The 72,089-nt window shown below is 40.8% G+C and overlaps 2 protein-coding genes across 4 annotated transcripts; both read left to right on the forward strand.

Moving 5' to 3' along the window:
- The first annotated feature begins 6,868 nt into the window (after positions 1 to 6,868).
- On the forward strand, positions 6,869 to 51,441 carry ATOSA (atos homolog A). 3 transcript variants are annotated; one of them, XM_088656784.1, is made up of 13 exons: positions 6,894 to 8,411; positions 29,164 to 29,238; positions 34,993 to 35,177; positions 35,999 to 36,201; positions 36,802 to 36,927; positions 37,165 to 38,992; positions 40,070 to 40,180; positions 42,048 to 42,127; positions 43,371 to 43,479; positions 45,503 to 45,661; positions 48,470 to 48,538; positions 48,909 to 49,108; positions 50,437 to 51,441. In XM_088656784.1, exons 4-13 carry the CDS (start codon positions 36,062 to 36,064, stop codon positions 50,588 to 50,590), a joined length of 2,976 nt encoding a protein of 991 aa, XP_088512910.1. In that variant the 5' UTR covers positions 6,894 to 8,411; positions 29,164 to 29,238; positions 34,993 to 35,177; positions 35,999 to 36,061; the 3' UTR covers positions 50,591 to 51,441. The 3 variants fall into 3 exon arrangements, with proteins under 3 accessions (XP_034986631.2, XP_088512910.1, XP_088512909.1); XM_035130740.3 differs by lacking the exon at positions 29,164 to 29,238 and having other exon boundaries at positions 6,869 to 8,411; XM_088656783.1 differs by lacking the exons at positions 6,894 to 8,411; positions 29,164 to 29,238 and adding an exon at positions 16,679 to 16,873.
- A 3,353-nt stretch (positions 51,442 to 54,794) lies between these two features.
- Positions 54,795 to 69,818, forward strand: ARPP19 (cAMP regulated phosphoprotein 19). The gene is made up of 3 exons (XM_060282554.2): positions 54,795 to 54,960; positions 61,353 to 61,475; positions 66,636 to 69,818. The coding sequence occupies exons 1-3, from the start codon at positions 54,916 to 54,918 to the stop codon at positions 66,804 to 66,806; spliced, it is 339 nt and encodes a 112-aa protein (XP_060138537.1). The 5' UTR covers positions 54,795 to 54,915; the 3' UTR covers positions 66,807 to 69,818.
- Positions 69,819 to 72,089: the final 2,271 nt, after the last annotated feature.

The following is a 72,089-nucleotide window of genomic DNA, read 5'->3' on the forward strand; positions in this document are numbered from 1 at the left end:
GAGGTTTTTAACTAATAATTTTGTCTTGTTATAATTTATTTTTAAGCCGGCCAATTCCCCATATTCTTCTATTGTCTGGATGGCACTGGGAATACTTATAATTGGGTCCTCTGAGGTTATTATGATATCGTCAGCAAAGGCCTTTACTTTATGTCTTTTATTACCGACCACGATCCCTTTGATTTCCTCCTTTTTCCTTATTGTGTTTAATAATATCTCAAGTGTAATAATAAAAAGAATGGGGGACAAGGGGCATCCTTGTCTTGTTCCCCTCAAAATGTTAATTTTGTTGGTAAATCTTCCGTTTATGATTAGTCTAGCGTTCTGTGATTTATAGATGGCCTTTATTGCTTTTTCTAATCTTTTCCCCAAATTCAAATCTTCTAACAGTTTTAACATGAAGTCCCAGGCCACCCTATCAAAGGCCTTTTCCGCATCCACAGATAAGATAGCAGCTTGTTTATCTCTTCTATTCTCTAAATATTCAATAATATTAATAACATTTCTTATGTTATCTTTTGCAAATCTACCTTTCACAAAACCGACTTGATCTTTCTGTATTATGTCTTCAAGTATAGTGGACAACCTGTTCGCTAGTAATTTTGCAAATATTTTGTAATCACTATTTAGAAGTGAAATTGGTCTAAAGTCATTTGGTGTTACCACTTCTGCTTTCGATTTTGGAATTAATATGATTTGTGCCTCTTCCCAGGATTGCGGAGTAGTACCTTTTTCTAGTATTGTATTGAATAGATCCTTCAGGGGGACCAACATTATCTCTTCTAGTGTTTTGTAGAGTTCAATTGGTAGACCATCAGTACCAGGGGCTTTCCCGTTTTTCATCGTTTTCAGGGTTTCCTTTATTTCCTCTACTGATATTTCTTTGTTTAATGCTTTTATTTTGTCTGGCGGTATAGGTGGCAATTTATGTTTTTTAATATAATCTTCTATTCTCTGCATGTTCGTGCCTTCTTTCTGGTACACTAATTCATAATGTTTTTGGAATGCTTTTAAGATCTCTTTTGGCTTTTCGAGGGATCTATCTTCGAATACAATCTTATTAATAATTTTCTCTTTTTGTCTTTTCTTTAGCTGCCATGTTAATAATTTGCTTGGCTTATTTGCCCATTTAAAATTTTTGTATTTCCAAAATTGCAAGTTTTGTTCCAATTCGTAATCAATTAATTTCTCATATTCCGATTTTAGAACTTTTAACTCATATTTTATGGATTCGTTTCCCTTTAAAATTAATTTTTTCTCCTTCTTTCTAATTTCTTGTAACAAATTACTCTTCCTTTCCTCTCTAATTCTCCTCAACTTTAGGTTTTGTTGGATAAAGAACCCTCGCATCACCGCTTTCCCTGCGTCCCAGACTATAGTGGGATCCACCTCTCCCCCATTATTTGTATCCAGGTAATCTTTAAATTGTTTTAAGGCCCCTTGTATTACTTTTGGATTTTTTAACAAGAAAACATTTAACCTCCATCTTTTATCCTTTATCTCTGGAGCCAACGTTATCATTACCGGATTGTGGTCCGATAGCGTTTGTGGGCCTATATCTGCTTTTGTCAACCTCAAAGTAAACTCCCTGGGAATCCAAATAGCGTCTATCCTGGAGGCTACTTGGTGCCTGTGTGAGAAATAGGTAAAGCCTTTCTGAAATGGATGTTTATGCCTCCAGGCATCTACCAAACTTAAATTTTCCGTCATTTCGTCAAAAATTTTTGGAAATTTGTTTTGTTTTTTCTTCTGAGAAGGGCCTGATTTATCTAAGGTCGGATTGTTGATGCCATTCAGATCTCCTAAAAGTATAATTTTGTCACCATGATAATTCATCAGTTGGTCCTCCAATTCTTTAAAAAAGGTTACTTTACTGCCATTCGGGGCGTAAACCCCGGCCCAGATCCAGTTTTCTCCCTCGATCTGGGTTTTTACTATTACTATCCTACCTTTTTTGTCTATCCATAATAATTCTGGATTCCATTTGCTTTTTATATAGATAACTACTCCTCTTTTCTTTTTCATATCAGAAGTTACAAATTCTAATCCCAATTTCTCATTTTTTAGCACCCTTTCATGTTTTTTGTTTACATGAGTCTCCTGGAGACATATCACATCCCAGTTTCCTTTTTTCAAGATATGGCTTGTCCTATTCCTCTTCTTTTTATTATTTAATCCATTAATATTCCAAGAAATTACCTTAAGACTCATGTTTATTCAATACAATAGGTTAGGCTTTGATGGAAGAAGTAAAGAAAAGAAAAAGAAAGGAAAAAAAATGGAAAGAAAAAGAAAAAATGTTTATAACCTGTAAAAGTGTCCATTCTAAAAAGAATAAGTCAGCCGAGGAAAGGTTTGTCAGAGGTATTCAATTCCCAGTCGCTCCCTCTTCATCAACGTCGTCCAGGTCACTTGTCTCTGCTTCCCCCTCTTCACCTTCCAGTTCAACGTCTGTTTCTTCCTCTCTTGGTTCTTGTCTTTCTTTAGTCTCTCTATTCCTTTCTCCCCCTAGTTGCTGCAAGTAAGTCCTGTAAAATCTGTCAGCAGTGTCTGGCGTCTCGAACTTTCTCCATCTTCCCTTGTAGGAGAGTGAAAGACCCTCTGGGTATTCCCATTTAAAGAAGATCTTTTTTGCTTGCAAGTGCTTCGTCAAAAATTGATATTTTTTCCTTTTTTGTAGCAGATGTGGTGGAATCTCCTTCATAACCACTATCTCAGCGCCATCCATCATTAATTTCCTTTTCCCTTTAGTCCGTAAGATTTTATTTCTGAGCCATAGCGTTGTGAACGACACTAAACAGTCCCCTGGCCAATTGTTCATTCTTGCTTCTCTAGAGTTAATCCTGAAGGCCTCTTCAATTTTTGATTCTATCTCGGGTTCTTCTATTTGTAGCCAATTAGCCAGGGCTGTAATCACTCTCTGTTCTATGTTCTCATGTGGTAGCACTGGTATGTTCCGAAATCTCAGAGTTTTCTCTCTTAATTTCATTTGCATGAGGGCAAGGGCATCTTGTTGGGCTTCAAATGCCGCCTTTTGATTGTCGACATCTTTCCTTAAATTTTCCATTTCCTTCTTGCCACCTCTTTTTTCCTTGGTAATTTTTTCTAGCGCGTTCTCTCTATGGTTTGGTTTTTAGATTGGAGTTCTTGAATAATTTCTGTCGACTTGTTTGTGGTCTCCTCTAATTTTTCCAGGTGGTTTTTGGTTTCCTGGGTGTCCTTTGCAATGATTTCATATTTCTCTTCAACCTTTTCCACCTTATCCTCCAGGGTTTTCACTCTTTCACTCATCTCAGTCTTAATTTCTGCCAGGTCATGTTTTATTTCGCTTATGTCACTCTTTAGACTCAGAATCAGTTCTTTGAGTTCCATTTCTTGGTCTGAAAAAGATATCCTTCTTTGTGTTGCACCATCAGCATTTAATTTCTTCACTTTCTCCAATTTTTTATTTTCCTGTGGCATGGCTTTGTTTCACCACACGGTGTCGTTCTTGCTTATTGGTGGAGAGAGGTCGCTAGATCTAGTGGATATAATGGAGCCTGCTGGCTGTCGCTTTGTTGCCTTTCTTTACTAGTGTTGCGTCTCTTTAACTGAGGGACAGCATCTGAGGGGCAACGTCTCTTTAACTATCAAGCGTTCGTAGTGGCAAGCACAAACGTCACTTCCCCGATCTCTGACGCTTTGTCTGCTTAGTCATACTTTTTGTAACTCTGTCGCCATTTTCATGCCTTGAATGTATCCCCTCCTCCCTTTTCGCCACTTTGTTTCGTGACTCTAGACTTGTGTGTGTGCGTTTCAGTCAGTTCAAAGTCCAGCAGGTTCCTATATTTTAGTCCATATGCAATCCCCCATAAATAAAACACTGATTTATCCCCCGGTAACGTCACGTAATCAAAAGACTTCAGTTCGTTCTTTCCCTTCTCCCCCGCTACGTTTTTAAAGTTTTTTTTCCAATGTCTCTGACCGCGCGGGGTGGGACGCTCTCGGCGTTTTTATGTCCCTTCTCTCCACAGTCAACTTACGCCCGGGGTGTTCACTGGGGTTAAAATAAAAGGAATTTTACCGGCGTAATCGTTCGGGTGCGTTTTGGCTTCTTTGCTGGCCGCGATGTTCTTACTGCGTCGCAGTGCCCTGGTCTCCTCTTCTCCTCTGCCGTACGCGCGGGATAGCAAGAGAACGCACAGGCACGACCGACCGTTCGGTCGGGGATCGCCTCCCCGACCTTTCCTGGGGTCCGCTAGCCACGCGGAACCCCCCTTTCGCCAGCAAAAGTTAGGGGAGTTACGGAACTCCTCTTTCCTGCCCGTGAAACGATCCGCGGCAAAACCGGAAGTCGGTACAATGTACCGGTACGGTACATTGTTGATCACACTTGAAGAAAGGTCCCAAAGGAGATGAAGCCCAACCCTTCTCCTTATCTCCCTTTGAAATACCATTGTTTCCAAGTGTACAACTGCAGCTCCTACACTCCAAGTATGTTTCATCCCGCCCAACCACCTCCACAAAAAATACATGTGATGCCTAATATCCTAATTTGGATTTTGGAATCAGATATTTATCAGGGCAATCCTAACAATGTCTACTCATAAGTAGGCCTATTGGGGGGGGAAAAGAGTCTTACTCCCAGGTAACTTTGGTTAGGATTGCAGTCTATGTATATATTATTTACATTTCATTTAGTTAATAGTGCTACACGTCTGGAACTATAGGCACAGAAGATTTTTAAATTTTTGCTGTGTGATGTTGAGCAGTCCTGTTGACTTGATAGCATCAATGGGAAAATCATGTTGCCATGTAGATCCTATGTAGAGTTGGGTGAACTTGAATTAATTTATTTCAATAGGTTTATGTGTGCTATATGCAGCATAAGATTGAATTGTCAGTGAGACTTACCTCTGCGTAAACATGCATAGAATCATATCATATATATATATATATATAATGTCCAGTAGCACCTTAGAGACCAACTAAGTTTGTTCTTGGTATGAGCTTTCCTGTGCATGCACTTCTTCATATACCTTCTTCAGATGCATAGAATCAGGCTGTCTATGCCATTTCATTTTTCTCTGTAAAGTGTTCCAGAGCTACCAAACATAAAACTATTATTCAGAGGATCTCAAATGCAATTAACCCTAACCTACCCTACAATGGACTGCAAGAAGATCAAACCTATCCATTCTTAAGGAAATCAGCCCTGAGTGCTCACTGGAAGGACAGATCCTGAAGCTGAGGCTCCAATACTTTGGCCACCTCATGAGAAGAGAAGACTCTCTGGAAAAGACCCTGATGTTGGGAAAGATTGAGGGCACTAGGAGAAGGGGACGACAGAGGACGAGATGGTTGGACAGTGTTCTCGAAGCTACGAACATGAGTTTGACCAAACTGCAGGAGGCAGTGCAAGACAGGAGTGCCTGGCGTGCTCTGGTCCATGGGGTCACGACTAAACAACACCCTACAAAACCTTATTTTAAAAATTGAGACATTTTTCTACTTCAAGTTAAATTCCAGTGCATCTTGGAGATGTAAAATGTCCCAAAGCAGAAAGGCAAATCAGATTGCTATCAGTTTTTGTTTGAAAAATATCACAGGAGATTTAAAAAACCCCAAGATGTTAATACTAACTGGTGGGAAAATCACCAGAGTGACAATGATTTCTTTGGGTGTTTTTTTTTGGCCCAGGCCCTTCTTCGCTTTTCAAAAAAGAAAACTGTCTGATCACCTACATTTGCATCAGTTTTTGTTATTTTCGGGCTGGAACTCAATGACACCTCTATGGAAAACAATCAATGGACTTTCTGGCTTTTATTTGCTCCATGCCTTTCCGGTACCCTTTTTAAAAACAGAAAGAAAACTGAATGCTAAGCAGCTGAAATTAGAGGACATTGTTCACTATTATGTAAGTGACAATGTTCTAGAATTTGCACAGTAGGTTTACTTCTGTATAAGCAGTACAGTACAGCAAAAGAGTACAATTGCACCCCCAGGGTTTGGGTTTTAGAACCAGAATGGGAAGAGATGATTGCATGTAAAATGAGGACTTTATTTCACGTCAAGATTTCCCAATGAAGCCTGACACTGAAGAGGGCATGGGAAGTCTGGATGATTTTTGCACGTAGGAGTAAGGAAGTTAAAGAACAATGACTTCTGTCCCAAGTAAGAGCTCAGACTGAGGAACTTTGTACCGGCAAACACTGTTTGCACTAGAACTTTCCCAACTTCTGTTCAGCTTCACACGAAAACCCTCAAAAGTAGGAAAAGATCGGGATTTGGTTTTTCCTCCTATGATCCTGTGAAAACGGCCGTACGTGCGTGCGTTTGTATAAATAAGAGAACCATACCGGGCCTGTTTTGGTCTCGCACTACTCAACAGGCCCAACTTTTACTTGGACTTCGGTTGCCATAACAACACAGTTCCTCGCCAGGCTTAGAAACAAGTGGAAGGCAAGAGCAGCTTGCAAATGGATTGGCCACGGGCAGGGCACGTGACGTCGGCCGTGTTTCTTCTTTCTTTCTTTTTTTTGACAAGGCAAAATAAACCAGATAGCGACGGCGAGGAAGGAGGGGAGCGGACGGAGGGATGCACGCCTGGGAAGGCGAGGAGAGGGGCGGCTAAGGCAGGCTTCCAGGAGGGTCCCAGAGCTGCGCGGGGCATGGGAGGCGGGGCAGAGACCCTCGCGACTCTCCCCGCACCCCGCTTTTTCCTCGCGCGTTAAGGTTCCCCGCGAGCGGGTTTGTCTGCCCAACTCTATATCTCCCTTGCCCGCTTCGCACGACGCCACAGAACCCCTTGACTGGGGAGCGTGTGGCGGCGTCCCGCTTGGCTTGGAAGCAGAGAAGTGTCAGGAGGAGGAGGAGGAGGAGGAGGAGAGTTAGTCAGCGGAGGAGGGCACGGCGGAGTCATGGAAAACACTCGGCAGCCGCCGCAAGAACAACAACATATCGGCTGGCGGGGAGGGAGAGCCTGCGCGTCGAGACTGGACTGAGGCGGGCAGGAGGTCCGGGTGGCGTCGCCGCCGCCGCGTTGTTTGCGTGAGGGGTTGAGGAGGCCGAGGAGCAGCCGCAGTAGCCGCGGCGGCGGGTGTTCGCTCGCCTCCCTCTCCGGAGTCGCCGCGGCTTTCGGAGACGCGGGTTGTGGGGAGGAGAGAGAGCGGGAGCGATGCGGCTGCTGCTGCGACAGCCTGCCTTGTCTTAGACCCGGTAGGGAGGGAGCAGCCGCTGAGGTGTACGCGAGAGCGGGACTGCGAGCCAGGCTCATGCGGGGCAGGTGAGGGGCCGAGTGGGAGGAGGAGGAGTAGGACGGCAGCAGCCGGGAGCCTTTTATTGGCCGCCGCGCGCGTCAGGCACATTCGGGCGCCTCGGGATCTCCGGCTCCGCGGGTGTTCGCGCCGCGAGAAGCGGGTGCCTAGGAGGGCCCGGAGCGCCGAAAGGGGCTGGCGGTTGCCGTTGACACGGGACTTAAGCGATGGGACGGTGAAGAAGTCGCTTTCCATCCCTCCTCTTCTCTCCCCCTCCCTCTCTATTCCCCTCTCGGCCGGGTTGTGTAAGGTGAGGGTCGAGCCGAGGCAGGTGGTGGTTGTTTTTTCCTTGCGCGGAGCTCAAATCAGGTGCTGTTTTATTTACCACGAACAGTGCGAGGCTTTTGTTGTTGCGCGTTTCAGAGGACTTAAGGAACAAAGTGGACCATTGCGCTGCGCGGCTTCCCCGTCTCCTCCTCCTCCCCCTCCTCTTTTTTTTAAAGCCCTCCCTCCTTTTATGACAATGAGCGTCGGCGGCTGTTGTCAGACTGTTTTTATTTAGTCTCGGCGCGCGAGCAGGGAATTTGGGGGAAGGAGGTCGGGAGCTCTGCCCTCTCTCCCTCTCCCTCCTCCTCCTTCCTGCCTGGCTCCGTAGAACAGGTAAAACGCCATGGACTCCAGCCTAGGTTGACCCTGCCCTGGGGCTCTGTGATTCAGAGCCTTTTGATTCGGGCCAGTGTGTGCATACGCGTCGGGGGAAGTTTTAACTTTTTGTTGTCTGAGCTTTGGCCCAGGCAGGTTATAAATAGACCTGTTCAGACGCTGTGTTAAAGGACACACTGGCAAGATCCAGAGAGAGAGGAGGAGGGAGGGAAGAAGGCAGGCATTGGCCGGGTCTAGCTTCCCCCCCTCCCAGCAGACTTCTGCTGCCACCACAATAATTGCCAGGAGGAGGCCTAGCTGCTACAGATTTTGGTGAGCTGTTAAGGATAAGGGGGGATTTTTATTGTATTATTCCTGTAACAATAGCAAAGAGAGAGAGAGAAATTAGCTGCACACAGCATTAGTGAGACTACAAAGAAGAGGGAGAGAAAATAGCCTGGATAAGCCCTTCCACCCCCCTTTTCCTTGAAGAAGAAGAAGAAAGATTTGGACTGAAAATGAAGCCTGACCGAGGTAAATTATTCAATAAAAAATTATATGCTTAACATTTTTATCCTGGATAAATAGTTTTTTTAACGGGTGGTGATAATATTGTGATGAGGTGGGTACTGGGTCCATTGCAGGGTGGGGAGAAGAGTGAGGGTTTTGGAAGGATTAACGCCTGAAATTGATAATTATTGTTAGTGTCTGTAGTGTTATTTTCTTAAGGAGGTTGTGAAAATATATTGGATTTACTTTGTCAATAAAGAGCTGGGTTTACTTCATCCATCAATCAAGAACTGGAAGACAGAAACTCATTGTGAAAAATACCCTTTGCCCTGGGAGGATCATTTTAAATGTCAGAACAGTGTTGTGCTTAGGCTTAGGCTATTATCATACAATTGCAACATGAAAAAAAAATCTGTCAGAGATTGCTATCAGGAATTTTGTTAGCAACTCAATCTCTGTATAAATGGATGATATAAACACAGGTTAGGACAGCATCAAAACTCATGCAAAGCAGCTAAAACTTTCATTCTATTTATATTCTCCTGACCACTTCTAGTAGAATCTGCACTTGTTCCTTTAATTGTGTTTGTGGTTAGTACTGTAGTTAAATTCAATGGGTCAGATAGCATAGTTCTACTAATTCAGAACTTTTGTAGCCATTGTAAAAATGGTGCACACCACTAGAGTTAAGCGAGTCATGACTTCTAATGTTAACTGTGTAGTCATCATTAGTTATTGCTAGCAATAATGTATTTCACTGTTGTAACTAGTGTGCAATCTTATGCATGTATACTCAAAAGTAAGTACTACTGATGTCTCAAGCATGTGCAGGATTGCAAGTTAAATTTCATATTATCTCACATTGGAGCAATGAGCACTTGGGAGTAATACCTTTGCTATACGGTATTGTACTGCCATAACTTGAAATACACATAGTCAGTTACTATATGAATCATTTCAGGCATGTAAGATTATATACTAAAGTGGTTGAGAATGTGTAAAATTATCAAGGCTGTGATCCTATAGGCACTTACCGGAGAAGTGCTTTGTTTTTTTGAGATGCTTGCTTATTGAATATCCTTTTTTGTTACAAAATGTATGTTATTTTCTAATTAATATATTAAATAAGTGAATGTACAATAGTACATGTGTAATGCCTGTTTTAAAACTGCTTGATCTTGAAAGAAAAGAAACTGGTGGGATATGGTCAAACAAAGGAGCATTGTGTATTGACAACTACTTGCAGAATCCCTATTTGACTTCAGTTGTGTCATGTGCAATATGATTCTAAACATGTTTACTCTGAAGTAAAGCCAACTGTGTTCAATGGTACTTACTCCCAAAAGTGCTCTTAGGTTTGCAGCCTAAATACTCAAAGGGAAAGCAGAAATTTCTAAATATACTGAGATAAAGCAGCAGTTCAGTATTTTTAACTCCTTTCGCATTATGAAAGCTTTGGCACAATAGATCTGATATGAGACAGTGGTGATTTATGGTGAGATAGCTGTAGAGTAGTCAGTCAGTGTAATGCAAAGAAGAGAGTTGAAATAAAGGTGAATGAAGACTTATTGCAGAAAACAACTTTTGATATGCTGTACGGTATTGAAATTATAATGTCTCTGAGAAGCCTCAGGCAGCGTAACAGTAGCAAAATGTGCTTTAAATTGCCCTACTTTTCGCAGCAGCAAGGTGAAGTTGGAACTTTAAATGTCACTTGCAGTTTTGAAAGAAAATAAGAACTATATCGTAATTCTAATGCACATACAGTAGTTTTAACTGTCCAAAAACGTTGCTCTTTGTAAACCATCTACAAAGGGTTAAACTATGGCCTAAATGCCATATTCATCCTACCAATGCAGTTGTGAAGGCACAATCATGCAAATGTTTACATGTGATTTTTTTCTCTCAACAGCAGCTGCACCACAGGGAAGCATGAAATCACCTGCTTCCATTAGTTGCAAATTAATAGTGAAGGACACAGGATGAGCAGAGCATTTAACTAAGCTGCAGTACAGTCTGTTTAATACTGGACTGATAGGAGGAAAATTGTGCTGCACTTGGCTATAAAGGAGAAATGTTTTGTCTCTGTTTCTGCAGATGATATACTTGGTTAAGCTTTCTTTTTCATTAGTAGTAGTAATAATAATAATATCTGAACTTAAGTTCAAAGTGATTGTTTGATCTAGGATTTTGGATAGAAAAACATGTATTTAGAAGTAAAAATAGAATGAAACACTTGGTTTTAAATAATGTGCTAGTGAATCTGATAACTTCCTGTATTCAGATGAAAGGGGGCACTTATTACTAATTCTCTGTCAGTGACATTGAGAAGCATTTTCATTGATTTGGTAGCAGAAAAGATGGGTTGACAGAGGTTTAGAAACTTGGCTCTGAAATAAAGGGCATCAGTTAACACATTCAAAATGTGTGAGGTATTTTAAATTTCTAAGATATTGGGAGGGGTCAGAGAGAGCACTCTGCCCCCCAACTGCTTGTACTATATAAGTTTAAAGTATGCAGTAAATAGTGTTCCTTTGCATCCTATAAGCATCACTGAGTTGAGTAGATCTTAGTCTCCAGCCTTGGGGAACTGCCACCATTTCTGTTTTGCTTTTAAATCATTCAAAGTTTTAACTACTTTTTAAAGTACCGCTGACAGCATCACAGTCATATATATACATGTCTACTCAGAAATCTCATTGAGTTCATTGAAACTTACTTCCAGATAAGAGGGTTTAGGACTGTAGCCTAATTCATTTTGCCCTGAGGGGAGAAGAAAAAAACTTGGGGATTTGTCACCATTCATCTCCCATACGGGGACTCGGGTAGCGCTGTGGGACATGGGTGGTGCTGTGGGTTAAACCACAGAGCTTAGGGCTTGCTGATCAGAAGGTTGGCGGTTCGAATCCCTGCGACGGGGTGAGCTCCCGTTGCTCGGTCCCAGCTCCTGCCAACCTAGCAGTTCGAAAGCACGTCAAAGTGCAAGTAGATAAATAGGGACCGCTCCGGTGGGAAGGTAAACGGTGTTTCTGTGCACTGCTCTGGTTCGCCAGAATTGGCTTAGTCATGCTGGCCACATGACCTGGAAGCTGTACGCCGGCTTCCTCGGCCAATAACGTGAGATGAGCACCACAACCCCAGAGTCGGTCACGACTGGACCTAATGGTCATGGGTCCCTTTACCTTTTTAAACTTGTTTTGAAGATTGCAGGACTACCTCCCAAGTAAACATGCATAGGATTGTGTTCATCGTTGCAGATAAGAGGTGCTAAACTCAGTTTAGGATGATGAATAATAAATAAGAGGCATATGTGCTCCAGGTGATGTTACTTCCTGTTTAGTAGGGTGGTGGCAGCTTAGAAGATTGCCTAAATTGTGCTTCTAGTTATAGATGCCGCAGGTAAATGCAGGGATGAGGCAATGAAGTGGTATTGATGCTGCATCCTGTTCTAGCAGGGAAGCTGTTCTGGCAGTTTTTCTTGCTATTGGATTGTACTCCTGAAAAGTAAATATAAGGTAGAGATCTGTGATGTTTGTCAGATTACTTTATAAGAAATGTGAGGATTAGGAAATCCTAGAAAACGATGGCTCAGATGGCAATCTTATTGTCTGGTGGTTTGGATAATGATGTGGGAATCTAGCCTAAATTATGGGGAAAACAGATGTGCCATTGTAGTATATAGTGTACAGACACAAAAGAATTGCAAGTTGCTCTGATTTTTGTGTGTATAGATGAAGGATTTTCTGATGTTTTCGTTCCTTATTAATTTTCACCTGCTCTGTTGCTGCCAAACAAAATCGCATAGTTAGTACTACTGACCTTTTATTAGTAATCAAAGATTAAGTGAAAACTTGATAATGAAGAAGAATCTTGGGCGGAAAATGGAGGATGTGGATTAAAATATATTTGAGCATTTACTGGAGACAACATCTTAAACGGTGAAATGCAAACTATAATAAAGTAGTAATTATGTGCTTTCATCTTGTACTGAAAGTAAAAATGGAAATAGCAACTGTAATTTATTCAGTTAAGTTTGTGACCTATCTCTCTCCACTCAACAGTGCATCTTTGTAGTTGATTAATTTTTATGGCTTTATATGAGGCTTGCCACACTAGTGGCTGGATCTATGGCAATTCTGGATTCATGGTTGTACTCCTTGGATGGAGCCATCTTTGTTGGTAGAAAAAGGCATGAGTGGTATAAGCCATAGTCAAGAGTAGACCCATTGAAAACCAATGGACTTAAGTTGTCCACTGTCTTTCAGTGGGTCTACTCTGAGCATGATCTAGTCAGATACCACTCTATGCTTTCAAATTTACTCTTATGCCTAGGAATTGAAATACTGTTCAGATCACTGTGTAGACCAGATCTGGGGAGCATGTAGCTCTCCAGCTTTTGTCTGACTCGTAACCCCCATTGGCCCCAGTAAACATGGTTGATGTTGGGATTTGTAGTCCAGCAACACTTAGTCCCTAGCTCTGACATAGATTGATTCAAATGTTAAAGGAAGAGACTGTTTACCAGTAACCAGTTTTAGTCTGTCCTTTTTCAAGCAGGCTGCTTCCAGATACGTGGCTTCTAGTGCTGTAAGCTACAAGTGGAATTGCAATCTACTTTCCATGTTATTGGCAGTACAGTACAGTGGAACCTCGAGTTGCAGACGTAATTCATCCCGGAGGCACGTCCGCAACTCGAAGCATTCACATCCAGAAGCGCCATGTCTGCGCATGTGCGTGGCGCAATTTTGTGCTTCTGCACATGCGCGAGCGGCAAAACCATTCTGGTACTTCTGTGTTGCCGTGGGACGAAACTTTAAAAGCCGTAATCTGAAGCGGATGCAACATGAGGTATGACTGTACAGTATTGCAGTTTTTTCTATGTGTATATCCTGCAGTGGTATTCACATCAGCAGGTATGATACGGGGTGATTTGCAGCTTATCATCAGAAGTCTACTGCAGTCTGTTAAGGTACCATCTTATAATTTTGTTTCTTTAATCTATTTTAAAAATTATTGCAAAAACATATTTCTGGCTTTTTTTAGAATGAGAGATCATTCACCATTATTTTATATTGACCTACCAATGCGGGTGGCGCTGTGGGTTAAACCACAGAGCCCTAGGGCTTGCTGATCAGAAGGTCGGCGGTTCGAATCCCCGCAACGGGGTGAGCTCCTGCCAACCTAGCAGTTCAAAAGCACGTAAAAGTGCAAGTAGATAAATAGGTACCGCTCCAGCGGGAAGGTAAACGGTGTTTCCGTGTGCTGCTCTGGTTCACCAGAAACGGCTTTGTTATGCTGGCCACATGACCTGGAAGCTGTACGCCAGCTCCCTCGGCCAATAGAGCGAGATGAGCACCGCAACCCCAGAGTTGTTCACGACTGGACCTTAATGGTCAGGGGTCCCTTTACCTTTACCAACCAGTCAGCCGGATACTGATACCAGGAAAGGTCCTAAAACAGATAATTACCGGTAAACAGTTGGTCTGTGAACACTTGGAAAGGGATGCTTTGATTATTAAGAACCAGCATGGGTTTCTCAAAAACAATTCATGCCAGACTATTTTATTTTATTGAGTTACAATATTGGTGGATCAGGGGCATGTTGTAGATGTAACGTATCTTGATTTCAGTAAAGTTTTTGACAAAAGTCCTCCATGATATTATTCTGGAGAAGCTGGTGAAGTGTGGGCTAGACAATGTTACTAGTTGACTGACCAAACTTAAAAAGTGATCACCAAATGTTGCTCACTACCCTGTCAAAAAGTGATGTGGGGTGCTCCAGGTTTCTGTCTTAGGACTGGTGTTGTTCATAAACTTTCTAAGTGACTTGGATCATTGATCTGACCCAGCTTCGTCAACCTGAGTACGGTAATCATGAAGCCTTTCATGGGCCTGGGCTTGAGGGTCTATATCTGATTTTGGGTCAAAGAGACAAGGTGAGGATGTTGCTGGTGTACCAACCACACTGTTGCAACAAGTATGACTTAGTTGCTACTTGAGAAAGTATTTGAGATGCTGTGACAGTACAACTCCAGATATTCTTGGAAGAATACAGTTTGGGTTTAGGTCAGAGTTGGGACAGAAACAGCCTTTGTCATTCTGATGAGTGACCTTGACTGGAAGAGAGACAAGAGAGTGTGACCCTATTGATTATCCTTGATCTCTCAGCCATGTTCGATAGCATTGACTATGATATTCACCTGGGGCGATGCATTGGGATGGGAGTTGGAGGCACTGTGTTGCAGCAGTTCTACATGAAGGGTTGTTATCAGAGAGGAGCACTGAGTGACACTTCAACGTTATGGTTCTTGGGTTGTGGGGTTCTGCAAAGTTGTTCCTGTCCCCATTGCTGTGTTATCACCCATGTGAAGCTGTTCGAAGTGAACTGGCATCAGTATGCTGATAACACCCAGGTCTCTCTTTCTCTCTAAACTGAGTTAGGTGAGGATGTGCAGGTGCTGAATCAGTACCTAGGTGCAGTCATTGGCTGGATGGGGACCAATAAATTGAAACTTGATCCTAACAGAGGTTTTTGAAGGTGATTCAGCATTATTATCCCACCCCCGTTGTTATCTACTGATGCTCTGGACATAAAAGATTCACAAAGGCCCTTCTTTCCTTGTAGCACAAGGAAAGCTGTCATCTGCTCCAGCCAGTGTTAGAAACTGGGGTAGAAAAGCTAGTAGCCAAATAGCTTCTGGGACCTGGGTTGTGGGCACCAAAACAGAATGTCTAGTCACAGGGTGTGTGTGAGTTGGCAACACTTTTTATTTATTATTTTGATAAGCATGAATTACTATGCAATTCACATAAGTGACACATTGTTAATATCACATTTTTTGCAGAAAATGTTAATACATGTTTAATTTGGTGTTTACAATAAAAATATTGGTGCCTTAAACTTCTTAACATATTGTCTATCCTTAACATATACCGTACTTTGAGGCTTCAAAGCACATACATTTCAGTAGTAAGGGTGCTGTTACAGCTACTCTTGAGTAACAACGTCCGAGTCTGCTCTGTCTTTAAAAGTTTTATTGTGCATATTATTTACAGTGCAAAGATGGTAAAGAACATGACCTCTCAGTCACTCGCAGAATCCGGGAGTGGACGCTTCCTGCTACGCATCCAGCATAAGAGCTTGGGAACCCCAAAACGCCGCCCCCCACACTTGCGTTTTGGTGCGCGCCTTAAATCAGGCGACAGAAGCTACGTCACTGAGCCTCAACTGCTCCATCCCGCTCACTTCCTCACTTCCCCCACCTGACCCACTGCTGCCACTCTCACTGGTCGAGGTGCTGGTGTGGAGGATGGGCGGAGGCTCCCTGTACTGAGGTCCCTGACATTGAGTGTCAGGCTCAAAAAATGGCACCCAGACCTTTTGAGGTGCTCACAAATGGAGAATCTTTAGGTGCAAAATGCGCCTGGCGCCCTGCTAATTTTGAACCCCGGCTCCTGTCAGCTTGACCAATGAACAGAGATGATAGGAGTTAGAAATCCAACAACATCTGGAGGGCCACAGGTTCCTTACTCCAGCCTTAGGCCTTCCAGGTACTGTAGCAAAGATAGATGATACGATTTCTCAACCACAACCAGATTTTAGAGGCTTGTTCTTCATTCTGGCTATCTGACCTTGTGACTTTAAAAACTGCAACTGTTGTGTGAAAACACCGCAACATTCTAAATTTTACGAACTTCATGGTAAATGAAGTTGTGTGATTTTAAAATCTTAAATTTCTGCACACTGAGAGGCCATGCTTCTGTTCCTCAGTTTTTGACTCTGGAAAAATCCTGGCTGTTTAGAATGTGAAGAACCTTTAACAAACTTTATTAACTTTACATACATGTAGAAATAATTTCTAACAGAGTAGAAATAGAAATAGTAGTATCAATTGACATCTCCCAACAGTGTATGTGTTGCCCCCCCTTTAACTATTAACATACTGTGAGCAAAACTACTATTCAAAACAAATGGTATTGTGTTTGTCATGTGTACACATTTTGGGTATGTTGAGCTAAAAATGCCATTTCTCTTTTTATATTTGAACTGTAATAATAGCAACACTCAGTGCCACATTTAGTGTGTTCTGCTTCTTGTTGTTCTGCTTTTCTTTGCTCTCAAATTGCCCAAACACAGCTGGGTTCATGAGAGGAGAAAAGAAAACATGATACTACTGCCAAACAGACAGGAAACTGTAGTAGACCTTGTGAGCAGTGAAGGGTTGAAGCACGCCTTCCGTCCAATCAGCTGCGAGTTCTGTTGCTATGTGCACTCTTACTCTGCCTTCTTTGTGGAAAAAAATGTCTTGCACAGAGAGGCTGAATATGTAGCCAAAGCTGAACATTTTTGTGTTAGCCACTGCAGACATCTGGATTCCCGAGATACTGACAGTGTACTGTAGCCCATTTTGCTGCCAGAAGGCAACTACTTTTTCCGCCCGATTCCAGTATGGTTTACAGTGGAAACAAAGGGCTGCACAGAGAAGGTGTGTAAAAAGAAAGGAGTAATTCTTAAATGTTCTTAAGTTGTTGTGAACCCTGACTGTTTTTCTTCTTTTCTCTTCCCTGTTCTGTATACTTGGTGTTATAAGCTGCAGTTTGTCTTTTGTCTGCATGGAAATCTTACACATGGATAATTTCCTTGTGACAGTTTTAGAACTCACTTGTGGTGATAAACAATATTGAAAATAATTTAATTGTTGATTCCAAACAAAGGTGGAAAGGAAAAAGGAGAACTGATATGTGGGAGAGGAACTTGCCACTTCACAAAAAAACCCACTTCCAGTATATAGTGAAATTTAGTCTGTGTGTGTTTGATTATTGAACAGCTCCATTATTGATCACGAAGCTCATTCAGTTTTAATGCCATGGAAATTATACTACCATATACTAAGTTTATATTTTGCATGGCTTCATGCTCTTCCTGTAGTATTCTAGTAATACACCGTTTCAAACTAAAGGTTTCCAGAATAACTTTAAAAGTATCAATTTTTGGGCATATCCTCCCTGTTATATGGCATTTTATACTGGATATCAGAGATGTATATTACTTGCCATAGAAGACCCACTAATAGCCAGGCATAATGCTTGCTTTATTGTTCACAGTGAAAATGGAAGACTTGGCTGACAATGTATTTCTTTTGTGTGTGCTTTTTGTTCATATAGGTCAAAGTTCTTTCAGAACACAAGGAAATGATTACATTATTCTACTAGTATATCTAGTGCTAATAAATACAGCATTATCCATCTCTTGCCATTTGCTTGTATTGGTCCAAAGAGAGGTTATAAAAAAACACCCAGCCATTTGGCTGTTTTGAGAAGCAAATTTTAATTATACTAATAAAAAACAGCAATAATTTGGAATTAAACAAGGTTGTATGTACCTTTTTAAAGCTACTTCTCTGCAAAGCAGGTTAGCAGAACACTGAAATCCCCCTCACCATTTTTCACCAATGGCATTGTGTCAGATGAGGTTTTTGAGAAACACAAGAGTCTAATAGTGACCTGGTAACACAGATGTTAGTTGTATTTGGAGCATCTCTTGATAGCCTAGAAAGAGAAAACCATTTGATTTACGTGATCATGGTGGTATCTAGCATGCCCTCTCAAGGAAGAAGAATGTTCTCATTGGGCTCTCTTTTATAATGTCTAGGAAAATCTTATGCTTTGCTACAAAAGAATGTTGCAGCTAGGGATAGTAAAAGTGACTGAAGGTTCTTTCAGAGTAGCTATTCTTCCAAGCTATCCAGCATATTTATGATAAATAAGTTCCAAAATTGAGTTATCACCCTGCAATAGAAAGGGGGCATAGGAGCATGGATTTATCAGGGTTTTTTTGGGAGGGGGGTGTTGGGAGGTTCCACATGTGCATCATATACCTGATTATAGTTTCTCTCTTCATATAAGACTATGGTAAATTTCAGAGGGTGTAGCCTTGGTCACTGTGGACATGTGCTCAGGCTTGAAGCTCATTTTGGAAGCTTCAATGTGCACAATGAAGTGTTCTCCCCTGCAGCAGTTTTCCTGTTCCGTTTAGTGAGTGGGGGCAACTATGCATACCCATTCCTTTGCATGAACAGAGTTACCATTTAACTTCCTTAGAAGAAAGCGAAGTCCACTGACACAGGAGTTCTGTATGCATATTGGAGTGTGCTCAAATAACTGGACCAGGCCATAATGTTCCCATAAGCACCCTATGCTGGTCCAAGAGATTTTGCCTTGAGGTCGAAGACATTATGGCTGACTCCTTTTCATGTACAAAAGTTAACGGGACTGATAGTTGAATCTTAGGTCAAACTGGCAATAGGATGATGGCCTCCACTGCCCCTGAAGGCAGTGCGCCATCTTAGGGGATACAGGGTAGGCCACATTGCATATACAGTGAGGTGGGAAAGTATTTGATCCCCTGCTAAATTTGCCCGTTTGCCCTCTGACGAAGAAATGACCAGTCCATAATTTTAATGGTAGGTTTATTGTAGCTGGGAGAGACAGAATAACAACAGGAAAACCCCCAGAAACCCAGAAGACAAAAGTTAGATATTGAAGTGCATTATAATGAGTGAAATAAGTATTTGATCCCATATCAACCAGCCAGATGTTAGGCTACTTGGTATCTTTACTGTATGTTACAAACTGAGATTAGAAGCACCTGCTGTAAGGGAGAGGTCTTACCTGTAACCCCAGCTTGTTACAGTACCTTTACAAAAGACACCTGTCTACAGAAGCAATCAATCTACCGGTAGCAGATTCCTAAGTAGCCACCATGACCAAGACCAAAGAGCTGTCCAAGGATGTCAGGGACAAGATTCTAGACCTGCACAAGGCTGGACTGGGCTACAAGACTATTGCCAAGCAGCTTGGTGAGAAGGTGACAACAGTTGGTGCAATAATTCACAAATGGAAGAAACACAAAATAACTGTCAACCTCCCACGGTCTGGGGCTCCATGCAAGATCTCATTTCGTGCAGTTGCAATGATCATGAAAACAGTGATGAAGCAGCCCAGAACTACATGGGGGGGACTTGTCAGTGATCTCAGGGCAGCTGGGACCATAAAAAGGTAAAGGGACCGCTGAGCATTAGGTCCAGTTGTGACTGACTCGGGTTGCGGCGCTCATCTCGCGTTATTGGCCGAGGGAGCCGGCGTACAGCTTCCAGGTCATGTGGCCAGCATAACAAAGCCGCCTCTGGTGAACCAGAGCAGCACACGGAAATGCCGTTTACCTTCCCGCTGTAGCGGTACCTATTTATCTACTTGCACTTTGACGTGCTTTTGAACTGCTAGGTTGGCAGGAGCTGGAACCGAGCAACGGGAGCTCACCCCGTCGCGGGGATTCGAACTGCCGACCTTCTGATTGACAAGCCCTAGGCTCTGTGGTTTAACCCACAGGGTCACCCGCGTCCCTATGGGACCATAGTGACCATGAAAACAGTTGGTAACACTCTGTGCTGTGAAGGACAGATCTTCCAAAGCCCGCAAGGTCCCCTTGCTCAAGACAGCACATGTACAAGCCTGTCTGCAGTTTGCCAATGCACGTCTGAATGATCCAGAGGAGAACTGGGTGAAAATGTTGTGGTCAGATGAGACCAAAATCGAGCTCTTTGGCATCAACTCAACTCACCGTGTTTGGAGGAGGAGGAGGAATGCTGCCTACGACCCCAAGAACACCATCCCCACCGTCAAACATGGAGGGGGACATATTATGCTTTGGTGGTGTTTTTCTGCTAAGGGGACACTTTTTCTGCTAAGGGGACACTTTCACCGCATTGAAGGGACGATGGACAGGACCATGTATCCTCAAATCTTGGGTGAGCACCTCCTTCCCTCAGCCAGGGCATTGAAAATAGGTCGAGGATGGGTATTCTAGCAGGACAATGACCCAAAACACACAGCCAAGGCAACAAAGGAGTGGCTCAGGATGAAGCACATTAACTTCCTGGATTGGCCTAGTCAGTCTCCAGACCTTAATCCCATTGAAAATCTGTGGAGGGAGCTGAAAATTCAAGTAGCTGCACATCAGCCTCAAAACCTTACTGACTTGGAGAGGATTTGCAAAGAGGAGTGGGACAAAATACCTCCTGAGATGTATGCAAACCTGGTGGCCACCTACAAGAAACATCTGACCTCTGTAATTGCCAACAAGGGTTTTGCAAAGGGATCAAATACTTATTTCACACATCATAATACACATCAATCTGACTTTTGTCTTCTGGGTTTCTGGTGGTTTTCCTGTTGTTATTCTGCCTCTCACAGCTACAATAAACCTACCATTAAAATTATGGACTGGCCATTTCTTCATCAGAGGGCAAATGGGCAAATTTAGCAGGGGATCAAATACTTTGCCCCCTCACTGTACATTTCTGCCTTCGACACTTGCTACTCCTGCTCCTTGCTCTTTCCCCCCCAGTATGCCGCCTGAGGCAGTTATCTAATGGTTGGGCCAGCCCTGATTTAGCACTTTTTATAGTGGATTCCTCTATGATGTTATGCTGTCTTGTTTGAAGTTACCTGTATCTATAACAACTTCCTTCTATATAAACAAACAAATAAAAATAATGTATATGTGTGTGTGTCTTTCTGTTGTGGAACTCCTGGGAGCTTTTACCACTTCTCAAATTAGTTATAAAGTCTCAGAATGACTCAAATGAAGAAGAAAAAGCTACAATAAATTCTCCATAAATCAGGCCAGCCAATTAAAGATATTAGGAAGCAACACAATAGCAGTTTTATGGCCACCTTATGGATGATTGCTCAGTATATGCACACTTGTGGTTTGAGGGCACATGATGGACCCCTTTGTAGAAGTGAGTTAGGTCTAGGTCTGGTCAGTGCTGAGATGGGAAATCCTTACATATTGCCTTGCATTCCATAATGGCAAAAATGCAGGATATAAATATAATAAAATATATAAGTAAAGGCTAACTAACTTCCTACATTGTACATGTTACATGGGAAATTATTTAGAAATAGAATAAATACATTTTTGAAGAAGGCAATTTAAAGGTAAATTCTATGATGTAGTATCCCTTAAAATAGCCAGACTGAATGGCAACAAACCTCTGTTTAGTGATCTATATGTATATATGCTCTGTTTCTCACAAACTTTCACAGGGAAGTTCTCCTAAATGTCATTGCAAATCAGTTTATACTTGCTTTTATGCAAGCTTATGCATTTTAACTGAAAGAAATGGGCTTGCTAGTTCCAGAAATTGGTTGATTCATGCAGGATATAAGTACAATAAAATACATAAATTCAAGCTAAAAGTAATATCTGTATCTTTTCACATTTTACACATAGACAATTTAGGTTTTATATAATTCTCATAGAGTTGGAAGGTATATGTAGACCGGGTACAAGGAACTTGTGGCTTTCTAAGTCCCATCAACCCCACTCAGCATGGCCAATGGTCAGGGATGATGGGAGTTAGGAAACCAACAACATTTGAAAGAACACCTGCTTTCTGTCTCTGATGAAGACCATTCTTTGCTCTGAGGCAGAACTTCTGTATCTAAACCATTATTGGTGGATGTTTGCTCAACTTTATCTGGAAAATCTCCAAGGAAGGAAATGGTACCATTTTCCAAGGCATCCTTTTCTTTTTACATAAGCTGCAATATGATAGTTCTAGTGGTAAATTATTATGATGATTAGCAATGTGTTTAACATCATCTGTAGTTTTAAAATAATTTACATGCCCTTGGTGACCAATAGGAAAAACTAAAGATTCCTGGGAAAACTCTGGTTTTGATGGAAGTTTGTAGTGATGTGATCTGCTTTATTACCTTGAGAGGAGAACAAGGGTTTCTGCATCACATGAGAAATGCATATTTGAGGGTAACAAACCAATAGTGAACATGGTAGTAGACCTGAGCAAAATGTTTGCATCATTTGTAGGGCAAAAGGGGGGCTTCCAGGGAAAGAGAAATCTTTTTTTGTATCTTTTTCTGTTTTCAGCAGTTCTTCCTCTCTGCTACCAGTTTCCATCCATTCCTGAATGGTCTCATTCTGTCACTATTCATGTAATGAGTTTGATACTACAACACCTTTGTGATAACATGAAGCCAATTCAGAATGTGGGTAATGCTTTCCACCCTCACTCCAATTGAACTATATTTCTTATTCACTTTTTCACATACCTACTCTTTGGTCGTGGCCAAAATGGGAGACTTTTTACCAAAGCTTTAATCTTTTGCCTCCTCCTACTTCTCAAGTCTTGGAAATTATTGTCTTATGTATATCATCTAAAATGGCATTGGCCTCAAGTCACTGACCTGTTTTCAGTGTCACATCATCTGTCGTGGTGAGCCAGTTACCCTCCCTCTTTTTCCAGTTACAGTGGTACCTCTACTTACAAATGTTTCTACTTACAAATGGCGCTCTGTCCGCCATCTTGGATGCGGTTTAGATAGGATTTTTCCTACTTACGAATTTTTAGATAGGGTTGCTTCGACTTACGAATTTTTTCTCCCAATGCATTCCTATGGGATTCGACTTACACATTTTTTCGACTTACAAATGTGTGTTCGGAACGCATTAAATTTGTAAGTAGAGGTACCACTGTATTTTATTTTAATGGTTCTTTTCTTCAGAAACCTTTGCATTTGCTTTAGTTACATTCTTTTTTTTCTAACTATGCTGCTTTCTAGACTCTACATCATTTGTGAATTGTGTTTTTACTTTATTACATCTATAACCTGCCTTCTGTCATGGAGCCCAATACAGTGTACATGTTCCCAGGCAGTCACCCCTCCAGGCACTGGAAAACACCTGGAAAACCACAGGTTCCTCCCATTTCCGCTCTAGTCCATTTGGTGATAGTATTTCTATATATGACAAGCATCTTTCCTATATAATGTATATATTTAGTTATATTAGAAACTATTAGATCATATTGATGAAAACATTTTCCATGTTCTTAGACACAGGATGAGGCAGATCATACCTGTTCCAGAAATAGTCACCTGTAACACTTAATACACTTCCTGCAGTACTGTTCAACCCAAAGGCAACTACAGTACTGTAATTCTAAAAGCAATTCCCTGAAAACTTGGTAGCAATTTCTTGATTTAACTTTGACTGTCTCACTCCTCTGCAAAAGGATTTGCAAGGTGAAATCTTAAAATCCCATAAGGCTCTTTTTCTCAGATGCCAAAAGTTTTGTAGGAAGAAAATGTGGCAAAAATGTGTGGCGAGCACAAGTCTCTTGAATAGCACACTAACGAGTGTTAAAAGTGAATAGAGGCCAGATATCTATTCATAATGACCTCTTTGTAAAGAAAACTACTATGGTGAAGTGTGGGTTTTGTATTCTTCCAGTTAAGCATTTTCAAGCAAATGCTGTGTGCAGATGTACAGAAAAGAGGAGTTGCTGAACTCTTGACAGTGTATTTGCTACATGTGACGTGTACCTAATTCTTTGCCAGAACAAGTTCAGGGGAAACTGTTTCTCCTAGTTTTCAGCAGTGCTGATTGGCTGGGGCTTGTGACATTTCCCTGTCTTACTGGAGCAGTTTTGCAGTGTTTTAACTTTTGCTGTTGCTAAAGCAACAATTAAACTTGAGGTGATAAAGTACAGGTGGCACTCAGAATAATATTTTAAAGTGGACTTTCTATCTGAAGCATGGGCAACCTTAACAGACTTGGCAGTGGAATCACCAATAAGTGTGACTGACCAGTGCTTCTTGAAGATTATTGACTTCTTTGGGCAAAAAACCCCAAAGTTCTATATCACAATATGCCTACATGTATTTCTGTATACTCTTCTTTCCCTTTTGTGTTTGGTTTGCAGGTATGCTAAAAGCAATTCTCAAAACACTGCCCAGGTAAGGATAGTAAGTTCTTAAGTGGCAAGATTTTGGTTGTATCTTTGCAGCTTGGGCAGAATGAGTTGAGTTGTAGTGGTTGTGCCCAGAAAACTTTAAATAAAAACAGTAAGGTTTCATGCTGTCTCAAAGAGTTTATGGTTTGTTAACTGTGGGAGTCGCTATAGTTTTTCACAAGGTATGAAAAGATTTAGAATCCTACGGATCATTATTACCTCCTGTAGTTGCTAAAAGACTTAACACTGTTGATGTGTATTTGAGAAAATCTTTTTATTTGAGGAGGGAGATAATACAACTGATGTGATACAGTCAAAAGGCTAGGCTCCTGTTAATAACATCACTATTGCATTTTGATGCTTCTAGAAAGTTCTTTTTCAAGGGCAGCATAATGTAGATCACATTCTAGTAATGTAGATGTGATCAGGGAATGTGGCAGGATCAGGGTCCCCCCCCCCCTGAAAAGGCTGTGCTTGATGCATCAGCTTAAACTGAGCAAAGGTGCTTCTGGACATAGACACTACCTGTCTCTCTGGGACTAAGGTCAAGTCCCAGTGTTCTTGATCCTTTAGCATGCTTGATCCTTCAGGCGGAGTTCCGCCCCCTCTAGAACTGTTTTAGTACCTCTATCCAGATCTGTCCTCCCTCCTGCCATCTGTACTTTCATCTTATTTGGATTAAGGTTAATTTGTTAGGTGACATCAAGTCCTCAATTGACCTCAGATGGATTCAGAACTACCACAGTTTCCCTGGAACTAGGTAGAAAGTGTGTGGGTGGGTAGGGGAGTGTGAAGAGCATGCTGACAACACAGTACTCCAGATGACCTAAATAATCAAATGAAAGGCTGAGAGAATAACAAATGGAACAAGACGATGCTTCCAGAACCTAAAAGGCGAGTGGTAATACATTCTGAGACCCACCCTCCAGGAACGATACAGAAGGCACCATAAAATTGTGCCACCAATCCAAGCCATCATATTACCTCAGCAAGGCACCCTGTAAATCCTCCTGCAACTAGATATTGTCATGGTCCCTGGAGAACGTATTAAAATTAAAATCAGTCAAAAGTTGCATGTAATGCAGATTCCAATGTGCTTGTCATTGGAGTTGTACTTGAAACAGACCGGACTGAAATTAGTTGTATACCAATCGTTGTGCAGCAATTTTAGTTGGCAAACAACTCTCCCCTCCTATGTATGTGTCCTAAGCAACTCCAATTTTAATTCAGTAAGTTGTGGAAGCTTTAAAACTGCATGTTAGCAAGAAAGTTACCTAAAACAGTGAATTGTAATTTAGCAAGAACTTAGGAGCTATAATCAAAAGTTTCTTTGTTTAAATAGAGATTCATGACAGTACGTCTACTGAATGATGCTAGCCATACAATCTCAAATAACTAACTACAAGGCTCAGCTACCACTAAATAACAGCCTTGAGATGCAAGGATGCTGCCTCAAATGGTGCCAATTAGCCAACAATTCAAGGTTCTGGTATTTGTGTACAAAGTCCTCTACAGCAGTGTTTCTCAGCCAGTGTGCCTCCAGATGTTTTGGGACTACAACTCCCATCATTCCTGACCACTGGTCTTGCTAGCTAGGGATGATGGGAGTTGTAGTCCCAAAACATCTGGAGGCACACTGGTTGAGAAACACTGCTCTACAGCTTGGGACCAGAATATCTAAAAGCTTGTCTCGCCTCTTCTTTGCCCAGTCACTGTGCTCTGCCAGAGAGGGCCTTCTGCAAATATCCCCTCATCAGGAGATGTGTTCTGTATGATGTAGGAAGTGGGCTTTTAGTGTGGTGACACCTGTCCTTTAGAACAGGGCAGTCCAACTTTTCATACCAAGTGGGCCACAAGAGTAGACTGGGAACCTGTGGGCCACACACTGCCTTGTCACATGGGGGAGTCCTCATACTGCCTTCCCAAAGCTGGCTAAGGGAGGGCTTTGATAAGGAGGCATGAGGCTCTGGCAGGGTCCTAGAGCCCTCCGTCCTACTTCCCTAAGCGGAGAAAGGAGGCAGGAAGACTCAAGGAACATGTCAGATCCTGCAAATCTTCCCAAAGCCAGGCAGCACAGGTTAGGGGTGCAAGTCAAATGTTGCCAAGAGCTACCAAAAAAGGCATTGGGAGTTGCATGCTGCCCGTGGGCTGTGTGTTGAACCACTCTGCTTTATAACTACTTGCCATTGCCAGCAGGTGCTGTCACTGTTACCCTTTCAGAAGGGCCACACATCCCATTTTACCATTTGAGGAGAAATGGGAAGTACCCTGCTGGGATGAGAGGGGTGCCACCTCTAGGACTTCCACTGCCTGAGGCAGCTGCTTCACCCTGTCTTTTCAGCACTCATTGAAAACCTTTTTCAACAGGAATTTAAAGTAGAGGCTTTTTCCAGTTGGTACCTGTATTAGATGAAATGTTTTTATTGTTAAATCACTTTGGGCTGTTTATAGGAAGCAATTATTGAGCAAAATAAATAATAGTAAATAAAAATGCAAAACAGTGGATGGGAAAGGGAGCAGGAGCAAGAATGTTGTCAATTATTGGCTTTCTTCCTTTCAACTCAACTAATATAATTTCATTATTGTTTCTTGTACAACAGCTTTGCATTATTGGGTGCAAAGTTAACAGATTATGGTTCTGGAATCTTTGCCTAATAACCTGTAATTTGTGGGGAACTGGAAAAGATATCAGTATCCTAGTTTGATAAACCTCGATGTGCCTGTTCTGATTTCTGAAAATTATGATTCAGTGCCTTTTCCAGATCAACCTCAGGACAGTGGAATTAGTGTATTTTTTGGACCATAACACGTACCGGACCATAACATGCACTCAAGTTTTTAGAGGAGGAAAACCAGGAAAATAATATTCTGAACGAAACAGTGGATGTATGATTTTTGTGGCTCATGCTGTGGCCACATACATGATATGTGATTTGATGGTGAATTTGGGGTGACCCAATGCAAAAATCCTGAGGATCCATGTGGATCCATGCTTTGTAACCACGTTTTTGCACCATTGCAGCCCCACGAAACAGTGGGTGTGGGATTTTTTTTTTTTGGTGCAGGCTATAGCCATGGACATGCTATGTGATCTGATGGTGAATTTGGGGTGACCCAATACAAAAATCCTGAGGATCCATATGCTTTTACCTCCCCCCTCCCAGGCAGCCTCCTTTATTGATAGCGTCCCTTATCTGGCTTGCTGCTCAGCTGCTCAAGGGCTTCATTGTAACACCATCTCTCCCTCTTGTTTGCCTTCCTTAGCTGGAACAGTTTTTTCCCTTTTCTTCTAATTGCTCTCCTCATTGCTTGCTTTAGTACTCTCCTTGCAAGTTCACTGTCTTAACCTCCCCGCTCCCAGGTAGCCTCCTTTATTGGTAGTGTCCCTTATCTGGCTTGCCGATCAGCTGGGCTATCAGCTGCTGAGCTGCTTGTTTTCAACACCCCTCTACCTGTTTCTAAATGGCTCCAGCAGCAGAGGCATCCCTCTGCTCCCGACTGCCGAGGGATCCCGCTCCCGGAGCCATGGCAGTCACTCCATAACACGCACAGAGATTTCTCCTTACTCTTGAGGAGGAGAAAACTGTGTGTTATGGAGCGAAAAATACGGTAATACATTCCACAAGTCGCAGGTGGCGCTGTGGGTTAAAACACTGAGCCTAGGGCTTGCCGATCAGAAGGTTGGCGGTTCGAATCCCCGCGACGGGGTGAGCTCCCATTGCTTGGTCCCAGCTGCTGCCAACCTAGCAGTTCGAAAGCACATCAAAGTGCAAGTAGATAAATAGGGACCGCTCCAGCAGGAAGGTAAACAGTGTTTCTGTGTGCTGCTCTGGTTCACCAGAAGCGGCTTTGTCATGCTGGCCACATGACCTGGAAGCTGTATGCCGGCTCCCAGGTCATTAATGCGAGATGAGCGCCGCAATCCCAGAGTCGTCAGGACTGGACCTAATGGTCAGGGTTACCTTTACCCTTCTTTACCTTTTACAAGTCATGATTAGACAGAAAATGTGGGTTGTGCTGTAATTGTCCATTATTCAAACATAGACTCCAATGCTTCAGAAGAGTAGGCTCTTCAGAATCCCATTTTAATCATTTTTTTTTAATTCTTTGGTTAGGTTTTTTTTTTTTTGAAGTATGCCTTTTTTTTAGTTAAGTCTGAAAATAGAAGCGCAGAAACAACCAAAAGGGGAGGCATGGACTTAACTCAGTTTATTGGTAAGAGGTGGAGTGATGGGGAGTGGTGACCTAGGGAGAGGATGGAAGCCATTCATGGGCCCATACTAAGAATACACAATGGATTATTACAGAACAGGTGCCAGTGTTGGAGGCATTTCTTTTCGGAGGCTCTTTATTCAGGGCCCTGTGATTTGAACAGAGGTACAATTTCTGTGTATCTACAAAAATGAATCAGGGTGTACCTGGGTAGAGGTAGTACAGGGGTCAGATTCCCTTTCTTCAGGGGGTGAGGTAATCAGAGGAGGAAGTAATGGCACACAAGGCCATGGAAGCACTTCTACAAAACTAGCCAATGCTCTTCCATCCAGAGGGCATGTCATTGTGATCCTCAGAGGACTCAATTCCAGAAGCCCCAGTACAACCCGAGCCTCCCCTGTTCCATCAGACAAAAAGCCTGCTAGAATGGGCTGAAACCCTTTAACTGAAAAGGCACGTGGTTTGATGCCCTCACCCTTTGTGGCTTCTTTGGTGGTACCACTACTGATGGTGGGCATGCTTTTCTTTTAAGCCCTTGTCCCAAGAAGCCAATGCAGATCAGGAGCTGCTGTACTGCAACTCCCATCAGTTCCATCCAGCACACATGAATAATGGCACGGGATGATCAGCATTGTAGTTCAGCAACATCTAGATGGCGAAAGGTTTCCCATACCTGAGCTAGAGGCTTCTAGGGAACAAAGCACTGGAATCAATTTTACCCCAGTATGTTGTCTTTTTTCCCTCAGTATCAAGCCTTGAGAAGCAAGCATAGCATGGAGGGGAGAGAAGCAGCAGCACACACAAAACAAGAGGTTCCCACGGTCAGCTGAATCTTTAGTCATGAAATCTGTTCCTATGTTCAGAGTCTTATATGTAAGAATGTGGTGATGTAGAACAGCCTTGCATTTAGGCCCAACCTGATAGTCACAGGCAAGCTGTCATTGGCAGCAAAAGACCTAAAAGAAAAAGCAAAAGACTTAGGCCATTGTCTGCGTTAATATTAATTCAATCCAATTTTATACGAAACTTATTGAGTAGTTATTAGGAACAGAGCCTCCCCCCCCCATGTTAATGCTTCCTTATTAGATCTCATATCAGCATTGTGCCTGGGTCTCCTTTCCTTTTCTCTATTCAGGGCTGGAAGAATGCAGCACTTGATTAGAAAAGCCATGCAGCTGTTAAACTGTTTTGATTGCAAGGGAGTGGGGGTGGGAGGGTGGGACTATCTCTGTAGTTGTATATTTTGAGCTGTGAATCCTGGCCCTCAAAAATATGTTCTAAGAATACACAGTACAGGCTGTTACAAAATACACATGCACCAATAACCTCCCCTCAGGAGAGGCTTGCAACTGGGATAACTCCCTGGGATAATGGGTGAAACTAGGTCAGAGCTGTGTGAATATACCATGGGAGATCAGCCTGCACATTCTGTGGCTCCAGATAATGCTATATTTCATGCAATTATCTCCTTTTAAATACTGTTTCATGTTTGTTTGTTTGTTTGTGTGTGTGTGTGTGTGTGTGTGTGTGTGTGTGTGTGTGTGTGTGTTTACAATCTGGATTTTAGGGTTTTGGGTTGCAAGTCACACCGTGTCCTCTTTGGAGCAGAATTGTTGCAATAAACAAATGCTATAAATAAGTATAAACAGTGCTTTTTCCTGGGGTGATGCAAGGGTACGCATACCCCTAAACATTTTGTGAATCTAAGTTTGGCCTCATTGAGGGGCAGTACTTCAATATGAGTAGGAAAATGCGAGTACCCCTAAACATTTTTTAAAGGAAAAAAAAGCACTGAGTATACATTCACCAAATGTATGAATTGTTGACCACTGGTTAAATGATACTTATGTAAAGGACTCCCTTGTCTGTTAGTTTGACGTTTATGCACATTAGTATTCTGTTCTCAGTATGTTTACCTGAAGGCAGCTCCATTGACTCCTGGGACAGTCAAGTAGATATGCTTAAAATTTCTGCCATATATGGGTTAAGATTTTAGCCATATATAGCTATATATAGATCACGGAAAGACTATAACTTTCACCTAATCAAGAAAGTAAAAGTTGTTCTTAGAATCAAATAGATAAAATTTATGTGGGAATATTTTACTACCTGCTTAAAAACTGGATTTGTAATACAGTTCTAGTAAAACATACTGTACTGAAAACACTATCCTGGGCTTAAGCTGTGCTGACTTTGAACTTGTGTATGTTTACTGATAGTCTAAAGTTACAGAATTTAAAATAGACCTTCTCAAGTTTCATTAGTTGTAGCTGATCACTCTGTCGGGGACTCAGCATGTCTGATGACCTGATTACAAAACATAGGTATTTTACCAAAGCTGAGCTCACAACCAGTACCTTCCAAGGTTGAATCTCTTGCAATGTTATCCAATATCCTCTTCTGCCCATGGAACTTCTTTATGAAATCCACTTCAATTTTTACAATCCCAAGTACTGTGGAGGGAGTATACAGTATTGTCAAATTGTTGCCCTTTGTTTTAAATGTTGTGATATTTTTCATAGTGCTTTGTTTTAATGGGAAGTTTTTAAAAGCACTCTTTTGGCAAGTGCCTGATTAGGTGGGCATCTGCTCCATTCTCTAATAACTCCCATTGTATATTTGCTAGCAAAAGACAGAAGCATTGGGCAAGTTCTAGCTTTACTCATTTGCAAACTATTTTATCATCTGAATGATTTTGAACCAGAATAATGGCCAAACCAGACAAAATCCCAACATGTGAACATTGCAAAGTCATGTGAATTTGTTTAGTTAGTTGGACAAAGGTGTACTATAAATCTCTTAAATACCCACTGCCTTGATCATAACTGACAATGCTTATGCTACCTTTATATTAGAATGTCCTGCTGCTGTTTGTATTGGCAGGTGGAAAAATACTTTCTTTTTATGACTATAATTGGCATGATTGATTGAAATTTAGAAAATCACAGGTTCTTGGAATAATCAATAATGTTATTTTACAAGTCCTGTTGAATTGGTGAGAACTGTTTGTGATTTTGATCTTGCTAAGTAGAAATGTCAATTTTAGTATCTTATAGTGTGTCATGGACAATGCTTGACTTAATATTTGTTGTAATAGGAACCAAAGGGGTGTTAGCTGAGAATGTTACATGTTGTTGAGGTATATAGCAACTCCTTGTTTTGGGTATCATCCTATTTTGAACACCAGTTTTAATTTTTTATGTTGCATGAGGGCCCCTACAGACTGGTATTTTTTATGGGTGTATTCTGCAACAAATTTCAACATGTCATTGATGCAATAATAGTGCATTAGTGGTAGTTTTATACTATGCTGTTCATACATCATTCCACTTGATTATTTCTGCAATACTTCCTCAATATTCCTGCATTATTGCTATCTGGAGGGCTACTCTTGCACTGTAGTGTAACAGAAGCAGGACACCCCCCTCTCCCCAAAAAAAGAGTGGTATGAAAAATGGGAGGATTTCACCAGTTGAAAACAAAGGAGTATGTCCACCCCAAAACTTTTGTAGGCACAGTCAGTATTGAAAGTGGCATTGTCTACAGCCACCCCAATATTACCCTGAACACAAATAATCATGAAGACACAATTCAAAGGGCTTTTTTGGGGGGGCAGGGGGACTTGGTTCATCTCCCCCCCCCAGTCATTCAGTTGGAAATGGATTTGTCCAATTGTACCAGCATATTTTATTTTCTGTACCTTGATGTTATGAAAGCTTCTTGCTTTTGACATTAATGAATAACATGGTGTTGTAAAAATGGGCAAAAAGTATATTTTTGTCTCATGAATTTCCAATATGTATAAAATAAGTTTTGAATATCATTGGGTATTTCTGTTGTTCCCTGGCTGGGATGGAGATGCTTCTTGGGGAGGCCACAGTTGCTAGGGGAGGCAGCAGCTCCTTTCTAAATTCCTTCAGTCCAAGCTTGTTCTACATAAATGGTAGCACAAAAATTGATAGGCCACTTCCTATGTTCTACGGTAGTTGTGAGTTTCCATACAGTCAGTGAATTCCTTGCTTACCATTCAGAGATTCTGCCGGTTTAAAAACTAGTGAAGACTGTTGTTGTAGGGTCGGTCTTGATGATACCCATGGATCTTTTCCAAATCTGTGATCCTGTATTTGTGAGTTAAGAATCTATAAGAGGAAACCTGCTGAAGCAGTCAAACTAGTTCCTTTGTTAAGATAATGGCCGTAGCAGCTCAGCTAAGTACCTGTCCTTAGCATCTTAAAGAGTTAGCCCTGTTACCACAGAGACAAATGGGTAGGCTTTTCCCACCTCACCTAGCTGGGTGTCACATCTTCCTTGGATGGAGAACAATAGCCAGGGGCTTGTCTTGATCTGAGTGGGGCCCAAAGCTGTAGCTCCTGGGTTCTTGGAAACCTAATAGGGAGGCAATATCTGTTGAAGTGTTAATGCTGTGAGCTCTTCCATTGTTTGCTCAGGTTGTATATGCGTGTGTAAATTAGGGTTGCCAGACTCAATAGAGGACAGGACTTCTGTGCCTTTAATTGCCCTGCTCTCTTTTGAGTTTGGAAACCTTAAAGAGAAACCAGCAGACCCTTTGTTTAATTTCCAAGCAAAGGGTATGCTGGTTTCTCTTTAAGGTTTCCAGACTCAAAAGAGAGCAAGGCAATTAAAGGCACAGAAGTCCTGTCCTCTATTGAGTCTGGCAACCCTAGTGTAAATAAAACCATATATCCTAAAGAAACCCCAGTCTTCGTTGACCATTCCAAGGAAACAGAACTCTAGAAAGGCACAAGCAAATTTGAAGTCTTTTGCTGCTCTGGTCTCCTTTCTTACATTCGTCTTCCCCGAAACTAAATTCTAGAACATCTCTTGAACAAAGTTTCAGCCTTCAGCTATAGGTTTCAGTAAACTTACCTCAGTTGTTGAGTAACTATTCAAATGCCTGAGTTTCTAAAACCTGAACTACTGTTTTGGGTTTTCCTCTTGTTGCTCAAAGTTTTCTAAAGATGCAAGTCTTTAAAAAAACATTTCCTTATATAAGTTAAATGGAAATAGGGTTGTTGTTGTTTTGCTATTTACTCTGCTTGACTGTTAGTAATTCAGCTAAAGTGGGTGGTAGATGGGTTTGTTCTTTACTGTAACTAAACCATTGTGAAACATAAACTTACATTTTAAACGTTGTAATCTTTAAAAATGCTTGGACTCAGTACCACTGAAGCAGAATGCAAATGAGGCCTGCAGTTTTTCACAATGGGGAGTTCTGTGATAGAAGCATAAAACAAGGGAATTTGTTACATTATGCATCTGCTGGAATCAAGTAAGTGTAATTTATGAAGAGCACTGCCAGCTGCTGCTTTATCTACTCAGAGTTGCTGAATTTTAATTCTTTAGTTTAGACTGGACTTGTGCTGTAACAATGCATATTCTGTGTGCTCCTTGTAAATCCTGTTTGGCACAAGAGGTGTCCATTATTCGAAGTTGCTTTAAAAAAATTCTTCTGTAATATAGGAGTGGAAGCTCTTCAAAACTTATCCAAAAGTAACTTTTTAAAGCTGATGTACTGATTGATTCTTGCCCAGTGAATATTAATGATTTAGTCCAATGCTTTCTGCTTAACATGGAACTAGGGATGGTGAAGAAATTAGATTTTATTTATATTTTAATGAGAAACTATCTAATTTTCACATCTCAAGCCAATACACAAATCAAAACACTGGTGTCTTTTGAAATTTGAATTTATCCGAATTTTGCAAAGTAACTATTCAATGAAACAATATGTACAATAATGCACATACAGGCAACCGCACCCCCCCTCGCATCTTCAATATGTACCTGGCCGTGCATTGCACCGAACTTGGAAGTGACCTGAAAACATTTCAAAAATGTCATAAAAGGGGGTGGGATTGAAATGGGGTGTTTGCAGGCTTTTTTGATTGTGTTTCAAGTATACACAATTACTGACATTTTTGTATACCACCCTGGAATCTTTTGATGAAGAAAAAAAGGCAGATTGTTTAATGTCAACGAGTTATTTTGGGCTGATTTGTGAATTTTACTTCTCTCCACCTTAGTTTTCCCTCCCATTAGTTCCTATCTGCAACTAATTCCCTCCAATTAGTTCCTTAGCATTATTCAGAATATTATGATAGCCACTGTTGTGCATAGGTGATGCCATTTTCACTATGCAAGCATGAGAAGACTCAAAACTTAGATGGCAGAAATTATGATATTGTGGGAACTATTTTGTACAGCTGTACAAATTGTATTTTTGACATTGATCCTATATACTTCCCTGTCAGTCCAGTGGGAAGGCTGCTTCTGTGTAGCCAATCAGCACTGGAATACAGAAAGTTGCTTGGCCTTTGCTGGAACTAGTGGCAAAATTTAGAAGGACATTTAGAATACAATTTATGATTTTGTAATGTGCAAAAAGAGTGATATGGTGACATGATGATGCTTTTCGTATACTATAATTTTAAAAAGAATTAAAAATACGTTTGAATTTTGTCAAAGTAGAGTGTGTGTATGTAACAAAGAAATAGATTTTGAATTACTGTGCATATTGGTATTCTTATATAAGTGGATGTTTTGGTCTGTCTTAGACACTCTGGATGAATACTTTGAATATGAAGCAGAGGAATTCCTCGTCAACTTAGCTTTGCTGATTACAGAAGGTAGAACACCAGAATATTCTGTGAAGGGTAGGACTGAAGGCTTCCACTGCCCTCCTGCGCAATCAAGTCAGCCCGTAACAACTAAGCATGAATGCTGTGACAAATTGGCCCAGGTATAATGATCAATAGACTATTCAACTGTTTAAAGTAGTTCTTCCAGTAAATTAAATTGCAAATGGTATATAGTATTGTGTGTGTTATATTTAACGCCTTAAAAAGACCACCTATATAGTACAAGGACACTTTACTTAAATCTTATCAGTATTTGTCATTCAATAAAATGCTAGAATCCCTAGTTTTCTTAAAGCACAATAGTCAAATATTGGTTGGTGTTCTGATAAGATTTATCTGTTTGTACCACTGGTGGGACTTGTAAATGTTTCATGCTATGCAGAATTAGTGTATAGTAGCTCCCTCAACTTGCAGGAGAGAAATTTAGAATAGAACATTCTAATTTGCGTTTTTTGATTAGGGAATAAACTGTGCTAATGTCCTAACGTTCAAATAGTTAAGAGGTTGTAGAATATCAGAAACTGAATGAGTACCAAAAATCAAATATACATTGGAGATATGCAATGGCCATGTTGTTGAGCAAATATTACCAAATTCCTAATGCTTTTGAGTTCAACACATCATTTATTGGATCTGAGCTAGTTTAATTGCTTTTTAAAAATTTAAGCAAGTCATTGAATTTAGAAAGCTGCAGCGTTTGATTCTGGCCATGTTACCCTCTTGGGTACCATTGACCATGCTTTAATCAAGGATGAAGTGGAACTGGATGAATTGGAAATAGCTCAAGAAGAGCTTTGCCAAGCTGTGTCACCTTTTCAAAAACACATTATAAACTTTGTATCTTACAGAAGTGTGTCTTTCTGGTTTGTACATAAGAAGCAGATTTAAATCTAATATACTGCTGTCTCATATTTTTTTCAAGTGTCGTCAAGCTAGGCGCACTAGGTCCGAGGTTACGTTGTTGTGGAAGAATAATATTCCGATCATGATAGAAGTTATGCTACTTCCAGACTGTTGTTACAGTGATGAAGGGTCTACTACAGAAGGAAATGACTTAAATGATCCTGCAATCAAGCAAGATGCATTGTTACTAGAAAGGTGGATTTTGGAGCCAGTTCCACGACAGTAAGTTTATATATGATGAGGGTTGGTGAAATACATAACAGTTGGCATAGAATCTTAAGTCTACAAGAGGCTAATGTATATGTTTTCATTTATTTGGTTTGGGCATTAGTTACAATTTGTCAGATTGTTTCTTTTGTGTAAGGAAAATATTAAATTGAAGTTGATTTTTACTTTTCTGTAATTTTACATACTCATTGACTTCGCAAATAGTGCATTCCAGCTTTGTATGCTAATGGATTGTGAGTAATTAGAATATATTTTAGTGAATGCACCAGGCTCTCTATTCTTGATGACACTGAAAGTGTGTGCTTAATTTCTTACCTTAGTTTTTAGTGATATATTTTGTAGGTACAGTAGAAATTGGAAAGCAGGCTTGATTTTGCTACTCATTGCTATTGTCTGTTAATAATTCTGATTCCTTGTTCAGTTCTTGCAAGATGCAAGAGAATCCCTTTATGAAGGGAATTATTGTAGCAAAAGTGTGCATGGGAGAGTATTTTCACTCTCTATTTGGATAATCTAATCAAAGCCAAACTAATGTTTTGCTTTCTTTTCCATATAATGTTTTTAATCAACAGATATTTGTTTATGTATTTTTAGAAGTGGTGATCGATTTATTGAAGAGAAGACCCTCCTGTTGGCTGTCCGCTCTTTTGTGTTCTTTTCTCAGTTAAGTGCTTGGCTGAGTGTATCACATGGAGCAGTCCCTCGTAATATACTCTACAGGTAGGCCTTAATGAGACATTAGCTCTCACTTAGCAGACATCTGGTGATTAGAGAGAAGCAATGATTTTTCCAGTTGTGTTTCTCTGTATGACCTAGTTTGGGATAAAAATGGGGTTTTTTATTTTTAAAAAATATGTGTCTGCTGAGAGCTCAGGAGCCCTCTCCCCAGAACTATATTGCATTATGTATAAACAGTTGGTTTGCATTTAAAATCCCATATGTTTTCTAATTTTTCAGAGTCAGTGCGGCGCATGTGGATCTTCAGTGGACATTTTCCCAGACCCCAACTGAGCATTTTTTCCCTGTTCCCAACGTTTCTCACAACGTGGCCTTGAAAGTCAGTGTCCAGTCTTTGCCTAGACAATCTAACTATCCAGTCCTGACCTGCAGTATTCACACCAACCTTGGATTTTATGAAAAGGGGATAGAAGATCATAATGTACATCAGCACTGTGATTCCATCAAGGCAGAGCAATGCACTGTGCCCACCTCACAGCGTGCTTGCGGCAGAATAATGAGGACTGAAGGTTTGCTTGGTGTGAGAAAAGGCCCTGAGTTTAGTACATCTGTTAAAAATATGAAACTTTATCCACCAACTGGGCCTGTGTCTGACTTTGGGGCATCGGAGTCTAAAGTTCAGTGCTACACGGCTTCTGTTGACAGCAAGAGGTTACTGCAGGAACCGTTAAAATCAATTTGTTTAGCTGATTCCCACATACATAATGGCTACTCTTCCCGCCAGCCATTAGGAGAGTCTATTCCTTTGATAGGCTGCTTACTCCAAGAGCGGCATGAAGTTATAGCAAGAATTGCCCAACATCTGATTCACTGTGATCCAGCAACGTCACCCACCTTAGGGAGGCCATACAACACAAATGATGCAGGTTTGGTTAGCTCAAAAGTTGCACGTTGTGCGTACGAAGAGGAGGGCTTGCAGAAGAAAGGAAGAGAATTGTTCTCTTCTACTGCTGACTCAGAACTTCCTTCACCAGAAAATAGCAATGTTGGAAAACCTCGAATAATACCAGAAACACCATTGTCAGATGCCTATGTTCCAATGAACCAGTGCTCTCGCCAAACTATAGAGGAAACCAACCCTCTGATAAGCTCCTTACTTCAAGAGCGGCAGGAGGTCATAGCAAGGATTGCTCAACACCTGATTCACTGTGATCCACCCGTGTCTCATGTTAGTCATCCTGTGTTTAATGTCCATGAAATTAGTTCAGTTAATCCAAAGACTTTTCACACTTCCTGTGAAGAGGACAGCCCACTGAAGAAAGGAAAGGGAATATTTTCAGATTCCTTCTCTAGTTCAAAATTGACTTTCTTGGAAGACAACCAAAAAACAAGAGGTAAAACACCAGCAACCCCTTTGAATTCATTTAGATATGATGTTGAAATGAAGTTATCTCCAAAATCCCAAGCAAGAAGAAAACTCCTACTAGCAGAGTCTAATGAAGTAGTCCAAAACACATTTCAGCTGTCTCCTGTCAATAGAAATAAAAGTCAATTAACCTATACAAACCAATCATGTAGCGAAGAAGATTATAAATCTGAACTGGCAGATAAATTAGAATCTATAATTTCTGGTTGTTCCCATAAATCTCAAGTAGTAAAGAAAGGTATTGCCAAGCAATGTTCTGATTTCAGTAGCACTGATGAAGTAGTTTGCACAGATAAACATAAGGACAAAACAATCACTAGCGAAAACAACATCCCAGACTGTTCAAATCCACTGTGGGATCAGTCCAAAATACCTGAAAATATAAAAGTGACTGTAACACAGGCACCTGATAGTTTGCACAGAAATGAACTTAAGCGCTTAAACAAAGACTCTAAACAACCAAATATTTGTGAACAAAGCTCCCAGCTGACTAGTATTGAAAATTATTTACATAGAGATCATGAAAGTTTCAAATGCAAGAATAAACAAGACAAAGTGAAAAATGAACACGATGAGAATGAAGACCCAACAGACTATGAAGTTCAAAAGCGTTCTCAGAAGAAGCTGGTTGGAGAAGGCTTGGTGGCTTTGTTTGAACAAAAGAAGAATGCAGAGGTGCTGGTGGGTGGTAGCTAACTTGCATGTTTTTGTTTTTGCTTTTTAAAACGTATCCGACTACTCATACATTTAATTTCTATCATACTTGGCTCCACAATAAAGTGCTGAAGTGACACTTTCAATGTATTGTGGGTCAACTGAAATCCTTATAGTAGACAGTACTTCAGTCAAAAGCACATTCATGCTGTACCCTTGCATGTGATGTTGAATGTCTGTAGATTCTTTATAATCTTTGCTAATAATGCACTTATGTACCCAAACTGATTCCCCATTGTGTCTTATTCTAGATTATCTACTTTTCCAAAACATGTTGCTATAAAACAGAAGATGTTGTAATTCCCAAGGGAAAGCATCCTGATTCCATTGTATCCCTTAATTTTGATATGGCTACCCTAGCATCAATGCTCCATAATGCATGTTTGATTCTACAAATAAACAATGCCTGTTTGTGCAGTTGTGCAAGTAAAAAACGAGTCAGCATGCAGTATCTACTACGATTGGAATGTGAGCGAGCTGCTCTGTAAACTGTAATTTGACAACTTAGCTGTTTGAACTGAGCTGTAATCTTAAAATGAGCTGCTGAAGGTACATCCACAAGGGAGCTTTCTTAGGCTCTTATTCCAGTTCTTTAGTTCTAAATCAGAAACATATACCCTTCTTTACCCCAAAGCAAGGAACTTGCTGTTGGAGAATCCTTTAATGCATCCCCAACTGGCGGCCCTCCAGATGTTTTGGCCTACAACTCCCATAATCCCTAGCTAACAGGAGCAGTGGTCAGGGATGATGGGAATTGTAGTCCAAAACATCTGGAGGGCCAAAGGTTGGGGATGCCTGCCTTAATGGGATTTCTACTGGTGTACTGTGGATGCTACCTGCATTGATCTGTAGCCCTGACATATGGAGAACCAGCATGGAGTAACTTGCACTTGTCACTTCCTTATGAATTTTGGAAGTTCAGTATACTTAGGATAAGACATTGTCCCTGAGAAATCACCTATGCAAATGTAATGTAAAATGTGCAAGAGAACTGAACTTCAGAGGTTTCCTATTTATAACTGATTGTTTTTCCTCTGTGGGCAGCGCACAGCACCACTCAAACATGTGTTGCATAGGAACAATTTTCACCATTTGGTTGGGACTTCTACGAAGGCTTTCCATCCTCGAACTGGATTGCCTCTACTTTCAAGTCCTGTAAGTTGCCGTTACATAGTTTTGTTATGTTTCATAATAATATTTTTAAAACACAGGATGTGCTGTATTTTAGATACTTTGCCTCCAAATTATTTTTACTCCTTGTTAGGGCATTCACCTATTAAAACATTTATACATAGAAACAAAGCAATAAATTAGAAAAAGCTAGCCTCAGTTGGTGGGAGATAACAATTATAGTAGTCTCTTTTATAGTTTTAGAGTGCAACTGAAAGCATTGTGAAATGACCCAAATGCATAATTTTAGCTCACATGGACTGCTGCTGCTGCTGCTTCATAACCCACCTTTCTCCCTGACAGGGACTCATGACAGCTTTCAGAGAAAAGAAGAACAGCTAAACACACAGGGGGGAAATCGTTAAAAAACCTATAACCTATTAAAAACCTATAACCTATTAAAAACGTATAGACCAGGCATCCCCAAACTTTGGCCCTCCAGATGTTTTGGACTACAATTCCCATCTTCCCCGACCAGTGGTCCTGTTAGCTAGGGATCATGGGAGTTGTAGGCCAAAACATCTAGAGGGCCAAAGTTTGGGATGCCTGGTATCAACAATCACAACATAGACAGCATGGCATCCACCCTGTCATTTAAAACGGTCAGTTCCCAAAAGCCTGTTGGAGCAAGAAGGTCTTCACTTTCCGGTGAAAGGACATCAAGAAGGAAGCCCATCTTAACTTCCCTAGGGAGAGGGTTCCAAAGTCTGAGAGCAGCGACTGAGAGATAGCCCCTAGGTCTGATCCATAGATAACACTACCCAAAAAAGCATCTTCCCACAAAATGAATTGCCAATGCAATCAGCTTAGATAACATTGATTGCCTGTTGGGAAAGGTGAAAACTTGAATGGATCATTTTCCTCCCATACAAATTACTGTCCGTGATAGTATCATAGTAACTTGTTGAACAAAATGCACACAACATTGAGTCTGTGTGTGTGCAACCCCAGACACTGGATGTTGGAGATACTTCCTTTTATTATTTTTTTGCGTGCTACTTTTTTGCTTAAACAGGATCTAATCCAAAAATATAAGCTTCACACAGATAATACTTCTTGGTTCAGCATTATTAATAATACCTATCCTTTACCATGAGGTCCCAGGGTGGGTTACAACAACTCAAAAGCAAAATATTTTAAAAACCCAGTTACAATAGATATAAATTCAAGAAAATTGAAGCTTTCTGTTGTACATTTAGGGTTGTTGCTAGGTTAACTATATATAATTTTAGATTTAACTACATAATGTTAGATTTAGATTGCACTCTGATGTGGAAATACATTTGTGTTCGGATTTGCATGTAATGCTTGCGTGCGTTGTTGGCAGTTAATTTAAATTAAGAGAGCCTATCTGCATCACAGATGGCTATCTGCCATATCAAATGATTTAACTTGAAAAGCAAACCAATAAATACTATTCAAACTACTGATTATATACTAGTGGTTCGTAATCTATACCCCTTTGGACCACTTGAAAATTACTAAGGGTGTTGGTGGACCACTTAAATTATTTTTCTGTCTCCTGCAGCAATTGTAACACACTGTGCTATAGGCAGTATTGTTTTTAATTGTTTTCACAAACATGATGCAGAATGTTTTACAACCATTCACCTGAATGATGTTCACAGACCACTGGTGGTCCACATGGGCACAATTTAACTCTGTAACCCCTGTTACAGAGTTCCTTTTCGGTTCTAATGCCAATGGTGGGAGGCTGGATACACTCTGCTTTCATTATATCCATTTGCTTCCATTAAGCCCCTAAAACATTTTAAAATGTTTGATATCAAGATTTCAAGGTCTTGTGGTCAAAACCTAAGTCTGTTTTTATCCCCAATCTCCTTCCTTTGAGGTTCCTGAAAGAAAAACACGATCGGGATGCTTTGATTTAGATACATCATTATTACAATTGAAATGTTTGTCCTCCAAAAGGTATTTTTATTTACCAAAAGGTTTATAATATTTGTATGTTTTTACAATGTAATCTGTAACTGTGGGTGTGCATGAAGAAAGCACAAATGTGCACCTTCAACAAGATCTCCTCAAACTCAGCTAATTTTATGTGTACAGTAACTAGGGCTACAACCTTGTAGTTGATTTAAAATCTAGCTGGTTTAAAAATCAGCTAAATAAAAAAACCAACTAAATCAGCTAAAAAGACACCACTGATTAACTTAGCAAGACATTAAATTCTTTTTAGAAAAAACTTCTAAAAGGTACAGATGTATTTATTTCAACAATTTATATACAACTTAGTCACGATCACTTACCGGTAGTATATAGTCACTTAGTCACACCTATTTAATTTCTTGGCAAAAATGATGCATTGCCCAGATTCAACAATACAACCTGGGTATCTTGTCATTGTTTTAACTGGCAGGCTAAGACACGTTTGTGCCTTACTTGTGTTGCTAAATGCACACAGGCCTTCTGTGAAATGCTGATGAATCCAAACATTTAGGAAATTCCCAATGATTGCACAGAAAGATGCCTAGGTGATACATGCTAGACTGTTACCTTGTGCAATGTCAAAACTAGCAGTTTTTCAAATCTGTGGAAGCAGAATCTATGAAAAGTGTGTGTCAAACTGACATTTTTAGGAGTAGTGTTTATAAATTTTAAAATGTACATTAGTTTAACGTCAAAGCGTAAGACAGTGGAGGGGGCTGATCTGTAGTCCTCTAGGTATTGTTGAAGTACAGTTTCTACCAGCCCCCAGCTAGCATAGCCTGGGGCAAGGGTTGATGGGAGTTGTAGTCCAGCAATATCTGCAGAGCCACATGTTGGTCACTCCTGGCATACGTAGTTCAAACTTTGCAGCTTTAATTCAAAATGTCTGTGTGCATATACTGTATTTTTTCCATGTATAACACGGCCCCATGTATTCGATGATCTGGCTGATAGAACTGGTGCCGTAATACACCACATACTGGCACTCACCAAATACTCTTTCTAAGCCAGAAAGAGCGGGTAAGCAGCCGCCTCTCCGACATTTCCCTGCTACCACTGCAGCACCAGCCCTCATTTACTTAGCATATTAACCTGTGTATAAGACGACCCTCAATTTATCACAGAAAATTCAGAAAAAAGGTCTTATACATGGAAAAATACGGTAACTGTGAAGGAAATAAGTAATGACTCTTGGTTTGTTTTTTTAAAAAAACTTTTAAAATAGCCCAGGAGGGTGTATAAGGAGAGAGAGTGACCCAGATGTTCATGAGAAACCATTTCTAAGTTCCAGTGCACCACCTGTAACAAGTCTTAGCCTCCTTGGAAACTTTGAGGTATGTACATGCTCCCAAAATACTCTACTTCTTGCAACTGATGTATTGCACCCACCCTGTGGAACGCCCTCCCATCAGATGTCAAAGAGAAAAACAGCTACCAGATTTTTCGAAGACATCTGAAGGCAGCCCTGTTCAGGGAGGCTTTTAATGTTTAATAGATTACTGTATTATTATTATTTTTGTTGGAAACCGCCCAGAGTGGCTGGGGAAACCCAGCCAGATGAGCGGGGTATAAATAATACATAATAATAATAATAATAATAATAATAATAATAATAATAATAATAAGTTATTATTGATACTCTACTATGATATGCCCAGTGTGATTCTCAGCACACTTAGTGCCTGTTCTTTTCCTTTTCTGGTGCCAGGCGCAAATGGCTTTGTACAGACTTTTTAATTAAAGATAAATGGGGTGGGTTTTTTTTGACAGATTAAAAAATATTAATGAATATAATGTTATGAATAGATAACTACATAAATATTTGTACAGACATCTCAACAGTTGCATGCGATAAGCATGGGTGCTGCTGCTGACATGCATGCCGTAAACCGTGCCAGAAGAGGGGCAGGGCAGGGGCTCTGCATCTCAAACAGATGAATATATTTTATTTAGCCTAACCGGAGTCATTATTTTATAGGAATTTTCTTTTAAATGTATACAAAGTGTACATTTCAAAACATTTTTCCAGACCCAGGTCCATTTTGAGGGGGGTATATATTGCTAGGCATATCAGCATTCCACTTTGATTGATACCTGAGCTGGTTCTAGTTCTGTAATTATTTTATATATTTGTCTTAAGGTTCCTTTTGACTGGTCACTTTCTGAAATTAAAATTTCAAATCTTGTGCTTCCTCAATAGTACAAAATCTTCTTAAGTGGTGGTGGTGGTGGTTATTATTTACATTTGTATACCATTCTTCATCCGAAGATCTACAGAATTTAATTAAGGGGAGCCTGCTGCTGCCCCATTTCATAGTTTGCTGCTTGATGGTATAATTTGCCTAAAATTTATTTCATCATTGATCCTAATTTGCTTTGTCTGTTTGCCTCCTACTCTGACATGTCTCCTAAAAGGTTTTTTTGTTTTGTTTTGTTTTGTTTTGCATTCCTTGTAGTAAACTGTGGTTAGACCTGGACTATGTTTACTTTTGATTCCCACCCCCCAACCATGATGTATATATTTTGTGTGAGAGGATTTGCATCAATAATTTTAAGACCCCTTTTTTATATTAGACCAAAGCATATATAAATAAACCAGATTTTCTGGTGACTTAAGCATAGATGCATTGTTTTAGTATTTTATTTTGGGAAAAGCCATTTCTCTTCATATTTTCTGTTGGTAGAGAGTTTGTGATGTAACTCAAGATCTTTTATCTGCCCAAATAAATTAAAGCAGAAGTTCTTGCCATTTTTTGATTAGGTTTCTGTTCAGCTTTAACATTATGGTTAAAAATAAAAACCCTGTTAAATCTAGTATCTTTAAGCCAATTTGAATAATTATTCTGGGTTTTACAGAATCAATACTATATTGTCTGCCAACCCCCCAGAGTCAATGGTGGTGCAGGGGGGAAACCCCATTACACAGGTGGAAGTCCTTGGGCAGGGCTTATACTGAAAGGGGTGGTTAGGTGAATCCGGCCCAATATGTGTAAATTTTAAAACCCACTGACTTAAGTCATTTTAAACCAGGCATTTCAAATCTCTACTCCAGCAGTCAGTGTGCTTAGCATGCCATCTTGGGGTTAACTAGGTTAAGTGATGATATTTGCCATGTTGGGACTACAGCTCGGTGGTGAAGTGTTTGGTTTGCATGCAGAAGAACCCAGGTTGAAATCCTTCATCCCTAGTTTTTTAATGGCAGGTGATGTAAAAAAGTTCAGTAGAGCTGCTGCCTGTTGTTCTGGACTATACTGTTCCAGATGGGCAAGTAATCTGACCTGATAGTGGGCATCTTCCTGTCATCTGTTAGTACACTTCATAGGTAGCTTTTTTCAACAGTTTTTTCCATTCTTCCAGGAGTCTGTACTGAACTATCGTTTGGATCCCCTGGGCATTGTAGATGGCTTCACAGCTGAAGTGGGAGCAAGTGGGGTCTTTTGTCCAACGCACATGACTCTTCCAGTTGAAGTTTCATTCTACAGCGTTTCTGATGACAATGCACCCTCTCCATATATGGTAAACATTTGAACGTTATAGTTAGCTATGGAAATACATTTACACGTCTGAACTAAATCTTGATACATTTTTAAAGATAGTTGGGTTGGCTTGGATCCAAAGCATACTATTGTTGCATGCACAGAACCACAGCTTTGGTAGCAGTTTGTTGCCAAAGGTCTGTAGTCCCTGCTTTCCCCTGTGCACACTTTTACTTTTTGAATTTTTAATGGCAGACTACGCATTCAGCTAAGCTGGGTTTTCCTGCAATAAACACGGGACTGCAACCTAGTTCTTGCCTAGTAACCACTTCCATTCATTCTTGTGTGGAATCTCAGCAGTTTAAATGCAAATGCCTGATTACAGCTGTTCACCCTATATATCAGCATTTATACAGAATATAAGAACCTGTTGTAACTCATTTCAGTTGATAGGGAATGATTATGGCAACAGAAAGTATTGGATTATGCAGAAATGGTGAAGCTTACTGAAAGAATAAGAAATTGGGACGACAAAGTTTTTAATATAGAGTGGAAATCGTTTATTGAATATTTACAAAAATATTGTGAACAGATTAAGACATTAGCAGGATGAATGTAAAAATGTGCAGCGATATGAAATAACATATTGATTATATGTGATAAATAATACATAGGTTTGATTTGGAAATGCAGTAAAAATATTATAAACATAAGGAACTGCAGAAAGAGGGAGAGGAGAGTCTAAATATGATAAATGTAATACAGTAATTTGATCTTTAAGAGCTTTCTGCTTGTAAAATAAAAATTAAAAATAATTTTTTAAAAGATAAGAAATTATTATAATTCTTTGATCAGTGCACAGGGATGAGTTTAGCCTCTAGGTGTTAGTATCCTTTTGCACTCATTTCTGACTCATGCTTCTACCCAGAAAAACCCAGGACTTCAGCTTGGTATGGCTAAATAGTATTTATTCAAGTTAACAAACAACATCAGCATTAACAAGAGACTGGCAACATAGACAAAATGCAGAACTGTCCCGCTTCCTCCATGGGTGTAGATATGTTATTGGCCTTTCCCATGATTAATTCAAGAATGAAGTCAGTGAGGTGGCATGCTGTGTGTGCAAAAACTTGAGCACAGTTAACATGAACCACTCTGGCAGGTGTCAGGAGTTAATGACTGCAGCCCACCATTGGTGGCAGTAAATTCATATTCCAATCAGATTGTGGCTGCAAAGAGCCTCCTGTAGTTCATTTTGGCCTTGCAGCATCAACCAATCAAAAGTCAGAGCCCAGTTGCTGGTTTTGCTTACAAACGTCACATCCTAGTACCTAGTACAGCCAGGTAGGATGAACTCGCATGTTTGTAATTTCAGCCAATAGTTGTTGTAAAATCTTGATTGTAAAGGTTAGCAAATCTCTCCTTCAGCAGAACTATAGCACCCAATTAGCTTTTAAATCTTCACAAGGAAGAGAGAGACTCCTGGTCTTGGTCTCCTTTCCTGACCAGATCTTTCATCCTGTACTCTCAGTGCCCCTTGTGCTCTGAGTGTAACAGACCCTTACTTTTCTTACCTGCTGAAGGTGGTTGGGAATGAGGCACAGGTGTCCCAAGCACCCATTTGTTGGTTAACATATCATTAAGGATATGTTGCAGCTTCACCCAACTTTCAAATGAGGCTCCTTTCTATTTTGGGTGCCTTACAGTGAGACTGAAATACCAACCTCCACCATTTGGTGGCTTCTGTTTTTCTTTACAACTTTACATAACTCTTTTGGAACTTTGCACATTTTCCTTTTTGTGGGGAAAACGTCATATGTGAAGCAGCCCTTTATATAAGCTACCAATGAACATCTTATTCTGATAAGTTATATTCACTTGTCTCCTACCTGTGTGCCAACCTAACTAAATAGGTACGTACATTCACAAAAAGAAAACACATATACCCAAAAGTACTCTCGATTTCCACTCCTGTGGCAGGCAAAGCATCCAATATACATTGGATGAACTGCTTTGGACTGAATTGAAAAGACTGTGTGGGCCCCATAATAGCCCAGTCACCTTAGTTAGGAAAGGAAGCTATTGTGGTTATCCTGTCTTCCTTCCTGCAAATAAATGCATTGTGATTATTATCCTGTGGAATTGACACTGTTCTTTACTCCTTGAGTTAGGAGTATGCGAATACGGTTCACCTTTGATGATTAATTTAAATGCAGATGTTGAAATAATCAATTGCCGTCCTTAAAGGGGAAACTACATACCAGAGTGAGTGAGACTAAACTGTCCTCTACAAGCCACATTTTTGTGCACTCCTAACTTAACTTTACCTTTACCTTTTAACTTAACTTTGGGACGTGGGCGGCACTGTGGTTGGACTTGCCAATCGGAAGGTCGGCGGTTGGAGGCCCTGTGACTGTGTGAGCTCCCGTTGTTCAGTCCCAGCTCCTGCCAACCTAGCAGTTCGAAAGCATGTTAAAGTGCAAGTAGATAAATAGGTACCGTTCCAGCGGGAAGGTAAAACGGTGTTTCCGTGTGCTGCTCTGGCTTCGCCAGGAGCAGCTTAGTCATGGTGGCCACATGACCCGGAAAAACTGCGGAAGCGGACAAACGCCAGCTTCCTTGGCCTGTAAAGTGACATGAGTGTCGCAACCCCAGAGTCATTCATGACTGGACTTAACTGTCATGGGTACCGTTACCTTTACCTTAACTTTACAGGTGTGTTACCCATGTGAAAAAACTTTTTGAAGTTTCTATTGCAGATAATTTTGAAAATTAAACACTTTGATATACTGATGCTTACATTAAGATGCATATTTGTAATTTTCCATTTCTTGTTTGATCCTTACAGGGTGTAATTGCTTTAGAGTCACTTGGTAAAAGGGGTTATCGGGTACCTCCTTCAGGAACGATACAAGTGGTATGTACTTTGCGACATAAGAGTTACATTAACAATTCTCTTTCCAACATATTGCTAATCACTTGGGCATGAACTACAGTATTGGATAGCTCCTTTCTTTGTCCAAAGGCCACAGGCTAGAAGAGCAGAAAGTATTTGGAAAGATCATATTTGAGAAGATAGCCAGCAGTTACCTAGCAACTGCAGAGGTGGTCTCATTCACTTTTGGATGATATGGAAGGTGATTGAGAAGCTTATTAGTTCTTAGTCTCCTCTTTCCAGAAGCAACTGCTGTGTATGAAAATGCAGTTACTGAAGACACATGAATTTTCAAGTGTTTGGTGGTTCGACAGAATAGTGCCATTCTGAAGCACCTGTTTGTCCTTTTCAGACCTTATTTAATCCCAACAAGACTGTGGTGAAGATGTTTGTGGTGATATATGACTTACGAGAGATGCCAGCCAATCATCAAACATTCCTACGGCAAAGAACCTTTTCTGTCCCTGTGAGACGAGAAACAAAGAGAAGCATTAATAAAGAAAATATTCGACATGCTGAAGAACGACTACTACGCTACCTCATTCATCTGAGGTAAGGCTGCTGAGCAAAGGGCTGTATCCAACGTTCTCTTCTTGCTAATGCAAGGGCTGTTGCACTAGTGGACCTGTGTGTGTGTGTTTGTGTGTGTTTGTGTGTGTTTGTGTTTGTTTGTTGGATGTTATGCAGCAGAGGAATCCAGCACTGCAGCTGTGCTAGTGAAAACTTGATGTGCAACAGATTGGGCAAAGTTAAGCAACCTGCTTAGGCATCCTCTTTGCAACCACATCCTGCTGGTGCAAAGCATGTCACCAGCGGAAGAAATACACTAAGTGATTTTGACTTAGTGCTGAAAAATCTTTTGGAAAAAGGCACTGGGACCCTGTTAACTATACTTTTGCTTATGCAGAAAAAAGTCAAATGGGCCACATGTATTGGTTTTTCATTCTTTGCTCTAACAATAGACTTGAAACAAGTGACTCAAGTTTTAGTTGCTGAAACCATACACATTCTCTCCCAAACAAATGAAGTCATACAACTCTAAACTGCTTTGTGGCAGCATCTGTTTAGAAGGCCCTAATTAAAGTTGTGTCAGCACTTCCATTGTGAAAGCCCCTTAGCAAGAGGTTGTCAGCAGAAACATTTGCCTAGGGTTGAAACTTGCCATTCAGACTTTTTAAAAAACAAAAGCAGTCCTTTAAAACCTAAGGGTCAGTTTGCTTTTTCTTTTTTCATGTCCATGTTTCTGTGTTCATCAAAACTCCTGTAAGTTTTGGCAGGTTGCTTTTGTACTTTGTGTCTATGTGACTGAAAACATAACCTATAATTTTCTCTTGTGTGATGGATAACATTCTGCTGATATGCAAACCATAGCTGTCTGTCTGACTAGCCAGCTTCTATAAGATTTTTAAACAAGCTCATGCCCAGACTTAGCTTAGATCCTTTAACACTTTTTCTTGGTATGTTCTAAGAGGATGACATTCTGAGAGATATGCTCAGTTTTGCAGTTTTCTCATTGGTTTTGAAAGAATGAGATACAGGCTATAAAAATATCAAACAAATAGGCTCATCACCGTAAATATACAGTATGCACTAATGTGTTCTGATTCAATAATGTGCCATAAACATAATTGAAAATTGCAGTCACTGTTTCATCTGTTCTTACTACTTCAAATAAAATGTCAGTCTGATCCTTAGAGTACAAGCCTCAAGCAGTGGTTATATAAGGAAAAATGGAAAAACACCTACTTCCTTTTAAACTAGATAAAAAGTAACAATTTAGACTATTGAAGAAATTTCTTCTCCAAGCTTCGTTCTTCTGTGACATTTCTTACATGTGCTTTACATTCAGCAGTGACTAATACTGACATCTGTTCTCCTAGGTTCCAGAGTTCTAAGTCTGGAAAGATCTACCTCTACAGAGATGTAAGACTCCTGTTCTCTCGAAAATCCATGGAAGTTGACAGTGGCGCTGCATACGAACTCAAATCTTACACTGAATCTCCAACAAACCCTCAGTTTTCTCCCCGATGTTAGCAAAATGCAACAATGAAAAGTATTTGCTCAGTTACCAGATTATTATTTAATAAGATGAACAATTGGCATAAAGTAAACTGTGTAAAAGTTTAAAAGTGAAGAAAGTGATGGTGGTCAAATGAGAGTCAAAGCTCTTCTAGGCTCTTGGACCAGTTCTTAAAAACACTTCTGGAATGAGCTTTGTGTATTCCAAGTAGACTGGAACATACTTAGTCCTAATCTTTTTATACTGGTTATAAACCACTTCATTGGATGTGTTGCAATAGCAGATTCCCAAATTAGTTTAGTGTTTACACCTTATTTTATTTTTTGGTTATTTAATATTTAATGTTTCTTTTACTTAAGTGATGTTTGTCTTTACTGTTCTAATGTAGCACAAATCCTATGTAAAATCATACTACGTATTTTTGACATTATTATTGAAATCTGAAATATATACAGAAGTCTTTACTTTGTGTGATGTGTTTTTAAGTGTAAGCTGCTTAAAATAAGGATGGGATTTTGAACATCCATTGCATTATCATACTATGCAAGCATGTAGGGCAGGATGGGTTGTGTATTCCCCCCCATATTGCTAATTCCCTACCCCCACCCCATGATAGCACATGAAACCATACTGCAAAACTGTGGGACTACTCATTCAAATCATGGACCCAACCTATAATAGCACCCCTTTCCCTCCTAAAAGACCCCTCATCAAAGCCTTTCACATTGTTCTAATCAGTATCAAAATTTTACATAACACTGCTGTCCCATACCTGACTTTCTCAGACTGTGTTTGTTTTTTTAAAAAAAGATGTACTGTGAAAACAAAGTAGTATTTATATCTTAAATATATGTGAAAATGGCAACATTTGTATTGGTTTTATTTTGAGATGGTCTTTGTGCTCTTAATAGGGTTTTGTTTTTGTCTACTATAGGGCACTAGCTGAGTCTAGAACAGAGGTGGGGGATTGGAGGCAGTGCTATTTTTCCAGAAAAAGAGGTGCTGGAACCCACCTGAGAGGTGATGGAACTGACTTCCTGTGAGTTTTGGCTCATTAAAAGCCCTGGCCGGTGGGCTGTATCCAGACCTTTCCCAGCCCCCATGGACAACTTTGATGGGTGGGATTGCCCACCCTTCAGGCACCTGACATCACCTGACTTCAGGTGAAGCCTTTTCTTTTGCCTGCATAAATCATAAGAACATAAGAATAGCCTGTTGGATCAGGCCAGTGGCCCGTCTAGTCCAGTCAGTTGTCTCTGGGAAACCAGTGAGTAGACATCTGTTTGGCCACTGTGAGAAGCAAACCATGGAGGAAAAGGAAGTGGAGTTTGTAGCCACCATTGAACAGCTTGATATCCACGAGGGCAAAGGAAGCCTTTCCCTGCAGGACTCACAATAAGTGCCACTGTGGGAACTCCATAGTGCAGTCAGTCTCTCTCAAGCTTGCTGTAAGTGCTGGTCAAACAGTTGTTTCCTGGGAACCAACCAGGGGCACACTTTGATGCTCCTGATTGTTCCCTGGCAGGTAAGGTTTGCTGCAAGCACAATCCATTGACCAGCACTTACAGCAAGCATTTTGAGGCTCCTCTTTGTTCAGTGTGGTTTTGGGAAAACAACATTGCAGGTCAAATACGAATCCCTGCTGGGCCTAAGTTGGCCTGTAGTTCATAGGTTCCCCAAAGCTGCTCTAGAAAGTCATTCCTTTTATTGTAACTTGAAGTAATTTAAACAATTCACATGTCCACTCACAATCTCCAAGACACTAGGACCTCCTTCCATCTACCCCCACAAGAAACTTCAGCAAAGCAGTTTCTAATACTGGCAAAAAAATGTTCAGACATTCCAACACAATACAGGGCATGGTGGGATATTGCTTGTGAGCAACATTTCCACTAAATTAAGTTTCTGAGTATTTGGAGGGGAAAATATTTTTGAAAAGGGAGTGAGAAATCACCATGAATTTTGTGGTTGGAGTTTTATGGATTGTGAGGATTCTCCAGAAAATATATATTCCAGAGTGTGGAGCTGGTTAAGGAAAATGCAACAGATTATAAGCCAGTACCTCTGAAGAACTTGAGTCTTGTGGTGCTAGAACTGTGGCAGGAACAAAAACCAGAAATGCCATATGCAGAAAAAAACTGAATTCTTCAAGCAAATCATTCAACCCAAATACCTTCTACAGATTCAAGATGGATTTGAAACCTTTCTGATTCAATAAACTGTTTGAAAAACAGCTTGCTGATAGCCATTTTAATGCCAATGATCTAACCATCAGTTAGTAGCAAAGGCTGTGTGTGTGTGTTGTAGTATAAATGTCATTTAAATTTATTGGGAAGTGCCCCATTGGTCTCAACAAACAATTACACAAAGGTAAACTCAAGGTTGTTAACACCTTCACCAACTGTTGCTCTGTAGGGCAATATCCAACATTGTGAAAGTTGATTTCTGCTCATGTAACAGAACTTCCCTTTCTTGTCCCCTGCAGCCCTCTGTGCCCCCCAATCTGACTTCTAAGGGTCTCCCAGCCCTCTGGAGCAGATTAGAGGAGTGTGGGAGGATGCAGAATCTATTCTGCTAATAGTGTCTGTTCCATTGGCAGACAGATACTGTGTGCAGCCGCCTATGACCATAAACAGGTTCTTCCTTTTGGGGTTTTGCAATATGTATAAAGAAATAACCAAGCTGGCATCATAAGCTACTGCATACAAACAGCTCACCATGTGGCAACTGCTCACTAAGTACATTACTTTAAATTTGCCTCCACATGAAAGCTGTAATAGTACTAACTGGCCCAAGAGTGTCTTTCATCTTTGTTAACTGCAGCTACCACACCCATATCTGAAATTAGGGCAATTTGAGGTTCTAGGTCAGGGGTGTGACTTCAGCAGTCCTGAAAATCAACAAATCTCAATTTAAAACTGAAGCACTGCTTTGATACCAAAGGGTGTGCTACTCCTTTGGACAAGTTATTAAATTTACCCACAGCCCTGTAAACACAACCAAGGAGCTCCCTTAGATGCTCATGTTACACTAATTTTGAAGGGTTTTTGGTTTCCTCTTCCTAGACTACTTATGAGACTGGCCTGGTTCACACACCACATTGAACCAGTTAAACTATGGTTTAATATGGACAAGCAATTGCAGGCACTTCATTCCTCTCCTACTGCCAAGGGAAGAAACAAGCCATATTCTGGCTTGTAATTACATGGAACCTGGGCTTACGATTTGTTTTTCTTAGAACAAACCACAAGTGGAAGTGAATGCATGGTTACTGAGTAACATGCCATGCAATATTTTTTCTGTCTTCCCAGTATAGGAATAGCAATAGTAGGGGAGGAATGAAGTGCTGCAATTCCAGCAGCCTGCACTAGCATTTTTCCAGCAGCCTGCACTAGCATTATTTTAACTATGGCAGAGGTTCTGTCCTCAGAGCCCCACTTGAAATGGCGCAACTTCATCTCAAAGGGCTCAGTGGTGTTGCAAGGCCAACTCCCCACCCACAAAGTGATTGTAATGTAAGCGTTCTTTAGGCAGGGAGCAGGGAAGCAAACTTCTTGAGGCTGTTGCTGTTTTTCATCCTTTGCCGGCCAATGGACATAGCTGCCAAGTTATCCCTTTTTTAAAGGGAAATTCCATTATGCTGAATAGGCTTCCTCGCGAGAAAAGGGAAAACTTGGCAGCTATGCCAATGGATGGAGCCAAGCTGGGATGGCTCAGTCGGTAGCGCATAGGCATAGACCCTTAATCTCAAGAGTCATGAGTTTGAGCCCCATGTTGGGCAAAAAAAATCCCTGCATCCCAGTGGGTTGGACTAGATGACTCACGCGGTCCCTTCCAACTCTACGAGTTAGGATTATGCAGAACTGAACAGAGTTTACTCCCGTGTAATTTGGGTTAGAACTGCACCCTTCTTCTCAACACCCGCGTCTACATTAGAGGAGAGCTGCCGAAAACATCAATACAGTATCTGCCCCAAACCCCAATAAACTACATCTCCCAGAATGCCACAGCGGACGACCGGGATCCCATAGGGGAGCGCAATGTGACGCACGCAAGCTGCAAGCCGTGATCCTCCTGCGAGAGAGCCGCATATCCCGCGCCTTCCCTCTCCGGCCTCATCCACTTGCTCTCTAGCGGGCGGCAGGGTAGCGGGGCAACCCGGGACGCGAGCAGAAATTTGAGCTTGCCGGCTCGCCGTCGTTCGTGGGCGGCCATCTTGTGTGCGGTTGTGGTACCACCAGCAGGAGCAGCAGCAAGCGGCGGCGGCGGCAGTAGGAGCTGATCGCCGGCTCCAGGCCTTTCTCCTCGGGTGGGTTGCTGCCGCGGTTGTGTGGAAGCCATGTCTGCGGAGAGCCCGGAGCCCGCTTCGGCGGAGGAGCAGAAGGTGAGGCGTTGCCGGGCCTGAGGCGGTGCGAGAGGGAAGGAGAATCTGAGGCGCCATGTCCGGAGCCGGCGGAGGCAGTTTAGGCCGCGACTTGACTGAGGGGGGAAACTTTATAGTCAGGGGAGTCGCCCCTCACACACCGGCCTGTCTTCCCCTCTCGGCCCAAATTCTTTTATCTGGGGCTTAGGGGGAGGATTCCTGAGAGAACCTTTGGTGCACCTCAGCTGCCTGGCACGCGCGCGCGTTATTTGGCGCAAAGTCATGGGAAAGGCCTGTGTGTGTGTGTGTGTACACACACATGTATGTGTGCTGCTAGTTTCCATGGTGGATGCGAGTGGGTATCCCTGCCGTCGCCTTAAGAGCCTCCCTCCTTTCCGCTCCTCGCAGGCGAGTTGCCCTCCTTCGTGGAGAAACGGCCACAGCAGTAGCCATAAAACTTTGCGCTGGGCTCGTGAGAAGCTGAGGCGTCGGAAAAGGAAGAAAGCAGCGGGGGCGCCGAGCCCACCCGCGTTTTGTTTCGCAGCGCGTGAGGTGGCGGTGCCACTTTCGCCTCACGTTTTGTTATTGTTTTTATTAATTTATTATTATTATTCCCCTTGCTTCGCGGGGACCATGTGCTTTCCCAACGCCGGCGAAATAGGGCGGGATAAGGAGGCCTCCAGGTCGCCTTGCCCCATTCGCTGTGTCAAACTTGCAGGGAGGGAGCCCGGGGTGGGCGTGCCCGCTGCCGAGGGCGCAAGCGCCTCCTTGGGCCCGTATTGTCTGGTTTGCAGCAAGCCGGGGAAAGCGCGGCGTGAATGTGACGACATCTGCCCCTCATCACGCTCGCTCGCTCCCCCGCAACGTGCAGCGTGGAGGCCGCGTACGCGGCTCCTGAGCCCCCTTAGCCCGCCTCGTTTCAGGGTACTTTTTAATGCCCAGCTTGGAAAACACTTCATGGGTGTAAATCTTAGTTTTTTGTTAATTGCCAGCATTCTCTTTCATATATACCAGTGATGGCCAAACTTGGCCCTCTAGCTGTTTTGGGACTACAATTCCCATCATCCCTGACTACTGGTCCTGTTAGCTAGGAATGGTGGGAGTTGTAGTCCAAAAAAAACAGTTGGATTGCCAGGTTTGGGAAACACTGCTTTAGTCTATAAAGAATAGGCACCCCCAGACTTCGGCCCTCCAGATGTTTTGGACTACAATTCCCATCTTCCCCGACCACTGGTCCTGTTAGCTAGGGATCATGGGAGTTGTAGGCCAAAACATCTGGAGGGCCGCAGTTTGGGGATGCCTGATAAAGAACAAAAATTAGGGTCAATATGCCATTACTACTCAGGCATACCTGGGAGTAGATAGAATTAAACTTTGTGTTATTTTCTGAGGAAATATGCATAGGATTGGGCTGAAAGTGCATTGGAGGGGGGAGACCTTGTAACTCCCTGTAATTTTTTTTTGTTTTGAACTGGCCTGCAGTGAAGAATTCTTACCATGGGATATAATGTTGTAGTTGTTGTATATGCAAAGTACGGTATATATTTTGTGTTTAAGATAGTGAACCTTAAGATTGTTGGTCTGGGTTCTTTTTAAGAATTATGTATTAAGAGTCTAAAACAATTACCTGTTCTTGCGTTTTGTTTCCTGACTTTTAATGAAAACAAAATTTTCACACATGCAACTTGAAGATACTTTAACCCAGGCTTCCTCAAACTCAGCCCTCCATATGTTTTTGGCCTACAACTCCCATGATCCCTAACTAGCAGGACCAGTGGTCAGGGATGATGGGAATTGTAGTCTCAAAACATATGGAGGGCCAAGAAATCAGTGGATTCTAAGCACCAACTGGCCCAAGAGTGTCTTTCATTGGATTGTGTCCTTAATATTCCATGTGCTCATATTAGCAAAATTTATATTACAAGAGGTCATTATCAGAGAGAAGCTTTGGAACTTAAGTGAAAACTGCTGCCCAGCATCTGTTTGTTAGCTGAGGGGGCAGCATGCTTTTCTGATTACTGGCCACATAATCCCAGGTTGTGGCTCATGTTGATTCCTCAAATAGCAGACAATAAATGTAGGTTGGGTGCACATAACTTGTGACCTAAAAACCTGTATTATAGATTGTTTGACAACTCCTGTGTTTGCAGACCAAAGTTATTGTACTTCTCATAGGCTGCAGAAGAGCTCCATGCATGTTAGTGGAAGGGCTATTAGCCGGATTCAGAGTGCCTTCTACTCTTTCTCTGTAGTGAGGGAAGAGGCAAACTATTACTTAAATACTGAACCTTTGTGTGTGATTGTAATTGTCTGTAAGCTGCTTTGAGAACCATTCTTGGCTGAGAAATGGGTATACATCTTTTGAAGGGTTATTCAGCTGGGTGGATCACAAAACATACATGCCTAATCTCTAGGTGTTCATGCATTTTTAACCAGCTTAAAATGTAGCAATGTACATATTTTTGTAAAATGGGCAATAACCCTGGTATTATTCAGTTAGTGAAAACAGTTATTAAGTGTGGTATATGTTGGATGTGAAAACTGATAGGGCTAATCACATCTATTGCTGGTGGGGATTAGCCAATACAGTAAAAGTTGAATATTTGAAGATGGGCATTTTGTGAAATTGCAAGATGATTCAAAGGGAAGGCATTAGGGCCATTCCATTGTCACGGGTGGGACACTTGGACCATGTTTTTTGGTATTCACACATGTGTAAGAATGTAAATATACATAAAAATTAACAACCAAAATTTGAACTATGTTCTTAATAAGATACTGAACATTTTACTAATTTTTTATTATTTTTATGGATATTTTTGACAATTTTATTAAATGTTAAAGTATTGTCACGGGTGGGACAAAAAAAGGACACGGAGCTTGAGATAAGTTTGATTTATGGAAAAACTCTGTGAGTTGGGAGGTGAATCAATTATAAACTCAGCATATCTGTTTAAATCAATGTTTATTGGTTACAACTATGCAATCAGAAATTTAGGTTAAGAAATTTAATGATACAAAATTAAGGAAAAAATGCTGTCACGGGTGGGACAATGAAATGTCACGGGTGGGACGCGTCTGGCATACACTTGATTTAACATACAATTAAGGTTGTTAAAAATGGAATAATTACAAAAAAACCTTTTGCTATTACTATACTTACTATCTACTATAGCCTACAAAGTATAATGTTGTATTTACTAAAATTAAAATCTATTTTAAAAATATTTTCTTCTAGTCCATCTCTGGGCCAATTAACCACTTTCAAACACATCTACATTTTCAGTAAATTCATAAAAAATGTTCCTTCTGACTCGTTTAACATTAGGTTGGGGTAAGATACTAAGAATATGTTCAAACTGCACATATGATATGTCTTTTTCATCAACTTGAAACAGCTTTCCAGAATTGTTAACTGCTCGCATACACATCACCTTGACTTCTCCATCATCTTCAACATTACTTTGGCATATTGCAGCATATCTATATTTAGTAGGCCTGGTTCTTTGTCTTTTTGTAGTTGTTTCAAATTCAACTAAAACATATGTCCCAATAGTCACTCCATCAACAAACGGCTTCACTCCAACCACCGGCACATCTGTTTCATTTGTACAACTTGCTACACCATCTTGTTTTTCTGTGTCACTATCAGAATCTCTGTAAACATCAGAAACTTTTAACTTGAACAGTTCTGTGAAGACTACGTGGGTGGACTTTTGAAAAGAAGGTCCATAAACTAAACTTCTTTTGTCTTTAGCTTTAAAAAAATGGTTGGACTGCACGTTTGGAATCTTCCTCACCAAAGTCCAGCGCTCATCTAGCATCGCCATATTTGCACTGATATCAGTAGGTGTTAAAAGGACAAACTTCACTCTCGGTACTGCTTTTTCAGCACATTTAACAAAATCTGATGCTGAATTGATTACTACTCTCCTTTGTTTCACTGCATTCCAAACTGCTTGCTTAGTTAATCCACCAATCCCATCCACGGCACCCTTGCCGTGGGATGTAGCAAAAAAAAACCATTCCCCATCAACACCAAAGTCTTCAGGCATAAAACACAGATTGGACAGTGTGTACTTATTTTTGAACTGACCAGCACACCCATCAGAAAAGATTTTGACCTTTGTCAGTCTGTTAAATTCTTTCTTAAGTTCTTCAATTATGGCTTTTAGGCATGCATATACTGAGTATTTGTCGTGGGTTAAGTGATCCGAAACCACGGCAAAAGAACGTACTTTGCCTTGAGTCCAAGCGCAACCAGTAAATACTGTGATTTGGTTGTGGGTCCAGTGTGCACTTTGGATTTCATCTTGCGATGTTGCCAAATAGTTTTCAGCAAAATCCACTTGAAGAATCACCTCATCATCAGCTACTGTGTCCTTCATATTTTTGAAAGCTTTAGCTTGTAATCGCTTTACAAAGAAGTGCTTCTTAAATTTACTAAATTGATTTTGTAGCTCATTGACAGCTTCTTCTATGGTTCCTTTTGCTTCAAAAACCTTAGGCCGGCTAGAACAGTCATCTTTCCATTGCTTCCAGAAAATCTCAGACGACATGTTTAAGTCTTCATCAATTAGGGTGTGCAAATTAAGTACACACTTTTTGCATTCACCATTCATGCACTTTTCATTTTCCAAATCACAACAAGTAAGGCTCAAAAGATCAGAATGTGTGGAAGGAAAAAAAATGTCTTTCCTACTTATGGCTTCAATTAGGAAATTGAAATTAGCGTGGTATTTGCAAACGCAAACATTGTGTGGCATTTGAGAAGCTAAGTCAATATTTTTAGGCCTCAGTTCATAAAATTTTGATTTGCTGATTTCAACTGTTGGGTTATCAATCTTAAATAAGGCATAGGCCTCTTGGACTGTCATATTCATATGCCGCTTTTGGATTTTGATTCTTTTTCCACTTGTTGGATCTTTAATAGATTTGACATCCTTAATTCCTGGTGCCTGCCTGCTAATATCATCTGAATTATAAAACTCATGGACCTTTGCGATATTATCTTGTGAAATAATAGAACTTTTGGTGTTCTGTTTAGGGCTTTTATCAAATAGTGTTTTTGACGCTTGAGGTGAACTCTCATACACAAGCTTTCGTAACACGGCTATTCTTTTCCGTGGACTTAATGGCAACACTCTTTTAACTTTGGTAACAGCCTTTCCAAGAGATTGTGGGCATTTAAATGACCCAATCTCTGGAATAGTAGTGTCGCCAATTGGCCTAGATTCTTTTTCTTTTATCTTTTGTCTGTACTTTCTTTTGCGCTCAGTTTCTTTCCGTCTGTATTCCATAAGTGATTTTGCAGACAAATTCTTTACCAACTTCATCTTTTCTCGCCTCTTCTTATCTCTGACCCTCTCCTTTTCTTTGAAGCTTTCACATTTGTTTTTATCTTGTTTTAGTTTTTCACGCAGCTTTCTCATACGTTCTGCAGATGTAGTCTTTCCCATTTTGTGTATTGATTCAAAGGTTATATTATCTGTATTACTGTATGTATTCGCATTAGGGTAAAGTAACGGTAACTGCCTTTGTTCCAGAAGGAACAGCTACTATTGGTTCATTCAAGCAGCTGCATTTGGCTCCTTAGTCTTATTGGTTTCCACCAAAAGGCAGCTTTGTGATTGCTTGAGATTGTTCCCTCCAAAATGTATCTCTTTCTAGCTAGTTCTCCTCTCCTCAGTCCCCTCAGTCTTGTTTGCCAGAATAAAGAATTATTACATGAGGAATCTGTCTCCTGTCTGCAGAGAGCTGAAATCACTTGCTGAAATCACTAACTCAAGCTACAACAGTTAGCAACCTAATAAAACAAGCTGAAAACTGTCACGGGTGGGACAGAAAAAAATTATTAAAATTTCATGGTGTTTACATTAATTAACTGCATTTTTATTATTGATAGGTGTGTTATACTCTAATACATACTCCCACAATAAAACAAACATAACCTATAAATTAGTTTTATCACAAAATAAACTTTTGTACCTTTTGCTGTCACGGGTGGGACACTGAAACAGCATCCCATTCAATAATAAAAATAAAATAGAAATAACTTACCTATTTAAAAATTTTCAAGTCCAATGTGTAGACAAAGTTATTCACTTTAATAATATACCAACAATGACAACCACAATTTTTGTTTATCTTTAAAAAATAATGCCAACCTAAATGAACAAAATTAAGCTACACAATCAGAAAAGTGATACTGAAACTTCAAGCTCAAATTTCTCATGAAAAAAATAATTTCAAATTCTTTTTTCCTTTGGAATATTGAACTTTAATATGTTTAGTTAATGAAACTATAAGTAAAATAAGTATATTTTAAAAATAATTTTTTTCTTATCAGGCTCATTTTTCACGGAATGGCCCATAAGTAATGTAGTAGAAATACTAATTCCTTGTGTTTTCAGGAAATGGAAGACAAGGTGATTAGTCCTGAGAAAGCTGAAGAAGCAAAGTTGAAGGCCAGATATCCTCATCTGGGACAAAAGCCTGGGGGCTCAGATTTCTTGAGAAAGCGGCTCCAGAAAGGAGTGAGTAAGCTTGAACCATGTGGAATTAGTCTGTTTAAGCAAGTAAAACCTTTTAATCTGTCTACATCACGGGTGTCAAACACAAGGCCCGGGGGCCAAATCCGGCCCGCCAGACCTCGTCATGTGGCCCGCCAGCCGCCCCAGCCAGCGGGACCTTGCTGCTGAAGCGCCGTGCCGACAAAGCGCCGACAAACAGCTGGGGCCGGGGGGGGGGTAGAAAGGCGGCCGGAGCAGCGCCGCACGGAGAGTCCCGAGCCTCTGCGACGCAGCAGTGCTCTGTAGCACTTTGAATCCTCCTCCTGCCACGGCTCGGCACCTGGAAACGGCTGCTGCTGCTGCTGCTGCTGCAGCACAGACAAAGCACCCAGCAGCGCCGCGTGGAGGAGGAGGAGGATTCAAAGTGCTACAGAGCACTGCTGCGTCCCAGAAGCTCGGGACTCTCCGCACGGCGCTGCCGGGTACCGACCCGGCAAGCCGCCACCTCCTCCTCCTCCTCTTGCCTCACCTCCTCCTCCTCCTCCTCCTGCCGCGGCTCAGCCTCACGAACGTGCAACTCTGAGGCTTTACGCACTTCTCCTAAAATGGACACCCGCTGCCTCACGCTGCACGGGAAATGCTTTTTGCCCCTGGGTCCCTTCGTGCTCTTTTCTGGCGCTGAATCAAGGCGGCGACCCCCCCTTCCCTTTCTTTCTTCCTCTCTCTCGTTCTTATTCTTTCTTTCCCTCTCCTTCCTTCCTTCTTTATCTCTGTCTTCTCTCCCTCTTTCTTTTTCGTTCCTTCTTTATTCCTTCTTTCCTACTCTTCTTTTTCTCACCTCTTTCCTTCCTCTCTCCCTCCTGCTCCCTCCTTCCTTCCTTCCCTCCTTCCTTCCTTCCTTCCTTCTGTCCTTCCCATCTTTCTTCCTCTCCCTCATTCTTATTCTTTCTTTCCCTCTACTTCCTTCCTTATTTCTCCCTTTCCATCTTCTCTCCCTCTTTCTTTTTCTTTCCTTCTTTATTCCCTTCCTTATTTCCTACTCTTCTTTCTCTCCCCTCTTTCCTTCCTTCCTCTCTCCCTCCCACTCCCTCTTTTCTTCCTCCCTCCCTCCCCTCCCCTCCCCTCCCTCTCCTCAGAAACATAGGATGCTGCTTTATACTTCTGGCCCTTAAACCCTGGAACCAGGAGAGCAGCTCCAGTGAGTCAACCTCAGCCAGTCCCTTTGGTGAAGGGTGGTGGCTCACTGGCAGAACATCTGTCCTGCATGCAGAAGGACCCCAGCATCTCCAGGTACCAGTAGCTCTGCAAAGCTCCTGCATGAAACCCTAGCGAGCCTCCACCACCCAGTGCAGTTACCAAAAATCATTTTTCAATAAATTGTACAATAATTGTACATTTGAATATCTACTTGCCATTATTCTGACTATGTTTCTGCTTTCAGAGCTAGTTATTACTTACATTATTACAAAAAACAGTAATAATTGAATGCAGTGACAATAATTTATGATAATAAAGAGTGGACACATAGTCCTACAGATACAACCGGCCCTTTGAGGGTGACCAAACTGCTGATGCGGCCCCCGATGAATTTGAGTTTGACACCCCTGGTCTACATGCAATGATGCCAGTTTTGCTCATATGGATGAGAAGTTTGCTTTGATACCAACACGTCAATCATACTTTCTGGGCAGTAAAGTCCTATCGATTTCAGTTGTGCTTCAGTGAAAGCGTACTTCATATCAAAGCCCTCAAACAGTGTATAGTGCTTTCTAGATTGACATTATTCCTCCAATCTCTATGTGTGTTTTTAAAAGTAGGCATTCTTCACACTTTGCTGGAAAGAGCTGTGAAAATATGTTGCGTGAATTACTTATTTCTTCAAGAACACACAGTTTAATAAAAAGCAAATGTAACTGTGTTAATCCATAAGAAAATAAAAAGCAGCACCCACAGTTGGGCAGTACCATTATTGGGACCAAGGCATCTCTGCCTCGGTTTGCCTCAGTCCCCACCATTGACACTTACCCTCTGGCTGTACTTGGCAGTGCCTTGCGTTCTCCCTTAACATGTGAGGTGTGCAAGGCAGCATTAGCCCTCGCATGCTTGCAGCAGCAGATCGGGCAGCCAGCATTTTTACAAGCGAGGTGTGCAGGGCAGCATTAACCCTCACACATTTGCAGCGGCAGATCAGGCAGTCAGCAAACAGCCTCTTTACATTGGAGTGTGTTTTGGTGCTGCAAGCCAGTTGATTTGCAGGGCAGAGCAGCAGCAAAAGAGTCGTGTATTTTAGTGCAAGCTGCCCAGCAAGCTTCGCAGCAGTGCCAGCCAGCCTGATGGAAATGTTAGGCACCAAATGTGGCCACCAGACATCTCCACTTGCTCACAAAAGGCCAGATGCCAATCGCGAAATGTGACTAGTGCCTGCTTAGTTTTGAATACTGTTACATTAACTTGAAAACTAAAATTGGTCCTTTGGTATAGATTCTGCTATAGTTGTAAAGACTTAGTAAGGCTTTAGGGAACACAAGAGTATTTTGTGGCCTACTTGGTTGTGAAGGTGGGGATTGTTAAACTGGAACAGTGAAAGCATACATGCTCAAGTGTTCACATACTCTATATTAGTGATCATTTATTTAAATTATATATGAACTTTTTGTCCCGTCTCCCCACAAAAAAATTAAATAGGCATAAAGCAAATGTCTAAAGCAAATATTTATAAACCACAAATGAGCAGCAGTACTAAAAGTGACATTAATATTGTGGTGGACAATGCCTTAGCAGTACTGTGAATTTTTTTAAAGGCTTTCTGAAATTAGAAGGTCATACAGTCATACCTCGATTTGAGTACTTTCAGTTTAAGTACTCCGCGGACCCATCTAGAACTGATTAATCCACTTTCCATTACTTTCAATGGGAAAGTTCACTTCAGGTTAAGTATGCTTCGGGTTAAGTACAGACTTCTGGAACCAATTGTGTACTTAAACCGAGGTACCACTGTACAGCACTTTTCAAAAGGTCTGGCAAGTACTCTTGTTTTCCATCACTAGGAAATTTACTACACAGCCTAACAACCCCTTAATATTAGATTGTATTTAACTTGCTACAGGATAACGATAACCTTTCAGATGAGAGGGACCTCTTTATGCATCTTTTCATGTGAAGCTGAAATAACTGCCAAGGCCTTGACACAGTAGTTCTGAAATTTAATTCCAACATTTCGTGATTGTATTGAGAGTTGACTGCAGAGTCCTGATTTTATCAAGTAACAAAGTTCTGAAGGGGGGTATAGCTGCTATATCCAGAGTGTTATGGAAGTGGCTTTTACCTATACACTATAGTATACACCAGAATAGTTTGTTAACTTTATAACCATCACTGGTGCCAGGTAGTGTTTAAGCCACTGTCTGGTAATAACAAATGGGGATTTCCCTGGTATTCATCTGAGGTGTGAATATATTTTTCTGTGCGTTAATTCTTCAACTTTATATTTTTTGTACCTGAACACATTGCAATTAAGAAAATTTGCCATATAGAACTTTATGAAGACTGGGAATAGATAGAAACATATGAGTAAGTAATTAAACAGAGCAGAGTTTGAAAAAATTAACAAAATAAACCAAAGATGGTTTCTAAAATATATTGGGTTATATCTAATTTAAAACAAGCAGAAGATAATAAATATACCTGATTCAAATCATGGTAGAACCAAGAAATGCAATGTAACATTCCAGTCAACTTGGTGTCTGAGCAGGAATTCAAAACTTCCTCTCTGGTTCAGAAATGGGGAGCCTGCGACCCTCTAGATCAGGCATCCCCAAACTTTGGCCCTCCAGATGTTTTGGACTACAATTCCCATCTTCCCCAACCACTGTTAGCTAGGGATCATGGGAGTTGTAGGCCAAAACATCTGGAGGGCCAAAGTTTGGGGATGCCTGGTCTAGATGTTGGACTCCAGCTATCATTAGCCTCAGCAAGCATGGTCAATGGTCAGGGACCTGTAGTCTAGCACTAGCAACATACTTGCCGTAGTCATATCCCAACACTAACCACTTCACCACTAGGACTGTCTGAAATATAAACAAATGGTTTCCTAAACAAATAGTATAATCTGTCTTAAAAGTGTGGACATGCCGATTAAGAGAAGCCTGTTTCATCATGCTTCACACCTTTACTAATATACAATAATTCCACTTGTTGATGGCAAGAAAATGCTAGCAATAAATGTAACCCATAATCTTCTTTGAATATTACTATTTATAATTCTGCAAGGCTGAAATAATTTTATTCAGACTTTGCTCTGTTCGTTCATAACTGCTAATTACTCACATGGCTGCAATATACAGTGGTACGTCGGGTTACGTACCTGATCCGTTCCAGGGTGCCGTTCGCAACCCGAAAAGTACGTAACCTGAACAGCACTTTCATGTATGCGCAAAAGCACAATAGTGCACTTCTGCGCATGCGCGGACTGCGCAGAACGCTTCTGCACATGCCGCACGGTGAACCCGGAAGTAAATACTTCTGGGTCCGCCGCGTTTGTAACCCAAAAGTACGCAACCCGAAGCATACGTAATCCGAGATATGACTGTAAAGATGCCTGTCTTGTTCATTAAGATACTGTAGATAACATGCTGTAAGCAATACAGTGGTACCTCTGGATACGTATTTGATCCTTTCCGGGGTGCTGTTCTCACCCCGAAAAGTACGTATCTGGTGCGGCGCTTCCAGACAGGCATGAAGTGCTGATAGAGCGCTTCTGCACATGCGCAGACGGTGGAACCCGGAAGTAAACACTTCCGAGTCCACTGCGTATTTAAGCTGAAAATACGCAACCCGCAGCAAACGTAACCAGAGGTATGACTGTATTGTTAAACTTGCCCAGCCTTTACATATCTGGTCTTGGACAAGCAGGCTACATTTGATGGGTCATAACTATTTTTTATTTTTGCCTCATAACTATTTGATCAGGTATAAGTTTAGTTTTTCTGTCTCAGCTTAAATAAAACCTGCTTGAGGGTTTTCAACTGACCACTGTGAGAACCAGATGCTGCACTAGATGGCCTGATCCAGCAAGCTGTTTTTACAGTAAGCCCAGAATGTCACACAGGTGATTCTTGGGGAAAGTAGTATATTTAGTGTGTGTTTCTGTTGTACTTAATTTACCAATTCTTTCTTGCCTTACAGCAAAAGTACTTCGATTCTGGGGATTACAATATGGCTAAAGCAAAGATGAAGAATAAGCAGCTCCCTACTGCAGCTCCTGATAAGACCGAAGTTACAGGTGACCACATTCCCACTCCACAGGACCTTCCACAGCGGAAACCCTCTCTTGTTGCTAGCAAGCTGGCTGGCTGACTAGATGGCAGAACTGCATGAATCTTCTCATTCCCTTAATATTTCCTTAATAGTTACTTCTCACATTTTTCGTTTCCACTAAGTCATTGACTGACCGCTTTGCAGGTAGTGGTAGCTTGTGCTGCTATTGTAAGAGAGTCCTGTTAAGAATTAAGTTGTGTAGTCCATGGAAGAATTGAGAACAATGCACTGATTTTAAAAAAGGACATGTTTTGTTAGAGCAATGTAAAGAAATCTACTTGAAAAAATGTACATATTACCTATTTGCTAGTGTAGGGCTGGTTCCAGCAAGTGACATAGCAGGTTTGACAATTTTTTATGTTTCTGCTTTCTTTAGTTCACCTTAGTTACAGCATAGTATGTTTCTATTGAATACAACCACCTGTTGTGTTTCTTGTGTTTGGTTTTGTAAACTAGAGGTTTTAGACCGCAAGTTGCTAGATGGTAAAGCATGTATTTAAAAAAAAAGAAAAAAAGATGGGGCTCTGACTTAATTTGTGTATCGGCTCTTGAACTTGAATGGCCTTAAACCTACTTCAGCTTTAACAATAGATTTTTTACTTGGGCAATATTTGCTCATTTTGGTGTAATTCTTGTAAAACTTGTGCTTATTGACAACTGCCTGTTGAAGCTGGTATTCCTTTTGGTCCTGTAGCGTAGAACACATTTTTGAAGTGAATGAAGTGTGCATGTGCATAGACTGAATTCACTTTTGTGCCATTTCTGTAAATAAGATGGTTTTGCACAACTTTTGCAAATATCTGTTAACTTTACATTTTAAAAAATGTGCCAACTGGAAGCACAAATAATTCTGTACCTTTGAAAGTCATAATCCTCATTTGAGTCAAACTATGTTACTGAGAATAACAGACTTCTGCGTTTAAAATCTGGAAATCACTTAAAGAACTATGATAGAAAGGCTTTGCTAGTATATCCTTTTTCTGTGTCGACAATAACCTACAGTGATTAGTCTAAATATATACTATAGATACAAAACACTTTAGCTAGTATACCTAAGGCAAAGTACTTCAAGGGGGCTAAGATAGTTTAAAGGCAAGTATATCACATTAAGCAACTTGTAGATAACTAGGGTATTCCAAAGCTACTCCAACATCTGCATCTTTTAAAATCTATGCAGGATATTTTGGAATGTGAAAATATGGATACATTTTGATGCTATTAGAGGTCTCTGACACATAAAATAACATCTAATTCAGTAGTTGTTAAGTAATCCATACATTTGGATTGGGAAGTGTTAGTTAATTTTTTTTACATATATTGTAGTGATTCATGATAAACATTCTAAGTCTTTATTTGTCAGAATATGTTATTAATACTACAGCAGGAGTGGTTCAGTGAGTTGACCTATTTGTCTTGGATATTGGATAGAAATGACAGTGAAAACTTGTTAATATCTACGGTGGTATTTTTGTTTGTGCTAAAGGAATTTCATATTCTTTTTGCCTGACACCTTCACTGTAAAAGAAACAAGACTCTGCTGGCTTCTTCCAAGAGGATTCTTTGGGCGAGGGGAACAGTTGTCAAAAGAGCTTACCTTTTTGTTTTGTTTTGCAAACCCCCCCCCCCTTAAAAAGGAAATCTGAGACAATACAGCTAATAATATAAACATGTTAGTTCCGACCTATAATACTAATCAAGAGACATGGTTTCAAAGGTACTGATTTTTACTCCCATTGTCTTGCATCTCTCAATTTTTTTTAAAAAAAATCTTAACCTTGTTTCTGTATCAAAATTGGGTATATTAAAATATTTGGGTGATAGGTTTATATATATACTGGAAATTAGGGCTGTTTTTTCATTATCTGTTCTGTCTTAAATGAGGAAAATACATGCAAAGTCTCTAGCATATCAGTTTTTGTCTATGGGTAGTAATTCAGCAAGTAATTCGTTGTACAGTATCTAATTTTGATTTCATCTCCCTGTAACATGAATATATTCACAGAAACAGACTTAATAGCAAAGTTAATACCTTGTTATTAGTGAAGTGAAGTTGAGGAGAACAGCCCTCTGTTTAATGCAAGAGGAACAAGGTAACATTAAGTGGCTTTTTATTGAAGGCTGCTAATGTACATTCACAATTTATTTTTGTAGAAATAAGTAAAAGCTAGGCTTTCTGAAAAGTGACTGGCCTAAAAGTAGTAGTTCTGAACAGCAAATGACTTTGAATATTTCCTAGTTGCTACTACACCACAAATCATAGTTAGATGAGCTGGTTTGACATATAGGGAGGTATAAATAGCCATGTAAATCTAAACATTCCATTTCCCCAGTTACAGTTGGCTATTTTATATTATTGTTGTGACTGTGCAAATTTTCCATGTCCACCAAACAATTAAAATGTTAAAGACTGTAAAGAGAACATAAGCTGGTGATCCATAAGAATATATACTACAGTACCAACCAGTTCAGTCTGATGTTGGACCCGTGTCTCCGGATAGACCTCAACTGAAGATAGTTTGATCATCTATGCTGTGAAGGAGACAAGGAGCTAGATCAACAATCATTTTATAGAAGAGCAAGTGGATTACTAACTTTCAACTTTAAGCTTACTCCAACAAGATAAAGCTGTAAAACTTGTGTACATACTGTATAATATGAGTTTTACCGTTTGATAAAATGACCTTTTTCAGAGATCTATCTGCACTATAGTCTAGCAATCGATCAGCTTTATGCAGTGATTAGTAGTGCTTGAGTATGTCTATAATGAAGACAGTATGTTGTAACCCCCAAACTCTTCCCAGTAGTTAACTAGTGGAATAATCAAGTGATTCAGAAGTGTTCTTCCCCTCACTCCCATCCCATCCATTCATTATTCATTGTCATAGGAGAGTGCGTGTGTGCAGAGGCCACAAAAGAACTGTTTGGTTTGATATATTCCTTAATGCATTTTTGATGCTGAAGTGGTGAAAATTTCAGTTGCTCCTTACCAACATCCACCTTGTATAGTATGCATAATAAATTCATCTAATTAGTTTTCATCGCTCTGTAGAAGTTTGTCTGGTCTCTTACTGTGTTTACTTCCACAACTCATTTAATCTTTTAGCTTAAAAAGTCCCAATAGAACTTGCTTTGCACTTCTATGACTAGGCCTGTTTTTGTAGTGTATGTTCAACCACAAAAATATAACATAATTTATTGTAACTACCTTTATATACAGCAGTACCTATTTTTCTAATAACAGTATTAAAGCTTATTGTTTGACTTTAATTCCATAACAGGCTTGTTTCTATGCATATGATATGTAAGTGTTGTTTGTGGTAATTAACCTGAACTTTAACTGAACAGTAATAACCTTCAGATGGGATTATTATTATAGGGTCTAAAGCAGGAGTTGGAGAAGCCCTTTAATGCCCTAGTCAATCTGGTGCTTTCTAATACAAAGACCAAGGTGCCCAACAACCTCTAGCTGGACGTTTATTGATCACCAAGACTTAGAATGCAAATATCTGCAAACTGCAGCTTCAGCTCACAATCGAAGAAAATAATCCAACCTGCATTCATTCAGTCAATCTGTCCTGTCTTGTCTACTTTGACTGGTAGTGACTGTTATATTTTTACTGGGCACAATGGCGTTTGAACCTGGAACTTGCATTCAAAGCATGAAAGCAACTGCACATTTTCTCTGCCATGCTGAATGCATTTCATCTCCTGTGCCTTGCGGTCTATAAGTTGTTTACAATGGAACTTAGGTTTGTAAAGCCGTTTGAGTAATGACCAGCTGGGCTGCCCAATGATTGCCTATTTCTTTTAATAAATACATATACAAATTGTATTGGTCAATCAAATACAGGTTATAGCCATGAATAGTAGATCTAGCATTATGAAGAAATATGGCAGCCAGCCCTTACCTTATGCCACAATGCCTCTATTCTACATCCACTGTTGGGAATCAGTATGCCTCTGAATACCAGTTGCTGAGAATCACAAGGAGAGTACTGTTGCACTTGGGGTCCTGCTCACAGGCATCTGGTTGGCCAGAGAGAACAGAATGCTGATCTTGATGGGCTTTTGGTCTGATGCAGCAAGGTTATTATGTTCTAAATTGGGTCAATGCCACCCTCCCCAACAGAGGCTATTGAAGAGGCTGAGACACCTGTATGAGATGCTTAGTGCCCGCAGGCTTGCACACACTCCTGCTACCAACTGAGTGATTGATCTCTTATGCAATATATTTCGTTGGGGGAGCGAGACCAAAATAGCTAGATATATCAATATCCCAAAGTACCTGGATAATCTTACAAACTTGGTGCAGGACTAGATTGATTTCATCCCACAAGCATTTACCAGTATTACACATTGACTAAAATATAATAGGCATTGCACCTGGTGAAACACCACTCTTTTTTAATACATGGTATAGGAAATGGTGTATAACAGTTCTGGGCTTGATTCTATATATAGATGTACACTGTATCTACACTGTTTAAATATAGCTATATGAACAAGTTTCTATAATGGGAAGATTGAGCTGATCAGACTTGGAGGCTTTATTGTTAACTAAAAAGCCTGAGGCACTCAAAATACAAAAGGTAAATTGAGAGGGGTTTATAGCATTTTCATCATCCTAGAGTACTTCCAGTTTGGTGTTGATTGTGGAATTTATGCTCCTTGCAGCATCTACATGATGTTGGTATCAAAATGCCAGTCTACACCCCCCCCCCCCGATTTGCCATTTCTGGTGAAAATCCCCAAAAGTAAAAACTTAAACCACACACACTCTTGTCAGTGACCCGTTTTAATATCTCAAACACCTTGATGCAAAATAATCTGTGGAAGTACGTACCCTTAACCTTGCTTTCCACCAAAAACTCATGCTAGGCGTGTTATTTTTGGTCATCCTGGCTATGACTTATTTTTGTCAGTAGTAGTCTGCAAAAGCTTACAGTCTTTCAGAATCATAGTTGAGTTGAAGGCAGCTGTTACCCTTGTTCCTTGCCCTACTGCTGCACTACAGCCCTGAGGATAGGCACTTACCGGTAATCATTTAATCTTGGGGTCCCAGACCAGCATTACCTCATGCCTTCAGCCAATCACTTGCAATTTTCACCGAGCGTAAAACCAGCTCTCCAGCCTGCTTATCACTGAGAATTTGCAGAATCCTGAGGGTGGCAATCACACACTGACTCCACTTGTCCGATTGTGAAACTTTATTAGAAATCAAAGGTGGTAGGAAAGCAGGCAACAGGTCAATCAGATAAACCAGAGCACCGGATCTAAAACAAGATTAATCCTGGCCTATCCAGTGTAATATGGTATTTCTAG

Source organism: Zootoca vivipara, chromosome 13 (assembly GCF_965207765.1).
Source record: "Zootoca vivipara chromosome 13, rZooViv2.hap1.1, whole genome shotgun sequence".
NCBI lineage: Eukaryota > Metazoa > Chordata > Lepidosauria > Squamata > Lacertidae > Zootoca > Zootoca vivipara.

Coding starts and splice junctions, on each gene's coding strand:
- ATOSA (XM_088656783.1), top strand. CDS start 16,837: ATGGTTTACAGTGGAAACAAAGGGCTGCACAGAGAAG. Junction 38,993..40,069: donor AGAAGAATGCAGAGGTGCTG/GTGGGTGGTAGC, acceptor CTCTGTGGGCAG/CGCACAGCACCACTCAAACA. Junction 43,480..45,502: donor GCCTCCTTGGAAACTTTGAG/GTATGTACATGC, acceptor CCATTCTTCCAG/GAGTCTGTACTGAACTATCG.
- ARPP19 (XM_060282554.2), top strand. CDS start 54,916: ATGTCTGCGGAGAGCCCGGAGCCCGCTTCGGCGGAGGAGCAGAAG. Junction 54,961..61,352: donor CTTCGGCGGAGGAGCAGAAG/GTGAGGCGTTGC, acceptor TTGTGTTTTCAG/GAAATGGAAGACAAGGTGAT. Junction 61,476..66,635: donor GAAAGCGGCTCCAGAAAGGA/GTGAGTAAGCTT, acceptor CTTGCCTTACAG/CAAAAGTACTTCGATTCTGG.